The 72,006-nt window shown below is 35.7% G+C and overlaps 5 protein-coding genes across 6 annotated transcripts in view; 1 reads left to right on the top strand and 4 right to left on the bottom strand.

The window, feature by feature from the left end:
* casp9 (caspase 9, apoptosis-related cysteine peptidase) overlaps positions 1–8,616 on the bottom strand; it is a 9,506-nt gene extending 890 nt beyond the window's left edge. Inside the window, exons 1-9 of the mRNA XM_073822690.1 lie at positions 8,308–8,616; positions 7,710–7,908; positions 7,424–7,528; positions 7,244–7,296; positions 4,072–4,248; positions 3,864–3,953; positions 3,481–3,628; positions 2,826–3,014; positions 2,619–2,728 (exon numbers count right to left, since the gene is read on the bottom strand). Coding sequence (XP_073678791.1) covers positions 2,619–2,728; positions 2,826–3,014; positions 3,481–3,628; positions 3,864–3,953; positions 4,072–4,248; positions 7,244–7,296; positions 7,424–7,528; positions 7,710–7,908; positions 8,308–8,439 — 1,203 coding nt within the window. The 5' untranslated portion in view covers positions 8,440–8,616. The remainder of the gene's footprint in view (positions 1–2,618; positions 2,729–2,825; positions 3,015–3,480; positions 3,629–3,863; positions 3,954–4,071; positions 4,249–7,243; positions 7,297–7,423; positions 7,529–7,709; positions 7,909–8,307) is intronic.
* A 3,071-nt stretch (positions 8,617–11,687) lies between these two features.
* Positions 11,688–24,409, bottom strand: nol9 (nucleolar protein 9). The gene is made up of 13 exons (XM_073823422.1): positions 24,047–24,409; positions 23,216–23,754; positions 22,491–22,713; positions 20,320–20,450; positions 19,942–20,086; positions 17,454–17,550; positions 17,202–17,299; positions 15,341–15,502; positions 13,954–14,206; positions 13,684–13,798; positions 12,499–12,673; positions 12,234–12,367; positions 11,688–12,149 (listed from the first exon to the last, which is right to left on the bottom strand). Exons 2-13 carry the CDS (start codon positions 23,699–23,701, stop codon positions 12,027–12,029), a joined length of 2,142 nt encoding a protein of 713 aa, XP_073679523.1. The 5' UTR covers positions 23,702–23,754; positions 24,047–24,409; the 3' UTR covers positions 11,688–12,026.
* A 270-nt stretch (positions 24,410–24,679) lies between these two features.
* Positions 24,680–36,163, top strand: zbtb48 (zinc finger and BTB domain containing 48). Its single transcript, XM_073823281.1, has 11 exons — positions 24,680–24,819; positions 26,585–27,316; positions 28,428–28,729; positions 30,408–30,519; positions 31,461–31,553; positions 31,634–31,720; positions 31,837–31,991; positions 32,277–32,413; positions 32,527–32,691; positions 34,267–34,355; positions 34,450–36,163. The coding sequence occupies exons 2-11, from the start codon at positions 26,585–26,587 to the stop codon at positions 34,891–34,893; spliced, it is 2,316 nt and encodes a 771-aa protein (XP_073679382.1). The 5' UTR covers positions 24,680–24,819; the 3' UTR covers positions 34,894–36,163.
* A 2,839-nt stretch (positions 36,164–39,002) lies between these two features.
* Positions 39,003–51,998, bottom strand: klhl21 (kelch-like family member 21). 2 transcript variants are annotated; one of them, XM_073823196.1, is made up of 5 exons: positions 51,839–51,998; positions 46,007–47,083; positions 43,136–43,541; positions 42,943–43,015; positions 39,003–40,724 (listed from the first exon to the last, which is right to left on the bottom strand). In XM_073823196.1, the coding sequence occupies exons 2-5, from the start codon at positions 47,031–47,033 to the stop codon at positions 40,389–40,391; spliced, it is 1,842 nt and encodes a 613-aa protein (XP_073679297.1). In that variant the 5' UTR covers positions 47,034–47,083; positions 51,839–51,998; the 3' UTR covers positions 39,003–40,388. The 2 variants fall into 2 exon arrangements, with proteins under 2 accessions (XP_073679297.1, XP_073679298.1); XM_073823197.1 differs by lacking the exon at positions 51,839–51,998 and adding an exon at positions 47,200–47,508.
* A 1,253-nt stretch (positions 51,999–53,251) lies between these two features.
* On the bottom strand, positions 53,252–55,022 carry LOC141291038 (zona pellucida sperm-binding protein 4-like). Its single transcript, XM_073823198.1, has 8 exons — positions 54,695–55,022; positions 54,432–54,619; positions 54,261–54,358; positions 54,031–54,188; positions 53,770–53,962; positions 53,550–53,697; positions 53,401–53,473; positions 53,252–53,325 (listed from the first exon to the last, which is right to left on the bottom strand). Exons 1-8 carry the CDS (start codon positions 54,954–54,956, stop codon positions 53,252–53,254), a joined length of 1,194 nt encoding a protein of 397 aa, XP_073679299.1. The 5' UTR covers positions 54,957–55,022.
* Positions 55,023–72,006: the final 16,984 nt, after the last annotated feature.

Below are 72,006 nucleotides of genomic sequence, written 5' to 3'. Positions count from 1 at the left end.
AGAACAAAAATTAAGTTATTTTTGATGAAATCAGAGAGCTTTCTGACCCTGCGTAGACAGCAACGTTCAAGACCCAGAAAAAGTGTCCTTGTAGCAGTGTTAATTTTGACAGCAAATTTAGATTTAGTCTTAGCCATAGTCTTTTGACTAAAATGCCATTTAGTTTTAGTCATATTTTAGACATCTGAAATGTTTTAGTTTTAGTCGATTAAATATCAAAAGATTTTAGTCAACTAAATCTACAGTAGATTTACTCGGCTAAAATCGAATGGGTTTATTTACAGTGTGATGCATTTATTAAGCATTTCTCTAAAATTACCAAAACCATTGTACAGGTTTGATATTAGGGTTTTATCACGATAGACACAGATTTAACAGATGTGACACATAACATGCCTTTATATTAAAATGAAATGAAACCACTTCTCATAAAGAAACAAGAACATAGTTATATAGGCTAATTATGCATTCCTTATAACAACTTGTTTACCACATTCTTCATTCTTGAAAGCATACATATTTATTTATATAAATTAGGGCTGTCAAATGATAAAAAATTTTAATCAGATTAATCAGACTTTTCAGTGGATTAATCATGATTAATCACTTTTTGCAACGACACCTGAATCCTAACCTTTTTTTTCCTGAAATGCATACCAAAATATAAATAACAGGACACAGATACATAATTTTCACATTTTCATATTATGCCAGGGCCCGCATCGGGCCTGTTTTAGGCTACTCATTATTTTTTATATTTTAGACATCCATCAATTATGTCGCGCTGGTGGAAACAACACGAGACTTTCGCTTTTACTTTCGACAACGGCTCGGATGGCGCAACTGGAAGAGATCCGCGTTCAATCGCACGCAGTAGGCTGAAACTTGCCACAAAATACCGGCAAAAATAAATAATAAATGTGTCGGGGAAAGAGTAAGGACATATCTGAATTATTTATTAATAAAGTGTATTCAATGTGAGTCAATGTCGCAAAGATCCTGCAATCTCATTTTTGGACGCGCCTTGAGAGAGAAATTTATCGTTAAGGATTACATATTAAACAAGTTTTTGTTTTCGATTTGTTTTATTTCGTTAAGTAATAATTTAAAACTTTCTATAGATATGTTTATCATGTCTGTGAGGCATGCATTTAGCTTTATTTTTGTTAAGCACTCCTGTTCAAGAACGAGACGACAGAAAGCGCATCATTTTTGTTTTCTTTATTTTATAAAAACACTGCAACGTTTTTTGGTGTATTACTTTTTCCTTTGTGAGCAAAAATGACGGATAATTTTAAATAGCTTCCACTGAAAAAATGCAAATGATTGAGCTGGTGCCTCGATGACCTGCAAAGCGGCTTTATGTATCTTCCACTCTCCACTCTGTCACTGTGTCAGTCACCGCTCTTTTCATACAAATTCTGAATGGATTATGGCATGGAAAGTGCAAAGCGCGCTCCCTTTATTATCACTAAAAGCGTCACAAATCTTAGTTCATAGAGATCTCACAACGTTCCGTTATAATCAATAAAGCTTTCTAAACTACACAATGAATCTTTTATTTACATCGAGTCTACACTTAGTCAGGAGATGAACAACGCTGGATTGTTTGCCAGATCTTCAATTGGTTTGCTTTCGTTTGAGGGTATAGCACCTTCTACCCCAGTAGAACCGGGCCTAAGCTTGGCTAACCACTCCAGTTGCAGAGGGGCTGTCGCCCAGGCTTGTACTTGTTAACTGTACCATCATCTTTCTTTTTATATTTGAATCCTTGCTCCCTCTCGCCTCTAGCTCCCCAACCACTTTCCTGACAAATAATTCGTCACACTGCGCATGCGTGAAATGCGTTAAAAAATTTGACGTAATTAACAACAACAAAATAATTAACGCCGTTAACGCGTTATTTTTGACAGCCCTAATATAAATACATTTAGATCTTTATCAGGGCTAAGTTATTCAGTCAAGAGCAGTGAGTGATTTTCAGTTTTTCTTTTGTTGCTTGTAAACATCAATGCCACAGACGATAGGAACTAAATTAGGCTGCTGTCCCTTTGAAACCAGACACATGGATGCAATGTACTGATAGGCGTCCGATATATTCTCCCAACTGTTTACATTCACATCCGTAACCGAGTATGCTTACATGAATACTTCATGAAAAATGGACAATTCGAATACAGTTCAACTGTATGCATCTAACTTCCTAACCACGCAGCAATTCTTTTCTTTTGTCATTTTTATTCACAGACGAAAATGTCAATAGATTTTCCTCATAGTTTTTGTCATTCAAAACAAATTATTTGTCAATGAAATTTACAAAATTGAAAAAAGCCTTGTAGCTTTATTAAATTACGATTGAACCACTGATGTCACATGGACTGTTCAAACAATGTCCTTACTACATTTATGTGCCTTGAACATGGTAGTTGTGTTGCTGTCTATGCAGCATCTGAAAGCTCTCGGATTTCATCAAAATTATCCTAATTTGTATTCCGAAGATGAACAAAGGTCTTACGGGTGTAGAACGACATGAGGGTGAGTAATTAATGACAGAATTTAGTTTTCTGAAGGAGCAATCCCTTTAAAGTTTTGAGACTTTTTACAAGACAAAGACGTACCATCATCAGCATCGTCACCAGATCATTAATGGAAGCATTCTCCTCAAGCACACGATCAAGATTCTCCACATACCAGGATCCAGCCTGCGTGTCCCTCCAGGAGACATAGCCTGCAAATGCATTAGCATGTGTTGTCCATTTGTGTTTGGCAATCAAAACAACTATTTCAGGCACAACATGCAATTCCATAATGACAAAAAGACAGACCTGGAAAGGTTGAGTAGGACACCAGGATATCGCTGGGTGTGGGCAAACTGGCCCGAGCATCAATTTCATCAGATGTGCTGAGAGAGTCACTGCTGGAGGATATGGGAATAGCGTCCATCTGGTCATCTATCCCACCCAAAGAGGGCTCCACCTCATCTGGAGAAACCTCAAAACCTGTGTCCTTCTCACCTACAGGTGAGAAGAAAAACGTTAACATCATTTGAAAAACTGTAGCACACTTGAAATGAAATCAAAAATAGCTTAATTTGTGTGTCGAAGATGAACAAAGGTCTTATGGGTACTGTGAGTAATTAAAGACAGAATTGTGATTTTGGATTAGCTATTCCTTTAAGCTTAAGAAAGATAGTGATTCATCTTTTACGAATCATTAAAATATTGGTGTCACATATACTCATCAAAATGTTGCTTTCAGCATGGATGGCATTCAAATTATTTTTTATCTCTAAATGAAGAGCAAAAAAATGTTACTGTGATTATATCAATGGCTTAAATGTATGATATGAATAAACTGCTCATAAACAGCTGTTGAAAGGTTTTGGCCTGGAAGTAATATATTGCTATGAATGGATTTCGAGCATGAAAATTCACAGAACAATGGTAAACGAGACTTGTGAGAGATTTCTGAGATGCCCACCTCCTCCACAGGCCTGGATGAAGAACAGCTTGGGCTTGCCCTGAAGAGAAGGACAGTTCTGGCCGTTGAGATAATTTGTGATTAACTGAACTGGGACAGATGGCCCGTCAACACCATGAACTGCTCCGGGAAAACGATTGTGGTTCGCCTAAAGATGAGAGAAATATCAAGCACCAATGTAAAATGAGAAAACGCCACTAACGTTTTTGTAACTGGATAGCTTGATGGTGTTCGAAAAAAGGAGGAAGCAAATAAAATTTCTTTGCAGGTTGTACTTCTTTGTTGAAAACTAATAGTCTTCATAATTGTGAAAAGCAAATATAACATATATCCTCTTTTTTTGGAGAGAGAGAGAGAGAAAAAAAGATGTAACCGTTTTTTACCTCAGTACCATGTGAAAGGATGATGACCACACAACAGTCATATGCAGAATGATCTCTCTTTGCTAAAGATGACATCTCGTGTCTTATGCGCTAGGGAGGGGAGAAAAAATGTTTTTATTCATTCTATTTTTAAAATGTATTAAAGACACACAGACTTTTATCTTGCAGCTTTGTTTATGGTGAGAACAAGAGGAAGTACTGTGCTTACTTTGTATTTCAAGTTCCTTTTTACAATAACCTCAAAGTTGAGCGCTTTAAATCTTTTCTCCATCTTGTCGCTGTCAATGTCAGACCCCTTTCGATCTTTTAGTTCGGAGGCTGGGTCAAAATCGACATTGTTTATAATCAGGCAGATCCCACACGGACTGGCATCCATCTTATAGCACTGGAAAAAATTGTATGTTGGTCAATGGTGCAATTAAAATTTATTTTGTTATTTAACATCAGTCTCTTTATTTGATCAAAAATTCAGCAAAAGTACAGTAAAAACTGAACTTTCATTACAATTTTAAATAAATAAAAAGTTCTGTCGTGAAAGATGATGCAGGCCTTACTCAGTCTGATATAATCACATCATTATTCACATTGTGCAGCTGAGTGGTTTTTGCATGAGCTTGCTACTCAACATTCAAATACTTGGCCAGTGTTTTCTGCACACTTCAGAAACCCTCCACCTTCTCCAGCTCCACCTGTATAGATCTGCTACGGGATAATTTAATGCATGTTATATATGAAGCAGCCGTATTACTTACATTCTCACAGCAGCATGTCTGTGGATGCAGCAGCAGTGTAGCAGGTCTATTCCTCCAAGACCAAACATATTTATTATTTTGTACTATTCTCTGAGATGCATTTATAATGTTATCAAAATATTGTCATCAAAAAACATAATTTAGAGGTAATAGGTTATTTTTTGCCCTATTTTGACCCCGCTTTGTCATTAAGTAGCACATTCCACAACTGTTTTGACAGACTGGCTTCAAGGCTGATTTTAGACTAACAAGAAGGTTTTGAGTTCTGAAACTTACAGGATGTTTTTATAGTACAATGACCTCTTATATGTCAAAAGATCAAGAGAATTTAGATTTTTCAGTTTAAGACCCCTTTAAATGAGTAGTTCACTTTCAGAACAAAAATTTACAGATAATGTATTCACCCCCTTGTCATCCACGATGTTAATGGCTTTCTTTCTTCAGTAGTAAAGAAATTGTGTTTTTTGAGGAAAACATTTCAGGATTTCTCTCCATATAATGGACTTCTATGGTGCCCCCGAGTTTGAACTTCCAAAATGCAGTTTAAATGCAGCTTCAAAGAGCTCTAAATGAGCCCAGCCAAGGAGGAAGTGTCTTATCTAGCGAAACGACCGATTATTATCTAAAAACATTTACAACTTATATACTTTTTCATCTTAAACGCTTATCTTGCCAACCTAGACAAGAGAATAACCGATCGTTTTGCTAGATAAGACCCTTATTCCTCAGCTGAGATCATTTAGAGCCCTTTGAAGCTGCATTTTGGAAGTTCAAACTCAGGGGCACCATAGAAATCCTGAAAAGTTTTACTCAAAAAACATAATTTCCTTACGACTGAAGGAAGAAAGACATGAACATCTTGGATGACAAGGGGCTGAGTACATTATCTGTAAATTTCTGTTCTGAAAGTGAACTACTCCTTTAACACTGCCATAAATATTACCATGCTAACCATTCAGAAATTTTTCATGACAGAACTGTTATTTTGAGCAGCCATCTCAAATTACACTGGCCCCAAACCTTTGAACGGTAGTGTTATATATGAACATAAAACAATATTCTTTATATATATATATTGCTTAATATTTTTGTGGAAATTGTGATACACTTCCATAATTAGTTTGAGAATCTTTTCTCAAAAAATTCACTTGTTAAGTCTGATGTCACACGTCACTGCTTCCGGGTCCAAACATTCTATCAGATGCCACAAAAACACAACAATAGTAATATACACTCACAATGTGATATAATACTACCAAAAAATATTATCCTAACCTTTAACTCCATACTAAAATCCCAGATAGCAAGACAATGAAAATAGAAATACTTTATTTTAAATTAAGCAAACTTAAGAATAAAGTTTTTAAATGCATTTTTAAATTGCATTAATTTCACATTTAATTAATTTAGAAACAATATAAAGACAGTCTATTTTTAATATTTGCTCAATATTTTTATGACTGAAGGTGAGTATCACTGATACCAATATTACTGATGTCTCTAGGAAAATGTTCTTTTTTTCCCTAATATTTAACCATTGACTACAGCCATTCAACATTACAGTATATCAATTTTAACATTTATTAGACTTTAAAAAAATAACTACTTTTAATTTAAGTGAACTTAACTAAGTGAAATTCTTTACACTAACCCATTATTTACCTGTGCCTTTTAGCAAGTATGAATTGAAATAATGTTTTCAAACACTGAATACTAAATTAAATATAGATGAATCCTTAAAGCTACAAAAGTTATTGATTTCCTCTTTTTTTCTTGGATTGATAGACATCACAGCAGCTAGGTTATTAAGTTATTTGGCTGCTATTACTTTAAGAGCTACTGCTGCTGAACATGAAGCGGATCTGACACACCTGCTGGTAGTTTAATTCACGCTTTAATATGAAATGATACAGGCTACAGCGTGCGCCACAGCATTTGTGCATGCAATCGAAGTGTGCGTGCAGCGAGCACAGTGTAACGGCTGACAGGACAGGTAAATTTGTTTTTACTGACATATGGCCTGACAACATCTCATCAGACCGCAGCTCACAGTTGTTCTACTAAAGCTCCCTCGTCACCTGTATTCATTTGATTAGCGCCTAACGCTGAAGTAAAGTCAGAGTGTTCACCTGAAAAGTCTCCATTTTGATGTGGTCGCAAAGATGTTCTGCGACTAAATAAATGCACTTCTTGTCAAGGAAAAAAAAGAGACATAAGCAGCAGTTGTGAGTGGGCTGGCCAACCCTAGCTCCGCCCCTCCGTTCAATATTTTTAACGTTGTTAAACTGGAAAAATAATTGCCTGTGTTAACACTAATTTTGACAGCACTGAAATAAATATTAAAAATATTTGTGTCAGGGACGCTATGAGCATTAAGACTGTAGTTTACACTAAGTTTTCAAATGTTCAGCTTAAATGTGTAATATGATAAACAGCGCTCATAAACGGCTGTTGAGATAGTATTCTCAAGTAAAACGAGTTGAGGCTTGGACCTGGAAACAGCTTGTCTTACATCACGACTAAACAAGCAGCTAAGAATACTTGTACTCAATTATTAGTGAATAAATAAGAATTACTGACTTTTAAACATTCAGATTGTTAGCTGACTCTGAGAGTGATCATGGTTACCTGTATACTGTCTCTTCTTGGCCTGGTTGGTGTCACCTCTTGAGTTTCAGAAGCTGTAATGCATAAATCCAAAGGTTATTTATGCTTTCTAAAATATACAACCCCTTTAGTAATTGGGTAGCATTTAACAGATCAAAACTAACATACTTTATTGAGAACTACAGCATGACAGTGACTTACGTGGGCTAAAAGGGTTGGGGACAGGCAGACTTCCTGGTCTCAGTGGTACTAACCGTGGTGGAATAAAATCAGGTCTGTCTGGTTTTTCTATATATTTTGGATTCTCTGCATTAAACCATAAGATCAAATAAGGTATGCGTTAGGGAAAAAAATCATAGTAGAATGTCAGTTACAGGCAGGCTCAAGAGGATCATGGGTAGGTGCGGGTGTTTTGTGTTTCTGGATTATGGGAACATCCCAAGATAATACATCCCATGTTTTTTTTAAATGGAAGTAACACACTTACGGACTGGCAGGGGGATCGGTGAAGGCTGTATGGGGACAGAAGGAGGTAGACGACCACCATCGCCACACTGAAGGAGCTCTGCGAGGTCATGTTGGCCCGTTTCACGCAGACACTCCAGGAAGGCTGGGAATGCCTGACTCCCTCTCGTCTCTAAGTCTATCACCAGTCGCCTGGCTTGGTCACGTCTTATCGCCTTGCTCTGTTGGGACAACAACAGTTCATCACATTTGCAGGTTTGCAATAAGGGAACCACTCACATGAACGGCCATATCGTCTTACCTTCATAATTTTACTAAACAATGCAGATTGTTAACAAGTGAAATGTGAACATCCTGTATGAAGCATGAAGCTGTATAAAGTAACTGACAGTCATGTTTCCATACAATTAAAGTGAATGGTTACTGTGACTGTCATTCTGCTTCATATTCTTTATTTGTGTTCCACAGAATTAAAGAAAGTCATACTGGTTTGATGAGGGTGAGCAAGCAAATAACTAGCAAATTGTACTGTTCCTTTGTGAACTTTCACAATGACCGCGTGTGAACTTTCACAATCCCGTTCCCATTTTCCCATATGTAAACAAAGACATCAGTATTACCTGTATTTCATCGATCATGTCCTGGGTGAAGACCCCCTTTGACAAAAGCCCATCGCAGATGTCTGCAGGAATCAATGCCTTGACTAGATCAAACCTGTGCCGCTGAAGTATCTGTCTGTGTTTGGGGTCCATTCTATGAGACCAAGAGACGTTTACAATATGACTGAATTTTTGTTAATTCATTTGTGAAAGTAACACAGAATAAACGCGTAAAAAAACAATAAAGCTTTAACTGAGCTGAATTGACTTTTAATCAATACAAAACGCAGCTCTACTCATTCGGCGCTTCGATTCTCTTCCTTGTTTACGTCTTGCTAGCGATGACGTCACGCTCTGCGGGCTGGGCAGGTGTTTACCAAAAAGTACACAATGAAACTGAAACGTTGTAAGTTGAACATGTTACTCATGTGATTTCTGTCGAAATTTCATACGTAGATAAATTAAGTGTATGTAATAGAAAAATAAACAGCATTTATTATTATTAGTCATGATGTAGACCAAAATACACAACCGTTTAGAATTTTTTTTAAATGTTTGTTTGTTTTAAAGAAGTTTCATATCTCATTAAAGTTGCAATTGTTTAATCGACAATACAGAAAAACAACAGTAATATTACGAAATATTATTAGCATTTAAAATAATGGTTAACTATTTTAATATACTTTAAAATATATTTATGTGATGCAAAGCTGAATTTGATCCATTTTGTCACATGATCCTTCAGAAATCATTCTAATATGCTGATTTATTATCAATATAGGAAAGGTTTTTTGCTGTTTAATATAAATATACACTACTGTTCAAAAGTTTGGGGTCAGTACATTTTTATTTTTATTTTATTTTTTAAAAGAAATTAATACTTTTATTCACCAAGGATGTATTAAGTTAATAATTAAAAGTTTACATTGTTAGAAAATATTTATATTTTGAATAAACACTGTACTTTTTAAACTTGTTATTCATGAAAGAATCCTGGGAAAAAAAATCACAGGTTCCAAAAAAATATTTGGCAGCACAACTGTTGATATTATCCAACATTGATCATTCTAATAATAAATCAGCATATTAGAATGATTTCTGAAAGATCATGTGACACTTAAGACTGGAGTAACAACTGATAAAAATTCAGCTTTTCATCACAGGAATAAATTCTATTTTAAAGTATGTTAAAATAAAAAACATTATTTTATATTGTAAAAACATTTTGCAATATTACTGTTTTTTTTCTGTATTTTTAATCATATAAATGCAGCCTTGATGAGCATAAGAGACTTCTTTAAAGACTAAAGTCTTACTGACCCCAAACTTTTGAACGGTAGTGTAGTCGTCCTTCGGATGAGACGTTAAACCGAGGTCCTGACTCTCTGTGGTCACTAAAAATCCCATGGCACTTCTCGTAAAGAGTAGGGGTGTAACCCCGGTGTCCTGGCCAAATTCCCTCCACTGGCCCTAGTCAATCATGGCCTCCTAATAATTCCCATTCATTAAATTGGCTCCATATCTCTCTCCTCTCCACCTGTAGCTGGTGTGTGGTGAGCGCACCGGCGCCGTTGTACTGTGGCTGCCGACGCATCATCCAAGTGGATGCTGCACACTGGTGATGGTTGAGGAGAGATCCCCCATATGATTGTAAAGCGCTTTGGGTGTATGGCAATACACAATGAAAGCGCTATATAAATGCATCATTCATTCATTCATTCATTCATTCATATATATAGGCTTTTCTATTGATTATTGAGAAGGGTATGAATAATTTTGGACATGCCACTTTTTGAGAAATATTTTTTTCCACAATGATGCCTCTTGTACATCGTCTTATTATCTGTTGGGAGAAGCCTGTGTCAGTTCTGGTGAAAAAAAAAACAAAAAAACTTGCTGGTTGAATAAAAGTAACTTAAAGTTTTTGCCAGGGGTATGAATAATTTCGGGCTTGACTGTATATATATAAGTTTTTTTTCTTTTTTTCTCCAGGATTCTTTGATGAATAAAAGGTAATAAAGAACAGCATTTATTTAAAAAATATTTTTTTGTACAGTTATACACTACCATTCAATTGTCTAGGGTCTGTCATTTTCTCTGTCTTTTTTTGAAAGAAATTAATATTTTTGTCAGCAAGGATGTTGAAATAATAAAAAGTGATGAAAAATATTTCTATTTTGAATAAAAGCTGTTCTGTTTCGTCTTTAATTCATCAAAGAATCCTGAAAAAAGTATCACAGGTTCCAAAAAATATTAAGCAGCACAACTGTTCATAATATATCAGCATATTGTTAATAAATCAGAATGATTTCTGAAGCATTTTTGTCACATGAATAAATGATAGTTTTACAGCACAGTAAAATAAAAAAACATTATTTTAAATTGTAATAATATTTCACATTATTACAGTTTTTTCTGTATTTTTAATCAAATAAATGTTTCCTTTAAAAAAACATAAAAAATATTACTGATCCCCAATTGTTGAATGGCAGTGTATAGGAGTTATTATTATTAAACATTGTAATAATATTACAGTGATATGAAACAGTAACTTTTTCTTCATTATTCTCACATTACATTTTCTTATATTGTTTGCATAATTACATGATTTACCATTAGATGATTAAAAAACTAAAGAATAAACCAAATGTAGGCCTAGTTATAAAGTAACATAAGAAAAAAATGTGTGTGCACTGCTTTGACAACATAGCACATAAAATGATCATGCCAGTAAATACTTTGTAAGTAAAAATTGCAAAACTGTAGCGCCACCTGCTGGCAAATGCAGTAATATATCATTCTGGCAGCAAGACAAGGCACATACTGTGAAATGCAAGGCCAGTGTTTCTTGAGTAGTTGGTATGTTCGTATCCAATGCATTCATTCAGATCCAGTAGACATGAATAAATGAACATAAATCGATGCAGACAACCAACTGAGTCATCTTTTGCATTGGGTCTCAACTAGGGCACCACAAAACCAGTCATAAAGGTCAATTTTCAGAAATTGAGGTTTATATATTTATTCTGAAAGCTGAATAAATAAGCTTTCCATTGATGTATGGTTTGTTAGGATAGATCAATATTTGGCAGAGATTTAACTACATGAAGATCTGGAATCTGAGGGTGCAAACAAATCAAAATACTGAGAAAACCACCTTTAAATTGTCCAAACGAAGTTCTTAGCAATGCATATTACTAAAAAGAAATGTTTTGATATATTCATGGTAGGAAATTTACAAAATATCTTTCCGGAACATCTCAATATCCTAATGATTTTTGGAATAAAAGAAAATGTGATTATTTTCACCCATACACAATGTATTTTTGGCTATTGCTACAAATACACCCGTTTTGTGGTCCAGGGTCTAAAAAATAACAGCTGTTCAATGAAAGAGACTATTTTCTTGACAAAAATGAAACCCACTTTAATATTTTACAGTCTGCATTTTCTTGGTCTGGGAATGTGACTTGGTAAAAGAAAACAAAGACTCTTAATGACATTTTCTTAGTGACAGAAAATCAAAACAGGAGACAGAGTTTCCCATATGATTTTAAACATGGAGCCATTCACAGAGATAAAGAAACAGCATACGCACTCATACACTCCCCACATCTCCACCCAGTATACTTGTGTGCGTTTGTACATTCAATGCCAAATTTCACCTCAATTTTTAGGGTATAAAACAAATACAAGGATACAAATGTCATTCACAGAAAGCAGAGTCCATACAGAAGAGCTTAGTTATTTGACTTTATAAAACCGGGCCTTGTCAGTTTTTTGTAGATGTGAACCTTTCCTGCCCCTTGGACTTCAAAGCTGTAGTCCGTGGTGACATAAGGTAAATCTCCTTCAACTCCATGCTGGAATAAGAGTAAAAGAGATGTTAACTATAAAATATTACATCCACTTTTTTGAATGGTAGTATATAGTGCTGATTCACATACCTGTTTGGTGAGCAATATTTTAGGCAGAGCGATCTCTCCCAGCAGGAGACAGTTCACATGCTTCAGGACAGAGGGGGATACCGAAGTAATCAGAAAATACAGACCACGTCCCATGTCTACCCCTCTCAGAACACCTTAAAAACACAACAGCAGGTAAATTACATTTTGTACAATCTTGCATTGATGTATGAATATTTGTAATGCAACAATATATGCCAGATCAATTCAATCTCAGATCCACATATATAAGGCCATGAATGCACACCTAAGCCCACACATTGACAGATAGGAGTTTGGGAGAGTACAACAGGACCTCCTTTGCCCATAACCTTTTCACTGAGACAGCATAATCCCACTATGCTGGCATTGGCCGCATAGAAGATGTTGTTTGGTGCAACCTCACAGTGTGTTAGTCCTATAGCCACCGCTGAGTGTGGGACCTGCAATAATAGAGGACAAAAAGAAGTTTACTTAAGAGTCAGAAGTTAACAATAATAATAATAATAATAATAATAATATTAATAATAATAAAAAAACATAAAAGGGAAAAAAAAACAATAGAATAAAAAAACCCTAATAAAATACATGATCAGAATAAAAAGTAAATAATAAATTACTAAAAAAGTAAATAAATCATTAAATAAAACAATATAAAAAAAACTCAAACAAACAAAAAATTATACAAAAATAAAGAAGTCAGACATGAAATATGAAATAAAACAATATTTAAAAAAAAAGTATTTTCTGCTCATCATGGTTGTTTTTTTAATTTAAATACAGAAAAAAACTGAAACATTGTGAAATATGATTGCAATTTAAAATAGGGGTGATCCTTCAGAAATCATTTGAATATGCTGATTTTTTATCAGTGTTGGAAACAGTTAAAAAGAAACTCTTTTGTAATAACACACACTACTGTTCAATGTTTGAGGTCAGTGATTTTTTTCTGTCTTTAAAAGAAATTATTAAATAAAATTTTCTTCAGGAAGGACGTGTTAAACTGATAGAAAGTGATAGCAAAGACTAACATTGTTAGACAAGATTTCTATCTTGAATAAATGCTGTTCTTTTAAACTTTTTATTAATCAAAGTAAATTTATTCTTTCTTTTTTGTTTAAAAGAAATGAATACTTATATTCAGCAAGGATGTGAAAAAAATAAGCAGCACAACTGTTTCCAACATTAATAATAAAACAGCATGTTCATTAGAATGATTTCTAAAGGATTATGTGACACTGAAAACTGGAGTAATGGCTGATGAAAATTCAGCTTTTCATCACAGAACTAAATAATATTTCATAATATTACTTTTTTCTGTATTTTTAATAAAATAAATGGAACTTCAGTGAGCAAAAGACATTTAAGAAATAGTTATCCCAAACTTTTGAACAACAGTGTATATAAGAATTAAAATATACAATTATTTTCAAAATAAAAATACAATAAAAACCTGGTAGGGTATGAAGCAGTGGAGTGGACGGATGGGCCCAGGTTCGGGGGACTGCAGCTTACTGAAGTAGCCGAGCAGAGCCAGATCTCGCAGCTCATTACTGCGCTGAAATTGCCTATGAGGAATACAGAAAGGGAATTAACTTCAGTTTGTAAAGTAGTAATATTCAAATATGTATGTCCAATCTAAATTAAGTACATGTTTACCAAAACAATTGTTAACTAATCATAGGTACAGTTCAAGTCCAAAGGGTACAGCTAATCGGCTTACATTTCTCCAGATGTCCCAGCACCTTCAAATTCTGACTGGACTTTGAGAAATATGTGAGATTGAATGGAGGAGTGAGCGGCTGGCTCCTCTGTCAAGGTGGGCGGCGTCGGAGGGTGTGTCTGATAGCCGCGAACAGTTCTGAGGAATTCAGGGGTAAGAAGTTGACACTGTGGTGCTGCTCCATAACTCAGCTGCACTACATGTGTAACGGAAAATAGGCGAATGAGGTCGACCAGTATCTGAAAGCCATGACCTGTGAAAGAGAGAAAGACGTGTTGGTCCGTCAGCACCAGAAACTCTGATAAAAACTATTTTCTCTATTAAAAAGAAGAAAAAAAAAAACATATCCTTCAAGTATATTTAATTAGTTCACTTCCAGATTAAAAATTTCCTCACTCTCATTACATTTACTCACTCTCATGCCATCCATGTTCATGTTTTTTTTTCTTCAGTCTAAAAGAAATTAAGGTTTTTGAGGAAAACATTCCAGGATTTTTCTCCATATACTGGACTTCAATGGGTTGAAGGTCCGAACTGCAGTTTCAATGCAGCTTAAAAGGGCTCTACATGATCCCAGCCAATGAATAAGGGTCTTATGCAGCAAAACGATAGGTCATTTTCTAAAAAAAAATATATATATATGCTTATATACCACAAATGCTCATCTTGCACTAGTTCTGCGATGTGTGCGCTACTTCACACATTATGTAATCAAACTAAAAAGGTCACAAATGGTTAGTTCTTCATCTGTGTACTCTGGTTCAAAAAGGTAGGGTAGAATACGCAATCTCATTTTCTGCTCCAAATTCATAATTGTCCGACATTGTTGTTTTACCTTTTTTTTTGTTGCTTGACTTTCTTTGCACATTTGCTTCGTAAGAGTGACTACATAATGCGTAAAGTCAAGCTAGTGCAAGACGAGCATTTGTGGCTAAAAAGTATTTTTTTTGAAAATGGCCGATCATTTAGCTAGATTCCTCGGCTGGGATTGCGTAGAGCCCTTTGAAACTGCAATTTGGACCTTCAATCTTTTGGCCACTATTGAAGTGCACTTCATAGTGAAAAAACTTAGAATGTTTTCCTCAAAAACCTTAATTTCTTTTCGACTGAAGAAAGACATGAACATTTTGGATGACATGGGGGGGGGGTGATTAAATTATTAGGAAATTTTTATTCTGGAAGTGACTAATCCTTTAATAGGGCTACCAATTTTATAAAAAAATAAATAAAATGACTTAATGACTTAAACTATGCAACTGGCCCATCTTATTCAGTATATCACATTATCAAATAATATTTGTATTAATATTCACAAAAGATCCATTAATGAGTCGATATAGCATTCAAATCAATATTCCCATTTCAAGTGCAATATTTTATTGCTGACCTTTGATCCAGCCCATAGTATTGATGATGACAGGACTTTCTCCACTGATATGGCGCCAGAGGGATTTGAGAGACTCCAGATACCGATCGATGTCAGCCTGACAATCTGCCTGACCATAATACACCATGTGCTCTGGGTCACGCAGGTGTGTGAAAGGAGGCCCTAAGAAAGAACAACACAACCATCAATATATCCATTCATTGGGGTAATATAACAAAGAACATAAAGTATGTCACAAAAGTTAGTTCACCCCACACATTTTAGAACATCTTCTCAAGGGACAATACTATAGAAATGACTTGGATATATTTTAGAGTAATCAATGTGCATCTTGTATAGCAGTATAGATTTATTGTCCCCTGGATATTACTCAACATACAGCCATTATTGTCAAAACAGCTGGCAACAAAAGTGAGTACACCCTAAGTGAATTTGTCCAAAGTGTCAATATATTGTGTTAGCACCATTGTAATCTGGCACTGCCTTAGGGGTCGATCACACCGAACGCGTCTTTTAGTTCTAAAAACGCGAGGCGCACAGCACTGCCTTTTTTGGTGACTTTTAATAAAAGAGCAGTGCACTGCGGTTTTTTTATGTTGCTAAGCAACGACCAAAACAGCTGTCCTGTCAGTCAAATCAAAGGATTGTAGCGCGAGGGCTCTAAAATCTTAGTTTTTTGCTGTTAAGTAAACTGTCATATTAGCAGAAACCCTAAATAATACAGCTCTGGGTTACCCACGACAGACACCAAAGGTTTCTCCACCATTTCTTGCAGTCTCCGGACTTTTTAAGCAACGGTAAACTTTCGTCACCACAACAGAAGGCCCGCCTCTCCATTCATTCGATTGGACAATGGAAAAGAATGCGAATGACGTTAGGCGTTTTTCCGCTCAGAGTTGATTTTTTTTCAACTTCAGGCACGCAGAGCGCTCCTGCAAAAACGCAAGGCGCCGCAGGCGGCGAAAACGCAAGGCGCCCTGGGCTTATAAGCAGCACGCAGAACGCTCACTGCCAACAGAAAACCATTCAAAAGAGGCGCCTCCAACTGCAAAAACGCGTTTGATGTGATCGGGGCCTTAATCAACCTGGGCATGGAATTGACCACAGCTGTTTGCTGGCTTTCTTGTGAGCCAGCTTCAGATGAGGCTTCCTTCTGGGATGACGCCTATGCAAACCGACTTGGTGCAGTGTGCGGCATCTGGTCTAAACACTGACAAGCTGACCTTCTACTTCTGCAACCTTTAAAGCAATGCTGGCAGCACTCATGCATCTGTTTTTTGAAGCCAGAATCTGCACCTGACGCACAGAACGCGTGGTCAACTTTGTTGATCGACCCTTGCAAGGCCTGTTCCGAATGGAACCCATCTTGGAAAACCTCTGTGTGACCCTGACCACTGTAGTGTAACTCTGTTTCAGGGTGTTACTGAACCTCTGTTGAACATTGGTCAGGATGAGAGAACTGTACTTAAAGCACCTCATTTTAACTGCTCTAACACAAGATACACAACATTGTATGGTCCTGTCAAGCAGACAAAAACATAAACATGGTGAATAGGACATGGGCACTTAGGGTGTACTCGCTTTTGTTGCCAGCTATTTTGACAATAATGGCTGTATGTTAAGTTTTTTTCAGTAAATCTATACTGCGATACAAGCTGCACATTGACTACTCCAAGCATTATTTCTATAGCATTGTCCCTTGAGAAGATATACTAAAATGGTTGCTAAAATGTGAGGGTTGTACTCCATTTTTTGAGATACTGTATGCTAATTGTATGACAAAGATCTATTAGCAGAATCTCCTTAAATGATATTGCTGAAGAAAAAAGTACTTCATGGAGATGGAAAGCATGACACATACCCAGCAGTGGTTCTGTAACTGTGTTTAAGGAAAGGCATCCGGGAGGGGTGAACTCAGTCTGGCCTATATCACACTCCAAATACTCTACGCTCACAGTGCTACACACACAGATAAAAGGTACAGAGCAAAAATACCATTAAACATGTCAATTCCTTCAAAAACTTTGAATGCAGGCTAGCCTACAAAAACACAAGATTACTCTCAGTGTAACCTCTTATTACTAAACTCATAAAATGAACCGCTTGAACTCACTGATTGAGCAGGCTGTTAATAAGGTGTCGATTGAAGGTGGATTTGCCAGAGGATTTCCCCCCACACACAAGAATTATGGGACAGCGGTCAAATTCCCCTGTGGACAAAAAACATATTTACAATTATATATTATAATTTAAACTGCATGCAAGAAGTTTCATATCAACTTTTTAATTACACAGTCATGTTTCTGCTTCAATTTGTTGCTGAAATAGTGGCTGTCATAAAAACTTGATTTCAGGATACATTTTGGTAAGTTTTACTCGCTTTTAAAATACCTTTTGATGCTCATTTAGATTTGCTTTGTTCTGTAACCAGTAGTAAAGAGAAATAAATGATCAGTTTATGTGTGTTCTGTGCTGCTGCTTGAACTGAGTGATCTGTCACACTAAATTAAAGAGAACCAAAAAGGCATTTATTATTTGAATTTAAAGATAAAACTGGCAGAATTCAAAAGTGGAGACTTTTTTCATATTAAAAGTAACAGAGCACAAAACATATTGTAATTAGTAGATAGCAGGTGCCCTACATATGTAATTGCATGAAATTTATGCAATAAACAGCATAGACTAAAAGACTGACCTTGAACTTTTATTCTGCAAAACTCAAAGGAAGATATTTTAAAGAAAGCTGGAAACTAAACATTTCATTATCCATTGACTTTTATTGTATTGACAAAAAAAAAAAAAAAGAGGGGAAAAAATATATATACATTTTTTTTTAATCCAAAAATTAAAATTCTGTCATTAATTACTAGGGATGCACGATATTTATCGGACAGATAAATTATCGACCGATATGGGTAAAAATTACGTCATTTTTATTGCTCCGATAAATAAATGAAATCCGATCCGATAAAGTACTGGTTTATCTGAGATTAATCTGCTTTCCGAGTGCAAGTGACTGCAGCTGTAAACTGCAGTGACTCTCGGACTTTGTCGCGTTTAATACGTCATCATCTGTGTCGTCATCATCGTCTTCGCAGGTCTGGAAGTTTTTCACGGAGGCAGAGGAGGACAATGCTATTGCTATTTGCAACACATGTTTAGCAAGGATTCTGAGAGGAGGTAAAAAGCCGTCAAGTTTTAACACAACAAATCTTATATCTCACTTCAGAGGTCGTCATCACGGTGAATCTGTTTTAGGGGCCGTTCACATGTCGCGCCTAAAAACGCGTGGAAAACGCTAGGCGCGCCGCTTTCTCTTTCTTCCCAAACCGCTCTGTAGCCTGCTCTGCTGTGGCGTCTGCCATTGCTAAGCAACCATGACCTGCGCTCTTCATAAAGACGCGGAAGTTTCAGCAAAGGATAAACATTTTCAGCATTAAAAATCGCTTGCGGTAGCTCTGTTATTAAATTTATTTAAAAATGTTTATTCCTGTACAGCTATGATAAGCTGTTTCTCCACCTTGGCAGTGCTTTCAATGTTATTAAGGGAAAGGGTGAAGCTGATAGGTTAGTTCATGTCACATGACCTGCTTTAGGCTTGCGGCATTCTGAAAAGTTAAGATGTTTTTATCTCGATTCTGATGTTTTATTCCCTGCCTTGTACAATTTGGTTGCTGCACACATTCATGATACACGTAAGCTTTAACGGACATTTGGACATCTGGCGTTACTCCATGATGCACTTTTCATTTTTTCCAGGTTGACAAATGTAAAAGCATTTTATTTATTTAGAATTGTGGTGCCTTACACAAAAAATAAAAACATTTTTGAAGAGTCAGGACTGATGTTTGCTATGATTGTTAGACCCAGATATATAATATACATTTCATTAGTTTATCTTAGATTTTGTATTCTCCTGGGTGCACAAAATTATCATATAAACATATGAACGTATTGGTTATCGGTATCGGCCACAAGAAGGACTTAATTATCGGCTATCGGTATCAGTCAAAAATTTTCATATCGTGCATCCCTATTAATTAATGACCCTCATGCTGTATATCAAACCCATAAGACCTTTGTTTGTCTTAGGAAAACAAATTAAGATATTTTTGATGAAATCCGAGAGCTATCTGACCCTCCATAGACAGCAAGGGTTCTTTCACATTCAAGATACAGAAATGTTGGACATTATTAAAATAGTCCATGTGACATCAGTGGTTCAAACTTAATTTTATGAAGCTTCAAGAACCTTTGTGTGCGCAACATCATGGGAGAAAAGAAATTGTTCAATGAAGTTGTTATTTTTGTTTTCTTTGTGCACAAAACGTATACTAGTAGCTGCATAAAATTACATTTGAACCACTGATAATTTTAACGATGTCTTTACAACCTTTCTGGACCTGGAATGTGGAAGGACCCTTGACAGAATTTTCATTTTTGGCGAACTAACCCTTTGAGACATTTAGCAAACTCCTGATCTGCAGCAGAAAAAATTTATACAGGTATGGAATGACATGAGGTAGAGAAAATGACTATTTTTATTTTTGGGTGAACTATCCCTTTAAATATTTATTTTAAAAAGTAGGAAACAAATTTACCTGCCCAGGCACTGAGCAAACTGCTTATAGCTTCTCTGTAGCTACGTGACATCACCAGACCCTGTGCACAAACTTCACGCAGAGCTGTTACACCCACAGCTGACAGATCAGGGTTATAGATGGCAGCCTGAGACTTCAGCTCCTTCTGCAAGATGCATAAACACAGACACAAATATATCTATGTTGCAATGCCAGGAGGCTCAAACAAGCAATGTTGCAAGCACTACAGAGCCACTGTGTTTACATTCTTCCTACAAATGGCTTACTTATAGTTGCCTCTCCATATTAAACTGATAATGTATCATGTTGTAAACAAACAATATACATATTAGATATTTTAAACATGACCATACAAAATCTGAAAAGTCAGCAGCTTACCGAGTTCAGGCCAAAGATCTCTGAGAGTTCTGAGAAGCTGGTGAGGAAGCGGGTGAGCGGCGTGTCTAGAGGCTCCAGAAGCACCACGCATGAGTCAGACTCCACCTCATTCATGAGCTTTTTACTTGGCTCTAGACATAAAAACACAAATTACAACAGAATGTCAGAAAGCAAGCACAAAACGAAATTTGAAGGTAAAAACTAATGTAATGCAAGACACTGAAAAGAAAAACTTTTTTCAGGCACTGGTCCATTTTGGGTTACTTGATTTTTTTGGGTATTGAAAATGTGACCCTGGACAACCAAACCAGTGTTAAATAGCAAGGGTATTTTTATAGCAATAGCCAAAAATACATTGCATGGATAAAAATGATTTTTTTTTTTATGCCAAAAAGCATTAGGATATTAAGTAAAGATCATGTTCCATGAAGATATTTTGTATATGTCCTACCGTAAATATATCAAAACTTAATTTTTGATTAGTAATATGCATTGCTAAGAACTTCATTTGGACATCTTAAAAAACGATTTTCTCAATATTTTTATTTTCTTGCACCCTCAGATTCTGGATTTTCAAATAGTTGTATCTCAGGCAAATATGTCCTATATCTCCAAACCATACATCAATGGAAAGCTTATTTATTCAGCTTTCAGATGATGCATAAATCTCCATTTCAAACACTTATGACTGGTTTTGTGGTCCAGGGTCACACATACATGTTTAGGTGTTTATTTTGTTGCACTTTACCTTCAGGCCATCTAGAATGTAGATAAACATATTTGGACAAATTTAGCATTACATCACTTGTTCACCAACAGATCTTCTGCAGTGAATGGGTGCCATCAGAATGATAGTTTAAATAGCTGATAAAAACATTACAATAATCCACTAGCAATATAAAATAAAAAAAATACTGGTAAAATATAAAAAAAAAAAAAAAAGCTTGAGGAAGCAATATTATAGGTAGAGTATTTTAGCAGGATGTTAGAAGTTAAAAACATCCTAATGATGGGTTTATTTCAAACACGCCACTTTTCACTCCACAAGTCATTAATTGATGGACTGGAGTCGTGTGGATCACTTGTGAATTATTGTGAGGTTTTTGTCAGCTGTTTGATCTCTTATTCTGATGGCACCCATTCACTACAGATGATCTTTTGGTGAGCAAGTGATGATATGCTAAATTTCTTCAAATCTGTGTTCTGATAAAGAAACTAACTCACACATCTTGGATTGCCTGAAAGGGAGTACATTTTCAGCAAATTTTCATTTTTGAGTGAACCATTCCTTTAAAAAAAAAAAATTCATAAAATGATTTTTTTCTCATGCACTGAGCCAGAAATTGCCACTTCAGTAGCAATTAGATAAACTAAACTTTACAGTTTTATTCCTATCTATATTTTAATGATTTTACAGAGAGGGTTTGTTTATATATAATTTGCCTGATTTTATACATTTTTATACCTAAAAACATGCTGTTTTTAGGCTGTCGACAGTATTACCTGACTCATGAAGTGATTAAAAGCCCCCCCTCTGTAAAAACCTACAAAAACAAACAAGAATTTTGAACCTGGCTTTATCTAACTTTCAGATTTCTGTTATGGAAATGTACGCAAATTGCATAAATGTATCCACCATTTTCTTAAACACAGAAGTATGCCTATAGGTGAGACTTTGGGTTCACTAGCCACTACAGGAAAATAACGATAAGAATAACAAAGTGCATTAACCAGTAAAATTGTTTGCACTACAAACCAGTGTGCTCAAAATTAACATAATACAATAAAATAATATGGTAAAACACACCAATTTGAATATCAAGCAGCAAAACAAGTTGCTAAACATAGCTGGACGTGGATAAGACCTGAAGCCAAAACCATAAAATTTACAAATGGCCATGCCCGCTCTTACAGAAAAAATAAGGTGGATATGTGTAGAGTATAAATGTATATATAAACGTGACATTTCAGCAAACTTCTAATACAAAAAAAAAATAAAAATGCTTGTTATTATTAATTGCAATTTATCAACTATGGTGATATCTATTACATTTTCTACCCTATTCACCTGGAATGTCTATCCATAATGAGACACAAGGGTGGGAAAATTAATAAAATAAAAAAATAATATAAAAGGTAATAAGGAGGCAGGACACTCCTTCTTATGCTACCTGAAGATAAATATTTGCGAACAATGGCTTTTGCTTCCAGCTGCCCCTCTTTCTTGTTCTTGCCGGAGGGGGGGTTGTTTCCTAAGGCCGTGATGGTGAGAGGGCAGTGAGACGCTGGTGAGAAAAGAGGGTAAGGCTGTTGACCCTCCTCTATGGTGAAACCCAGCACCTCTACATGACCATAGAGACAAGTCAGCAGGCACGTCCCACGGAAACATAAGGCCTGCGCAAACATCAGACACAAAAGTTAGTGTACTTGCAGAAACTAGTGATGGAGGACCAACATTTGTGACCCTGGACCACAAAACCAGTCATAAGTAGCACAGTTATATTTGTAGCAATAGCCAAAAATACATTGTATGGGTCAAAACTATCAATTTTTCATTAGGATATTAAGTAAAGAAAGATCAAGTTCCATAAAAAGCTTTTTGTACATTTCCTACCCTAAATATATTAAAATGTAATTGTTGATTAGTAATATGCATTGCTAAGAACTTAATTTGGACAATTTAAATTACAGGTGATTTTCTTAATATTTAGATTTTGTTGCACCCTCAGATTCCAGATTTCCAAATAGTTGCATCTCAGCCAAATATTGTCCTATCCTAACAAACCATACATCAACGGAAATCTTATTTATTCAGCTTTTTAATTTATAATTGACCCTTATGACGGGTTTTGTGTTCCAGGGTCACATATATGCAAGTACGAGGTTATCAGTCTACCTGGCCTTGTTTCATGACTAAAACAGCATGGTTGTGGGTATGATCAAAGTGGGCATGGAACTGAAGACCACCCTCCTCCATCCGGTCTGTTTTAGGTGAGCTTGAACTCTCCATGCCATTCTGAAAAACACTTTTGGCATATTCACTCCATTCTTTAGAGTCCACTGAAATGCTGCTGTCGTCCAATTCTGTGCCTCCATTTGTGTGGACATGAGCAAAAGTCGCAGAAGTGGCCTTAACCTTTTTCTCCTCAGCACAACTGTTTTCACGAATAGGCTTCCTATATGACTTCTTCAGACGTTTGATTGCAGGTTTCTCTTTTTTGGCTACCTGCTGCCCCAACTTTGCAGTCCCAGGACTTGTATTTATGAGAGTTGAGTTCATGCCGTGTATCTTTCTGCACCATTTATTCTTGCCATGGTGCTTGGTGGCATTTCGCTGCTCATGTTGGGACCGAGACGAAACCTTGTGGACTTTCATTGTCATGCAATGAACTCCAACAAGACTAAAAACGACATAAATCCAGGGCAGGGAAACACCTGTGAATAAAGACATAAGATTACAGTAATGACAGCATCAGAACTTTACATTTTGTCTATAAGAAATGCATTTAAAAGTTAACAGACAGACATATAGAACGAATCACGAAAAGCTTAAACGGCATTTCATTAAGTTGACTTTAGTTAACAGAATAGCTTTGCTTACTTTATTAAGTTGGTAAAATAAGAAGCAAAATGATCCTACCACACGTTATTACTAATCTCTAGCAAAAGCATGATACTTTCACAGCTGTTTTAAACACAACTGCAGCGGTGCCGTTAGTTCACGTACCTGTTTAAAGTGAGAAGCTGCTGTAACCGGTAACAAAGCAGTTTTGAATCAAATCAGAAACGTTAAACACGTATAAATAGAGTTTCTGTGAATACGCTGTTGTTTCTATGTAACTTGGCAGAGGCTTGTAAGCATCAAATCACGCTGCACGATGCTGTTATGGTTCCACTCCACTAATCGAGACGAAGCTGCTCATTTCCTTCTTTTTAATCTGCTTCAAGCCCGCACTATCACTGTTTGATGAATGCGTTTGAGAGGATAAATATAGTCGAGACAAAGATGAAGCGAAAAACATATTAAATATAGTACTCTGTGGTTAACAGAAGCAATTTTGTGCAGCGCTGTACGCTCACAGTTAGCGTATATGCCATGTGACGGACAATAACAGATGTTACGGAGTTCGATAGAGCTTTGATTCTATACTACTATCTTGAATACATACTTCACTATTAGATAACTCACCATAACTTTCAAAAATGCCATATAATTGAAGAATTGCTGTGCGGTTTGGTTGTATGAGTTAAACTATTCAATCAGTTCATGTTTAAAGAAATTTCTCCCAGCGTAATGGTTTGAATGGCCGGCTACCGAACAATATCGTCACTTCCTGTTTCTGTTTCAACATGGCTTCTTGTTGTTTAGCCCAAATTAAGCGTTTGATGCTATACAATATATAACTTACGTATATAACTTAGTAAGTTAAATAGTGCATGTAAGTGGAGTTTCAGTATATGAAAATAGATATGAGAGCGGAGATCTAGTTTACGCTAAAGGTGAGTCATACACGGTTATTGTGCGGCGAGTAGTTTAGGGAGCGTCATTAAAATGCGGACATCGCGGTTAACGTTGAGGTAATAGTAAATAATCAAATAGCAGTTAACCAGTCAAAGTCATCCGCATAGGATGGGAAAATGTGAGCATGGATGGATGAAAACGTGCGGAATTATTCTGTGTACTTATGAAACGATCTGCGCCAAAATAAGCAAGAGCTTGCAGTAACTAACGTTATGCAGGTAACATAGGACAATTATTGCTTAATTTCATGATTTTCGTAAATTACTCGAAAGTTGTACGACCTCTATGAACATTATATCTTAATGAAACATTTATAAATCATGATAGTATAATAATAAATCTAGAACAGGCACTGTTTTTTATTATATTTTGCACAAATGTATTTGATTCTTTCTGAGCATACATATCCTTGAGTAAAATTTGTAACTACGCCAATAATAATAAGCAAACACCTGTAAACACCTATGCTTGTAGTACAATAATTACAGTATTTCGTAATTTATTTATTATTTAATGAGTATAATAATACCAGAACAGATACACATTTTTTTACACAACTGTATTATAATTCTGAGCATGAACATTTTTTTTATTATAATGAATACCCAAAAACAAAATTAGTCAAAAACATTTAAAATGTAAATGAAGCATTTACACTACCAGCCAAACGTTTTTGAACTGTCAGATTTTTTTTAAGTCTCTTCTGCTCACCAAGCCTGCATTTATTTGATCCAAAGTACAGCAAAATCAGTAATATTTATTTATTTTATCTATTTAAAATAACTGTTTTCTATTTGAATATATTTTAAAATGCAGTTTATTCCTATGATTTTAAAGCAAAATTTTTAGCATCATTATTCCATTCACATGATCCTTCAGAAATCATTCTAATATTCTGTTGCTAAAAAATTAATAATATTATATATTATTATATGTTGAAAACAGCTGAGTAGAATTTTTTCAAGTTTCTTTGATGAACAGAAAGTTCAGAAGAACAGCATTTATCTGAAATAAAAATCTTATGTAATCTTATTATATATTATCACTTTTGATCAATTTAAAGCATCCTTGCTAAATAAAAATATAAATTAGTTTAAATTAAATTAATTTAAATTAGTTTTATCACAGAAGTGAATTACATTTTTAAATATATTTAAATAGAAAGCAGTAATTTTAATAGTAAAAATATTTCAAAAATGTACTGTTTTTGCTGTACTTTAGATCAAATAAATGCAGGCTTGGTGAGAGAAAAATCTTACTGTTCAAAAACTTTTGACTGTTAGGGTATAAATATAATTTACTCTTTACAATTTAAATATATGAAGTTTACCATTTTAAAATTTAATTTAAGAAACATTTTAAATAATAAACAAACTAAATAAGTGAGCAATTGCAATATACACATTTGCTTGTAGCACAATAATGGCAGTTTTTAATGATTTTCAGAAATTATTTTACATTTATTAATAATTACAGTATAAAAATAACCAGAACAGACACTTTTTAAAATTGTATTTTTACAAAAATATATTAGAATTCTGAGCTTGAACATGTTTGATTATTAGAAATATCCATGAGTTAAATGTTTATAGTTATAGTATTTTAAATATAATATTTATCATTTAAATATTTATTTAAATGTATTAATTTATAAATTCACGTTGTTTGTTATGTTGTATTTATCTGTAATTTCATTCAGATAAAATCACTAATAAAATTAAACTAATGTCTATGCTTTTTTAGATGGAGATACCTGCTCAAAGGAGCTCTCACGCTCAGCGGGTGCTGTCCTTGCTCAACAAACAGAGAGGTCTTGGCCACTTCTGTGATGCCATGTTGAGCACAGCCAGTGGGCAGGTGCATCTGGCCCACCGCAATGTTCTTGCCTGCTTCAGCAACTTGTTCCAACACCCCAGTTCAAACAAACCATTTATACAAGTCGACCTGCCATTAGAGTGCCCTGATGATGGACTTGAGATACTGCTTAACTTTTTTTACACAGGTGAACTCCAGTTAGACGGCAACAATTTAGAAAAAATTCAGAATGCAGCCAGCGGACTATCAGTGCCAGATTCTCTCATACCATGCCAGAGTTTGCCAGGTGTAAAGACTTTAGAGTCACCTGCCTTAAGTGATACAGCCAAACCACTATTTCCTCTGACACCTGCAGTCCCTCAGTCTGATCACACCCCAAAAGGAAAGACTAGATCTTGGCCGAGGACAAAAAATAAACCTGATGCGTTAGCGGGCGCAACTAGCGATGATGACCCTCCTGCCTCAACGTCTACTACCACAACACGTTCTGGAAGGCGTGTAAAAGGGCCCAGTCGACTAGTCGGAGAAAGTCCCATGACCACTGTCACAAAGCAGGGAGCAGGAAGAAGAAAATCATCATCTCTAGAAGACAAAGAGCAGGAGACTGCTGCCATTGAGGATGGAGATGACCTCAAACGTCAAGACATGAGTGAGACTGAGGTACTCAGTACATCTACAGTAGTCAACATTTAAAGTAGATCAAAACCTTTCATCCAAGTTCTTGTCTAAGGACAACTTTGATGAGCTTTTCTGATCCACTTAAAGGGATAGTTCACCCAAAAATGAAATTTGACATTTATCTGCTTACCCCCAGGGCATTCAAGATGTAAGTGACTTTGTTTCTTTAGTAGAACACAAACAAAGATTTTTAACTCGAACCGTTGCAGTCTGTCAGTCATATAATGGCAGTCAATGGTTACCAAATCTTTAAGAGTAAAAATAACATACACAGACAAAACCAAATTAAACCCTGAGGCTCGTGACAATACATTGAGGTCTTAAGACACAAAACGTTCGGTCTGTGCAAAAAACTGAACAGTATTTATATCATTATTTACCTCTGATCCACGAAACATTCATCTGTATGGCGTCAATGTGCTCTGGCAATGTAGTCGGTGAAAAGCCAACACTCCCAGATGAGTTCGCACATGGATTCTTTTTTTTTTTTTTTCAGTTTTTAATCAGTTGCCAGAATCAGGATAAGCAATTTTGAGAGGCCAATATGCACTATGTAAACAATGAGAGACGCATATGCGTGACAGATCGCTTCCACGCGTGCATCTACTATGGCAGATCACGTTGATGTGAACGCGCTCTATACAGATGAATGTTTTGGTGGATCAGAGGTAAATAATAATATTAATACTGTTCAGTTTTTTTGCACAGACCAATCGTTTTGTGTCTTAAGACCTCAATGTATTGTCAAGAGCCGCAGGGTTTAATTTGGTTTTGTCTGTGTATGTTTTTTTACTCTTAAAGATTTGGTGCCCATTGACTGCCATTATATGGCTGACAGACTGCAACGGTTTGAGTTAAAAATCTTCGATTGTGTTCTACTGAAGAAACAAAGTCGCCTACATCTTGGATGCCCTGGGGGTAAGCAGATAAACATCAAATTTTCATTTTTGGGTGAACTATCCCTTTAAAGACTACTATACATTCAACCAGAAGACATTTATTTATTTAAAATAATTTAAACTTGATGGTCTACGCATTGATCTCACAATGAAAATTTAATGCAAATTTCCTTACATTTTCTATTCTCTGTTAGCAGGTGGATGAACTGATGTTGGATGTTGATCAAAATGACAATGCTGTAAACAATGACGATAATGATGACAGTGACAGAGGTGGCAGTATGGATATTCTTGAGGGAACTGATGAAGAGTATGTGCCTCATGATTCACCTTGCTCGACCTCAAAGACTCCACAGGAGAAGCGCAAACGACACGAGAAAAATACCAATAAAGAGAATGGGGAAAGAACATCTAAAGACAGCAAGAAACGCTCTGTCCAATGTCCTACATGCCACAAAACATTCCTCAGCAAGTACTACCTGAAAGTACACAACAGGTATGTTCCTCTTTGTTAAGCATATGTGACCCTGGACCACAAAACCAGTCTTAAGTAGCACGGGTATATTTGTAGCAATAGCCAAAAATACATTGTATGGGTCAAAATGATCAAAAATCATTAGGATATTAAGTAAAGGTCATGTTCCATGAAGATATTTTGTAAATTTCCTAACGTAAATATATCAAAACTTAGTTTTTGATCAGTAATATGCATTGCTAAGAACTTAATTTGGACAACTTTGAACAACTACCTTTCAGATTTCAGATTTTCACATAGTTGTATCTCGGCCACATATTGTCCTATCCTAACAAACCATACATCAAAGGAAAACTTATTTATTCAGCTTTTTGATGTATAATTGACCCTTATGAGTGGTTTTGTGGTCCAGGGTCACATGTAATATTGTGTAAACATATGTTATTTTTAATATCCATCAAAAAATAATATATATGTACACACTACTATTCAAAAATATGGGGTTGGTTAGATTTTTTTTTTTATGTTTTCCAAAGTTTCTTACGCTCACCAAAGCTGTACTTGTTTGATAAATAATACAGTAAAATTGTGAAATAATATTATAATTTTAAATAGCTATTTTGTATTTGAATATATTTTAAAATGTAATTTATTCCTGTGATGCAAAGCTGAATTTTCAGCAGCCATTACTGCAGTCATAATTGTAATGTGCTGATTTGCTGCTCATGAAATATTTATTATTATTATCAGTGATGAAAGTAGTTGTGCTTAATAATTTAAGCACTTAGTTTTCAAGGTGTCCTTGTTACAGTGTAATTATACATTTAAGTACTGATAATAATTAACGACATGTACTTAATATAAAGTAAGGGTTTGGCTTAGGGTTAATTGCATGTAATTATGCATAATCAATTATTATTATAATAGTAATTACCACACTTTTTTCCTTTGGTGAGTAGAAAGTTCAAAAGAACAGCGTTTATTAACTATAAATAGAATGTTTTGTATATCATATATGTTTTTACTGTCACATTTAATCAATTGAATGTGAACTTGCAGAATAAAAGTATTAATTTCTTTAAAAAAAGTTACTGACCCCAAACATTTGAACAGTAGTGTATGTTTGTACAATTTCATTATCGGCCACTGTCCAATGAGGATACAGAGCATTTGTTGATGCGTCATTTCCAGTACTTTTCGACAGTTGTTTATTAGTTTTCATAAGGCTTGCTTTCATTGTAGAAAACCACCTGCTAGTTTGTTTTTCTTCTCTTATCTGCCACTTTCTGGGTGCTCAAGGTTGCCAAGGCATAAACATTTTAGGATTTTAATGAGTTTTACACACAATATCTCTTTCTGCACTCTCAGTCTCATCCTGTGGCATCTCCTATCTCTTGTACTTCCTTCTGTACAAAGTCACATAGGCCATGAGGTCTACACAGTCAGTCATTTTGGCTTTGAGGCCTTCAAAATGCACCCAGCTCACATATGAGGCAAACTAACTTTCACAAACATGCAAAGTAACTTCTTCAGTTGTGTTCGATAAGATAAATGAAATATTTCAGCACTGACATATACATATATAAGGTTGATGTTATGTATATAGGCTGTCAAAAGACTGTTTTTTTATTTCTATTTAATTATTTTTTGCATTTTTTTAAATAAGTTCTGTCTTTCCTTCCATCTTGCTGTCTGCAAGGAGACATACAGGAGAGAAGCCCTTTGAATGTGCTAAATGTGGGAAGTGCTACTATAGGAAGGAAAACCTGCTAGAGCATGAAGCCAGGAATTGTCTTATCAGAGCAGAAGTGGTGAGTTTATATGCATAAATACATATAAAACAATATTTCAAGCAATGTAGCTTTTATACATTACCAGTCAAAAGTTTTTGAACAGATTTTTTATGTTTTTGTAAAGAAGTCTCTTCTGCTCACCAAGACTGCATTTTTTGACCTAAAGAACAGCAAAAACAATAACATTTTGAAATATTTTTATCATTTAAAATAACTGTTTTCTATTTGAATATATTTTATGATGTAATTTATTTCTGTAATTTCAAAGCATCATTAATCCAGTCACATGATCCTTTAGAAATCATTGTAATATTCTGATTTGCTTCTAAAAAACATTTATAATTATGTTGCGAACAGCTGAGTAGAACTTTTTCAGGTTTCTTTGATAAATAAAAAGTACAGAAGAACAGCATTTATCTGAAATAGAAATGTCACATTATAAAGGTCTTTATCATCACATTTGATCAATTTAAGGCATCCTTACTATTAGTATTAATTTCTATAATAACAAAAACTATACTGACTCTGAGCTTTTGAATGGTATAGTGCATTTTATTTCAGATTTTTTGGATCTTTCTATCAAAAAATACTGAGAAAAACATGTACTCAACTGTTTTAAATATTTCTAATAATAATAATAAAAATGTTTTTTGAACTATTAGAATGATTTTCAGCTATTAGAATGATTTCTGAAGAATCATGTGACACTAAAGACTGGAGTAATGATGCTGAAGATTTTGCTTTGATCATAGGAATAAATTACATTTAAAAATATATTCAAATAGAAAGCAATTATTTTAAATAGTAAAAATATTTGGTGTATTTTGGATCAAATAAATGGAGTCTTGGTGAGCAGAAGAGACTTCTTTTAAAAAACATTCAAAATCTTACTGTTCAAAAACTTTTGACAGGTAGTGTATTACTAATACTTACCTAATGCAACTTTCGGTTTGTGCCAGGTGTTTTCATGTTCAAAATGTACCATGACCTTTAAAAAGCGACATGAGCTGCGTCTTCACACGGTCACACACACAGGAGAAATGCCCAATAAGGTACGTCATCCATTGTGAAGGTCAGATATGACCTTTTGTCAGTGGATATTATACCAATGTTATTTTACTTGTCATATTAGTGCACGTCATGCCCTGAGCAGTTCATGCAAAAGAAAGACCTGAGGATCCACATGATTAAAGTTCATGGAGCTCCCAAACCACATGCAGTAAGTGACTGCTGTTGAAAACTAAACAAAATGTCAGTTATTACTGATTAAATGTTCTGTATTACTGATAAAAGTTATGTTAGTGTAATGTATTATCTGTCATATGTCTTGTCTAGTGTCCATTGTGTCCCAAGTGCTTCCTGTCCCGCACTGAACTGCGTCTGCACGAGGCAGCCAAACATCGTGGAGAGAAACTGTTTGTGTGTGAGGAGTGCGGCCATCGGGCCTCCAGCCGCAACGGCCTGCAAATGCACATCAAAGCCATTCACAGGTAAACATATGCCATCATTAAATATTACCATAAAGAAACAAAGAACTGAAACATGCTTTAATTGTTGCTTAAACTGATTGCTGATTACTTCTGTCTGCTATTCAAAGCAGAGGCTGTTAGCGAATGCTAGAATTATGCATGCGTGTGGTGAAAAGATGGTAAACAATGTGAATGAAAGCAAGCTGGACAAGAAAGAAACCTTTTTGTGATGTTTATATGCGTAACCCATTTTGCATGTTTGTGTTTGGGTTAGTGCTAAACTGTATTTGTTGGGCTTCTTTCCAGAAATGAGCGTCCTTTTGTTTGTGAGTTCTGCAATCATGCTTTTACCCAGAAAGCTAATCTCAACATGCACCTTAGAACACATACTGGAGAGAAACCTTTCCAGTGCCACCTGTGTGGCAAGACATTTCGCACACAAGGTAATTTTGCAGTCAGGGTGATTTAACTCTGCCATTTTGAATCCTAGTTCATTTTTAAAACTGAATCCATGCAGTTTCTCTGTTGACCAAATGTTTGCTGATTGTGTGAGCAGCGAGTCTGGACAAACACCACCGCACGCATACGGGAGAACGGCCATATAGTTGTGAGTTTTGTGAGCGGCGCTTTACTGAGAAAGGCCCTCTCTTACGCCACATAGCCAGCAAACACCAAGAAGGTCGACCACATTATTGCCACATCTGCAACAAAACTTTTAAAGGTAAGATATCTGGACAATTACATGCATATGTAAGTATATGATATATATGATTAAAAAGTATACTTATAGTTTTGTTCAAAATATATACATGTAATGAATATTTTATATATATGATGTATGATGTATGATTTATAATATTAGTTACATATATAATAAAACATTACATTAATGTACATATATAATAAAACATTTATATACAGTATAATATATAATGATAGATAAGGTTATTTTTTATCATATATCTAAGTAATAAGTAATTTTTTTCATATATCTAAATTTGTATATAATATTAATATTATTTAATTTTAATCATGCTTTGTATATATATATATATATATATATATAAATATATATATATATATATAAATGTGTGATATGATATATTGTAATATGATTATATATTATATTAATATTATATACAATTATAATAATATTATTATTAAATATTGATTAGTTTATATTTTAAGGTATCTAAATATGATATATGATATGTTATGATATATTTATATATTATATTAATATATATATAATATTTTATATTAAATTATTTTTTTAATAAATGATATACAATTTATTTTACTTGACAAATATTATCAATAATGTGCGTATGTATGTTATATATATATATATATATATATATATATAGATATATATATATAGATATATTGATATATATATATATATATATATATATATATATATATATATATATAAATGTGTGATATGATATATTGTAATATGATTATATATTATATTAATATTATATACAATTATAATAATATTATTATTAAATATTGATTAGTTTATATTTTAAGGTATCTAAATATGATATATGATATGTTATGATATATTTATATATTATATTAATATATATATATAATATTTTATATTAAATTATTTTTTTAATAAATGATATACAATTTATTTTACTTGACAAATATTATCAATAATGTGCGTATGTATGTTATATATATATATATATAGATATATAGATATATTGATATATATATTGATATATATGTATGTATGTATAAAACATGTAGATATTTCTACATTAAATAACATTTATTTATTAAATTAAGTCAAATAAACATTTTATGTAAATTATATAAAATATGTGACTCTGGACCACAAAACTAGTAATAAGGGTACATTTTTCAAAATTGATATTTGACCAAGATACAAATATTTGAAAATTTAGAATCTGAAAGTGCAAAAAATCTAAATAATGAGAGAATTACCTTTAACGGTGTCCAAATGAAGTTCTTAGCAATGCATATTACTAAACAATAGTTAAGTTTTGATCTATTCATGTTAGGAAATGTATAAAATATCTTAATCGAACATGATCTTTACTTAATATCCTAATGATTTTTGGCATAAAAAAATAAATAAATCATTTTGACCCATACAATGTATTATTGGCTATTGCTAGAAATATACCTGGGCTACTTATGACTGGGTTTGTGGTCCAGGGTCACATATGTTTAAAATTGAAAGCAAGAATGTATGAAGGCAATAATTAAAAGTGATCAGTAATGAATAATAATTAAATATCCCATTATACCCCATCAGCCATCGAGCAGCTCCGTGTTCATGTACGACGCCACAAAGGCATGAGAAAATTTGAGTGTTCTGAATGTGGTTACAAGTTCACCAGACAGGTATGAATTAGATATATTTATGGATTAAAATACTAACATACACATTTCCTACTTGATGTCTAAGATCTCAGCATCTCTAACCTGCTTTTGACAGGCACATTTGCGGCGGCACTCACAGATCCACAACCGCGTGGAGAACTACAACCCCAGACAGAGACGCTTACGGAACCTAATAGTGCAGGACGAGAGCGCAGCTGCCTCATCCAGTCCTCCCAGCCAGGCAGAGGTTCAGGAAGAACAAGCGGACATAGTTAAAATAGTTATCCAGTCAGAGGCGGTTGTAGTGGAACAGGTCGTCTCAGCCTCTGCTGAAGGAACAGAAGGAGAGAAGGCCACTTATTCAATGACTGATGGAGCAGTGAGTGCTGAACAGACTGGGATTATACTGACTGGAAGGACTGATGGTGTAGTGGAGCAGACTTCTTTCACCGTAGCCGATGTGATGGAGCAGACACTGCTAGTGACCAATGCGTACTCCATCCATCAGCCCAGTGTGGTAGTGGAACTCAACAGCTCTGAAACTGATGAGAAAGTCTAAATGGAGGGGACTTATTGATTCCAGAGCAACTTGACAACAAAGTATGCGGTTTGAAAGATTAGTTCACTTCCAGAATAAAAATTTCCTTATAATTGATTCACCCCCATGTGATCCAAGATGTCTTTCTGTCTACACTCGCTAAGGTTTTTGAGGAAAACGTTCCAGGATTTTTCTCCATATAGTGGACTTCAGTGGGGATGAATGGGTCGAAGGTCCAAATTGCAGTTTCAATGCAGCTTCAAAGGGCTTTACAAGATCCCAGCTGATAAATAAGGGTCTTATCTAGAGAAAGGTTCCATTTTTTGTAAAGGGTGTTTGACTTTTTTGGCACATAAGCTTTGTAAACACTGGGTTGGTACTTCCACCTACGCCATGTGTGGTCTTTCCAACATTACTACTTAATGCTTGGTGCAAGGGCTGGTGCAAGATGAGCATTTGTGGTTAAAAAATATATACATTTTTATTGTTTTAAGAAAATGACCGATCATTTCACTAGATAAGACCTTTATTCCTCGGCTGGGATCGTGTAGAGCCCTTTGAAGCTGCATTGAAACTGCAATTTGAACCTTCAAACCATTGGCCGCCATTGAAGTCCACTATATGGAGAAAAATCCTGGAATGTTTTCCTCAGAAAACTTTAAGAATTTCTTTGTGACTGAAGACAGAAAGACATGAACATCTTGTCATCATCATCAGTAAATCAGCAGGAATTTTTTTCTCTGGAAGTGAACTTACCCTTTAAGATTGTAAATAAATAGCTTTCTTGCATGAAGAAATCTTTTTCATATTAATTTATTATCTTCAAAGAATTTGGAAATGACAGAAGACTCAGTTGTATCAAACATGACGATGCAAGATCATCTTAAGATTTCCTTAACTGAATTTTTGGGATCAATAGAAGATTGTCTACTGGAGACCCAGCTTCTACAAAAATGTTTCACTGTTAACCAACTTTTCAAGTCAGACTGTGTCTACAATTTTTGATTGAAAATGTTCTTGATCTGTTTGGATGAACTGACAAAAATGTAAAGTTTTTTTATTCTACAGTGCAAAAGTAATGCATTATGCCTTTATTTGTACCAACTAATTGACTGGCACTTAAAGTTACAAGATGTTTGACAAAATTGGATACAATAACATGCGACCAAAGTTCTTGTAAGAGAATGTCTAGATTTATTCAGCATCTGGATGGCATAATGTAAATTAAAGACTATTGTAAAACGAGCTTCATGTATACTCTTGTTTTAATGGAATAAACCATTAAAATACATAGAAATCCCAATCTGTGTCTATTTTTATTCACTTTTAAAGAGATAGAATTTTCGTTTTTGGGTGAAATATCATTAATTACTCACCCTCTTGTTGTTCCAAACCCGTAAGACCTTCAATCATCTACAAAACACAAATAAAGGTATTTTTGATGAAATCCAAGTACTTTATGACCCTGTATAGACAGCAACACAACTGACACGTTCAAGGCCCAGAAAGGTAGTAAGGACATTGTTAAAATAGTCCATGTGACGTCAGTGGTTCAACCGTAAATTTATGATTTTACATTGTGGTACTCTTGTAAATGTGTGAAAGTATTCTTGTAGCTACATAAAATTACGATTGAACCACTGATGTCACATGGACTATTTTAACAATGTCCTTACTACCTTTCTGGGCCTTCAACATGGTAGTTGCTTTGCTGTCTATGCAGGTTTAGAAAGCTTTTGGATTTCATCCAAAATGTCTTAATTTGTGTTCTGAAAACCAAACGTCTCTCTCATAATCATGATCTTATTACATATACACATTAAAAAAAGACCAAAAAGGTACAGTGCTGGCAGTCATTTATTGGTTGACCACACAAACAAACATTACACACATAATCGCCTTGTATGTATTGTACAAATGATTTTGGCCGCAAAACAAACTAAACTTTCTGTAAGAAAAATAAAATAAACATCAAGTACTGCTTAAGCACGTCGTAAATAATTAGTCTCAAAAGTACTGGTATTGTCAAACACAAACATTTACTCAAGAATAACGAGATACTGAATTACTACTTCCAGTTATGAGTACAGCATCCAAATACAATTTGACATAAAAATTAGAGGTCGACCGATATTGGTTTTTACCGATACCGATAGCTAGGTTGGACCACACTGGCCGATACCGATTAATTAACCGATAGATTTTGAAAATGGATATTGAAGGGCAACTAAAATAGTGCTCTACGATTTAAAAAAATAAATACTAAACCATACTTTGTAAATGAATAAAAATATTAATATTAATTATAAATTGATCATTAAAGTTATTTCATAGTTCATTAATGTTAACAAAATGAACTTCGAAATTTAACAATATATCAGTAAATGTTGAAATTAACACTTTAACAAGGAACAACACTTCTATTCTACAGCTTTCATCAATCTTAGTTGATGTTACAAATGGGCTCATTGTAAAGGGGTGGGAATCTTTAAATTTTAACATTTTTTTATTATATAAGCAGGCTACTTTTTAAAACAATTACTTATTTAAAATTAGTGTTCTTTAAGTGTCGGCAAGTTTACAGAAATAGTTATTGTTTTTTTCTTTTTCGTTTGATTATTACTGATGAGATCAGACAGTGGCTGCTTTAACAGGCTGCATTCAAACGAATGCAGATCTATTTCGATGTATCAGATATTTTGTCCTGCTCTGAAAACATAACTGACTGTGTGTACATCAGTTTCGTATAAAAGTATTTGAAAATCCAAGTGCATTTAACCGCATCTGCAATCAAGCTTTTTAGGATGAACAAACACAAAGAGCAATTGAAAGTCTGTCAGTGCATCTACTGCATTACAAACGGCAGAAATGAAGGCACATGTAAAGTCAAAAACTGCGATTGATAGCTCACACGGTCAAACAATACACACTTATTAGCTCACTGTTGAAATTCTGTGCAATGAAGCCAGCCGCGTTTCTGGCGCGCACGCCTGCCATATGCGGGAAAAACACACGCTCATTGAAGAGAGGATTGAGATGCGTCTGAGAATCTATTTTTCACCCACCCTTAATGAAACCGAACAAAAGTGCAGCGCTGCGTTGCGCGGACAACTCGCAGGTATCACACACACAGGACGCGTTGTATAGTTCAAGCATAAATCTAAAACAGTTTATTTAATCACCAAACGGGCAAATGTTTACTTCAAGAATGATCAAAAAGCGGCAAAGGTTAGTTTAAACATGAAACGGAAAGAGAAAGTGCGATCTATATTGCAGCCATTTCAGAAACAATTTCTTTTCTGTTTTACATTTATGTTTAAATATGATTTGTTTTTGTTTTGTTTCAGTTTAATATGTTAATTACGAAAGAAGTTTGTGTAATTTGTAAATGTCATAAAGGACGTGGTATGAATTGGACGGCAATACGCCAGGAGAATTGGAGAGGGTCAGACACAATTTTTGACCACTTCGTACGTTTTTATTTGTGGAAAATCCCTTCTTTAACGAATTTCGTTTTGTATTATTTTTATCTTAATTTTTAATAGATATTTTTGTTGATCAGTAATTAAAATCAAATAGGAACAGGAAAATGGCATTGTGAAATAAAGTGCGTAACAAGATGCAAACTCACCATGCTTCAACGGCCTGAAGAAAAGGCTAAAACATAAATTATAGCTCTATATTAAGCATACAGACTTAATTAGAGCTACAGAAATACAAATAGTTTGCTTAAATGCACAATACTTAATTTTCCAGCCCAGGGTCAAGTCTTTATGAATGATGTAGGACAGATGTGTAATGTAAAACTAAGGCGCGCTGTGACTGATTTTGTCGGCTGAATGAACACAGTTTGCTTTCTCATGTCTTTAAATCTGCAACTTTGCTGGCTAAAAATATGAACAGCTGGATATAAATCAATACAAATATATGGTAACAATCCTGGCATTAAACATTGGTCTGGGGCTTAACCTCTCATACTCTATGACAGCGGAGCGTGAGCCGCTTCAGCAAAGAATGCAACCCGGAAAAACCATCGGCAAGGATTTTTGCCGATAACCGATAGTTCGGCCAATCAACTATTGGTGCCGATTAATCGGCAAAACCGATACATCGGTCGACCTCTAATAAAAATACAATGCCTTCATCTCTTCCTCATGTTTTCTTCATGACCGCAGACAGCTTAATAAACACAAGCTGTTTCTTAAATGTAACACACTACCAGTCAAAAGTCTCTTCTGCTCACCAAGCCTGCATTTATTTGATCCAAAGTACAGCAGTATTACTATTAAAATATATTTTAAAAAGTAATTTATTCCTGTGATTTCAAAGCTGAATTTTAGCATCATTACTCCAGTAACATGATCCTTCTGAAGTCATTCTAATATTCTGATTTGCTGCTCAAAATATTTATTTTGTTGAAAACATCTGAGTGGATTTTTTTTTTCATTATTCTTTGTCAAATAGAAAGTTCAGAAGAACAGCATTTATCTGAAATATAAATCATTTTTGATCAATTTAAAGCATCCTTGCTCAATAAAATTATACATTTCTATACTTTCTTCTACATTTGAAACTATATTCAAATAGAAAACAGTTATTTTAAATAGTCAAAATATTCCAAAATGTTTTTTGCAGACATAGTGAGACTTCTATAAAAATAATTAAAAATGTATTGTTCAAAAACGTTTGACTGGTAGTGTACTTTCCTCTAACATAAACAATGACTAGATAATCATAAACTTAATTTAATATTAAAATACGAGAGTTTAAAAGCAAATCCGATACAAATTCACAAAAAATGTGACCACTGCACGCACGCTAGATTGTCTGAAATATGTAATTCTAGCAAAATTAAACAAAGGGTTATGCTTGGGCACAGTCATTTTATCTGTCAAACAAAATTATGTTGTTTTTGCAAAATCTTGGATTGTCATAAATATTTAATTCCAGACTTTTCTCAGCATATATAAAAATAACATGTTTTCCACACTGCAGAGTACTGTCCAATCACGCTACAAACATGCATCTACACTCTAAGTGATCCAAACTTTAACCTTTTGGAATGATTGGGGTCTCAAAACGATATTGTTTAAAATAAGTCATTTTACTTCATATTAGGTTATGATGTATTATATTTTTGGGGGATGTTGACTTGTTTCAGTGTTGTGGATCACTTAAGGAGGTCCATGCTGAATTATATAATAAATAGAAAAAGAAAAATGAACATAACCTTCATGCAATTTCCAAGGTATGGATTGCTTGAAATTCGCCAGGCACTATTTCATGAGTCACTTCACTCAAGTCTCTGTTCAAGGTAAACACAGTCAGCTTTAGAAATGCATGCAACAATTAAAGCTGTAGTAACACTGGGTTACTGGGAGAAAAAAATGCAAACATTGATTGTCCATTCACCAGCTCCCTTTGCTGCCCAGTTGAGGTGAATATGTCATAAAGTGCAAAACACCTAGTTGCGACGTCACATTGAATGACCTTCAGTCTCACGTTTTGAAACGTTCTCAACGCACTTCATTGACATCTTGGTTGCGGTTCTGATTGACGTTGTTGTTGTGGTTGTGAAGTGCCTGGTTGCGGTGGTGTCTGTGGAGTTGGATGGCGTTGGCCTCAGGTATGTCGATGGGTTCGAATGTGCTTGGAACAAGAGGCATGAACTGTCGGAATATGCTGACACTTCCGTGCCAGAAGGTGGGCTGAGGGAGCCGGCCAGCTGGGGTCCAAGATCGAGTAGAGGGGTCGTAGACCTCCACCACGTCAGATAGCTCAAAAGTGTTGTCATAGCCACCGGACACATAGAGTCGACCGCCCAGAGCTGATACACTGCCTCCAACATGAACCTGTGGAAGGTGAGGCTTTTTAGTTATCTGTGTGAATGTGGGTCAATAGCCCCTTTCACAAAGTAATACCGGTAAACTGTCGTAAAATTACAAGAACTTTACCCGTAAATAAAAAATGCGGTATTCACATAGACAACGACGTTTCGTCTTCTTATCGGTAAAGCACCATTCGCACATCAGTTTCAAAATACCGGTAAATTCAATGACATCATTAACTAGAAATGGTTGAAACATTGAGTGTTTTTGTTGTTTTCATTTTGGTGAATATATTATATTATATTATATTTTATATATATCCCTGTTTTATGAACATGTTTAATTAAATGTTTTATATTTTTTGAGAGTGATACTTAATTAAAAAATTAAAGCAAATTAAATGATTAATTACAAAATTAAAAGAAAACATTACGTAATTTTGAATACTTTGCTATTATTATATAATTATTTCTTTTAAAAAATACAACATTTTTTAATTTTATATAATATATAATATAAATCTATATAATTTTTTATTAATTAACAAAGTAAATAATAATATATGTGTGTTTTTTTAATATATAAAACCACTTTTTAATATTTGAAAACTTTTCCTGCCAAATCCAGGATATGTGGAAAAATCATAGTCCACCCAACATGCAGAAATGTGCAGAAAAACACATAAAAGAGGAAATGATATCATAGAGAGGACCCTTATATACCCTCATGATTGGTTGAGGTCAATCAGTCCCATAAAATATTCAATTTCTCATGCTAATTTTTTATTATTATTTTTTTTAGAGTTAAAGGTCCACTGAAGTGCCTTGAAACACGCAGCGTTATTCTGTGGTGACGTACTTTTAACTGAAACAAAAACATATCGCCCAGCCCCGCCCACTAATTTTGAATAGCCAATAGCGTTCCATTAATATCTGCTCCGGCAAGAGCCGTTGAGCTCGGTAAAGCCGCATTTGTAAGCTTATGACAGCCACAGACTAATAAATTACCCCACAAATTCAATATGAAACTTGCTAAAACGAAACAGTGATCATTATCATGCTGAAGCTGTGTAATTTAATAAATGCCGACCGCACATATGAGCGCTTATGATCTGCTCCGCGTCTCTGTGTAGGGGGGCGGGACACTACGGACTCTAGAGAGCATTTGATTGGACAGAACGTTTGATGAGAAACTGAAGTGCACGGTGATATCATCCAAATCCTTGATTCATATTGGCGGAAGTGACGAGACTGTGAGTTTTGAATGCCCATATCTTGTAAACGCAAATGTTGTCTTTGTTTTGCAGCACACTAGCTTATAGATCACCTTAGGGCTAATATATTCATACTAAAAGCCAAAAAACTTCAATTTTGATTTCAGGGGGACTTTAAATAAACAAAGTAAGTTAAATTTACCCTTCGAATTCAAAATGTTTTCACTCACTGGCTCTTAATGCATTGTTTTTCCTTCTGGAGCATCAGTGAGTGTTTGAACCTTCTGTAATAGTTGCATATGAGTCCCTCAGTTGTCCTCAGTGTGAAAGGATGAATCTCAAATCCATAATCATTGTTCAAATACACAAAAATGCTGAAAAACCAAGCAATTTGTGGGACCTGAAGGATTATTTTAAAGAACAGCAGGCAGTTTAACTGTTCAGGACAAACAAGGGACTCATGAACAACTATCATGAACTAACAGCTGTGGATCATTCAGGTAACAACACAGTATTAAGAATCAAGTGTTTTAAACTTTTGGTCATTTATATAAATTCAACTATTATTTTCTCTTGTGGACTATATATAAATGTCTTTCATGTGAAATATTTTATTCAGGTCAGTACTTAAAAAAAAAAAAAAAAAAAACCACACATGCATTTTATATGCTCCAGTATATTTTGGTAAAATAATTAACATTTTGCAGATTCTGCAAGGTGTATGTAAACTTTTAACTTCAACTGTACATCAACACTTAAAATAATCAGATAATTTGACCTTTTCCTTACAAGGTCAGTTCAGATTTTAAAATGTCATGAGGTGCGACTCCCCGAAAACTTAAAAAAAAAAAAAAAAAAATCATGATATTTGTAGAAAATGTTTTGCCCTTTAGCAAACTTCCAGATCATGTGGATTACTATTAAAATCACTCAATTTCGAACTGTAAAAATTCTACATAAATAAAAATACTTAACAACAGTAAATGTGATCCCACCTTAAAAGAGTGAAACAAGGTAAAATTCACATACCTGTGTCATGGGACTAATCTTATCCCATTCGTTTTTCTGTGGGTTGTAGACATCTACTTCTGCTGAATCATCCCTGAAACACAACCATTTTCATTAAAAACATGGACAACTCACTTCCTTTATCATTTCTTTTTTTCTATATATCTTTAAAAACTGGATATTTAAAATTTTGGGAAAAAACTGAGCACCTCACCTTACAAAGTAGATCAGCCCATTTAGAGTCACTGATTTGGGGGCAAAGGACCACGGAGGCAGTTCTCCACTGTTCACTAGTGACCAACGGTTGCTTTCAGCATCGTAGCATTGAATTGCCATTGTGTCCTCTCCGGTTAAAGAGCCAATGGCGTAGAGACGTCCCCTACATGCTGTAGTAGAGCAGTTATCCATTGGATGTGGCATGGGTGGAAGTGCCTCCCAGCAGTCTAGAGTATGATCATAGCGCTCTGTGCTGTCAGAGGCTACCACATAGAGTTGACCCCTTAGGACGCAGGAGCTGTGGTACTCTCTGGGTTTCAGCATGGGGGAGACCTCGGTCCACTCGTTCACACTGGAGTTGTATCGCCAAACACAGTCATACAGGCGTGATCCATCTGAGCCACCTGTCATAAATCAAGCAGGTTTAAAAGCTTAAACACAATACCAAACAACCACAAATAGACGAGATGTTTTTTCGTATCATTTATCAATCCTATTTTTCAAACCTGGCTTCACACATAGACTTAGATTGTGTCACTTTTCAGGGTTACTGCTATAAATAGGGATAATTTGGGATTATTGAAAGGTTAGTTACCCAAAAATGAAAATTCTTTCATTAATTAATTACCCTCATGTTGTTCCAAACCCGTAAGACTTTAGTTTGAACGCAAATTAAGATATTTTTGATTAAATCCAAGAACTCTCTGACCCTCTATAGACAGCAAGGGTCCTTCCACATTCAAGGCCCAGAAAAATACCAAGAACGTCGACAAAATAGTCACATCAGTGATTCAATCGTAATTTTATGAAGCTACGAGAATAATTTTTGTGCGCAAAACAACATAACTTTATTCAACAATACTTTTTGTTTTTTTGTGCACAAAAAGTATTCTCGGGCTCGTGGATGTCACTATTTTGTCTGTGTTCTTGGTACCTTTCTGGGCCGTGAATGTGGAAGGACCTATAGAGGTTCAGAGAGCTCTTAAATTTTATAAAAAATATCTTAATTTGTGTTCCAAACACAAACAAAGGTCTTACAGGTTTGGAACGATATGAGGGTGAGTAATTCATGACAGATTTTTCATTTTTGGATGAACTACTCCTTTAACGATCGCTGAAAAAATACCAGGATAAAATGTTGTTTGATTTTGTTAACGGTACCCGTGTTGCTTGATTACAGAATGAATTACTTCAATGAGTCAGTTCTTTTTAGTGAATCAAACATATCTTAAAACTAAAGGTGTGGACATATTAGTAAAATTTCAGCAAAAAATATTCATTTTGTGTGGCAAACTATGAAGCACAGCTTTAAAACAAGTAGCTTTCTTGAACCGGTTTTGAAATCTGCATAGAGATATATTTCACCCTCACAAAAAAATTCAAATCATGTGGATTCCTATTGAAATTACTGGAGTTAGCCTGTGAAAATGACTATGGTAAATGTGACTGCACCTAAACTGACTTTTGCAGTAGGTTGTTTTTTCATTTCCACAGGTTGAAGTAACCCCATTAACGTGTATTTTACTCCCCGGTGCACGATTTTTACCTGGAGAACCTCCCCAAAACGTGAGCAATGTTAAAGGGAATCCCAGGTATTAAGACTTGTATGGCTTCATATAACGAAATTATGTCTCTTACTGAAATATGTAGCAGAAAACCCATGAAAGACAAAAAAACTAAAAGAATCCACATTGTTTCATACATATTTTGGACTATGGGGGTGCCAATATTTTAAAGACATTAAATGGCTGCACCTTGTGAGGTACTTGCTATTTTTACCTCAACTCAGAAAATAAAATACTGATACAATGACCACAGCTACTGAAAGAGCTTACAGGTGGCGATGGATAGAAGCGTAGGCTCAAACCAAATTCTGTACAAATGAATTTTCCCCACTAAACATCTCCAGATATCAAGTGAAATCTGTGGTGAGAAACTTCTTCGGTGGTTGCAGCGTGATGACAAGCGTCTGCATGTTTACATCCTGCCAGGATGGCATCTAGCATTCCTTGTCTCTGCTCTTTGTAAGCCGTTTCAGTAGCTGTGGTCTACATAAAGCCTCAATGGCTTCAGGGCTAAAGTGAAGAAAACAAAGTCACAAATGCCTTCAACCACAAGCATCTTCCCATTCTATTCTCCTCTTCTTATTGCTAGGAAAGCAGTAAAGATTCATTACTTTTCTTGTTGCCTTTCAACTAAAAATTACAACCAAAAGCCACACAATGTGGCATTGTATCAGTTTTTCTTTTTCAGATTTGCTTATTCCGAGTTTTGATGTGGTAAAAATAGCAAAAGGTAGCGCCAGTAGCTCACTAAGTGCAACCATTTTACGTAACCGAAATAATGGTGCCCCTTTTCATGGGTTTTCTACTACATATTTCAATAAGAGACATCATTTATGTTATATTAAGCCACACAGGTCTTAATACCCGGGGTTCCCTTTAAGGCTTGTTATAGGAATCGAGTTAAGTGGAACTGGAACCGGAACTCATGAATTCCTTAGTCAGTGCTCAGTCACCTTTTTAAACACCACTTACATAACAGCAAAGAACACTTATAATAGAAGTAGCATTTAACTGGATGATATTGGTTTCTCGATTGAAACAATGTCCCTTCCTGAAGGTAACGTTCATGTCACTTGAAATCACGTTGGCCACTGCTGATCTGGCAGGACATTGTGTCCTATCACCACACTCTTACATAGCCGAATACACAGGGGTTTATTTATACATCGGCTGCCATGTTGTAAACAGTTTGGAAAGCAGGACACTCTGAGCCTGCTAGAGGATTTGTGGTTTCTTCAATTACCTTAGCATGAAATAATTATGGCACAAGTTGTACTTGCAGGAAACATTGTCATTGTACTAACCTGTCACGTAAATATCATTGCCCAGGGCGGCTATGCTGTAGCCACCTCCAAGGTGGTCTGGGAATTCTGCTAAGTATCTCCACTGTCCAGTGTGTGGGTTGTAACAATCCACAGTAACAAGCTCATCACAGTCTTGATCACATCCTCCTACCACCACCAGAATCTCCGCCAGGCCGGTGGACGGACGTGGGCGCATTCGATGACTGGGTCGGTCATGGCGGTCATATTCGTAAGACTGAAAGCTGCGTGCCTCGCTAACTAACCGCAAACAGGCTGGCGACAAGTAGACCAGTGGATCACTCTCCACATGGGCCAGAAGGTAGAAACGGCGAACAAACGGCAGGCGTACTTGCTGCAACAACTCAGGCCAGTAATGCAACCGGTGCTGCAAATCAGCTTTAACCCAGCGCACGGCAATCTGGTACGCCGTTTCTTCCTTATCCACACACAGTCCGTCATCAGACACAAACTCCAGTAGCCTCTTCCAAGAAAGCCGTTCAAAGTCCATACTCTTTGCCAGATCCACGATGTTCTTCAGCACGAAACGGCGAGCACTTGTCGCTAGTTCCCGGCATGCGTAAGCCTCTGCGAAGTCCTGGATCTCCAAGCAGTTGGAAACATCAAGTCTCTGCTCCAGGAATGCGCAACATGCTTCTTTGACAGATGGGAACTGGAAGAGATCTGCTGTCTTGAGCAGGAGGTCCACGTTGTCGTGTGTGACGGTCACGCGACCCGTGTAGCAAAAGTCCACAAGGAGGCCCAACAGTTCAGCCGATACTTCGTGTAGCACCACACGGTCCATGACGCTCTCTCGCAGTGTACCGGCAAACATGGCACGGAAGTAGGTGCTGGCAGCTGCTAGCACCGTTCGATGGCAGTGGAACTCTTTGCCTTCAGCACACAACGTGACATCGAAGAACTTGCGCTCGGCGCGGAGCTCGTGGATGCCGCGAAGCAAGTTGACAGCATGCGCCGTGTCGAAGAAGGGCAGCATAGAGGGCTGCGTTTGTAAAACTGGTTTCTCCATAGCTTAGTGTATTTCTCTTGGCGTATGTCTGGTCAGAACTCTGGATTCATCTTTAAAGAGAGAACAGGAGTTGTATTAGTAGTTTTAAGTAGTAGTTTCTTATTTCACTTTGTAAAACTAACTAAACAAGTTTTTTTAAAACAGAAAACCCCAAGTTTTAGCCTACCTGTGTATCTTCTCAAAGCGTTTAAATTTGTAAAAGGGACAAGGTAGCTTCTAGAACCAAATATCGTGTGGTTATGACGACGTGTGCAACCGTTGGTCTCTTAAGAAAGCGTGCTTGTCCTGTCTGGTCTATAAATACACCAGCAGTGTCCATTTTCACAGGCTGGGTGAGGGGGGGTCTCCGCACACCCTTAAGCTGTGCTTACTGGAAATTACAGAAACTTCTCCACTCTGAGTAACTCCTCGCACAGCAACAAATCTAAAGGTAGTTCAGCCAAAAATAAAACTGTGTCATCATTTACTCAATATCATGTCATTCCATTTCTGTTTTCAATGAAACACAAAAGAAAGAATAATCAAGCTGCTCAAGTACATGAATTGTGAGTCACAGAAGTAGTCCAAACAAGCTGTGCGCTATATTCTGAGTTTTCTGAAGCTGTATGTGAGCTTTGTGTGAAAAAGAATGTTGTTGTTTACTCACATTGTTAAATTTTCTTCTGTCATCATTCTCAAATCTTATTTGCAGATAATGTGCCCACACTAAAGGCCAATTCACACCAAGAACAATAACTACCGTATATTAGCATCCACACCCCAGATAATGTTCTGTTTATTATAAGTGTGCTGTGCCCTGCAGTTAGGAGCTGCATGAACAAGGAGGTGAGTAAATTATCAGGAAATTTTCATTCTTGAAGTGAACTAACCCTTCAAGTTCATTAAAGTCAAGTGAATTAGTTTGTCATTAATTTTTATCATTCATGTTTTTATCATTCATCAGCTGAAAAAAAAATGTTTTAAAAGTATTCCAACAATATTGTTCCTCTGTTCTAACTGTGGTCTAAACTTCCATATTCTCATAGAATAAGAATAATTATTAAAACTTCATAGTTGTAGTTAGCAATTTAGCTATGGTCATTTGTGTGAATGTGAATGTATGCACATTTTGTTTGTTTATCACACAAAGCTATTGTATGATTTCAGAAGACATGGAAATAAATAGTCATATGGACTACTTTTATGATTTTTTTTTTCATTTGGCAATATAAATTACCATTCACTTGCATTGTTTGGAAAAGAGCAGCTCTGACATTCTGCTTAACATCTACTGTTGTGCTTCACAGAAGAGGTTAAGAAATATGAATGATGTGAGGGTGAAATAATAATTGACAAAACCTGTATTTTGGCTACTTCTTTTAAAGTAAGACAAACTAATTCTGAATTATACAATATTCTTCTTTCATAAAATAAAAGAGCGTTCACTCTGTTTAGTTTCAACAACAGTCACAATGCAGGTAGTTAAAGTAAGAGTTTTTTTCAATGTTGGTGCGAGTCTAAAATAAAATGGCATTTCCATGTACAGGGTCAGGTATCAAAGCAGGTTGACAAACATACATGGCTCCCTGAAGGCATAACACAAGGACAGCTTATACTGAAGAGCCATGTGACATTCCATGCAGTGATACACCTATGCAGCAGGCAGCTTAGTGAAGTTTTATGATAGTTGCCTCATCAATAGGGATGAGAGAGAGGGAGAGAGAGAGGGGCCCCAAAGGGTCAACAACTGCAGAGAAATAGAACAGCAAAGCTCTACAGTTTTCAGTGAGAGACCTACATTATGCATAGCAGAGCTGAGGAATAATGCATTCATTTGTGCATGTACTGGGTCCCTGAGAGGCTGGGTATTTTTGGAATGCATTAGATGCCAATATATGTTCTTCATAATGCAGTGTCTCAGTTCTGCATTTGTATCTATCAGAGAATTACTTGAACAATTATAATTTTTATTTCTATTTTAATATATAGGCCTATAAGGCAGCTGTTTTCATCATTGGTAATAATAAAAAATGCTTTTGAATAGCAAGCCACTATATTAGAATAACTTCTAAAGGATCATGTGAAACTGAAGACTGGAGTAATGGCTGTAAGTTACAATATATTACAAATATGTTATTTTAAATTCTAATAATACTTTACGATATTACTGTTGGTCAAATAAATGCAGCCTTGATAAGAGCATAAAAGACTTAAAATATATTACAATAACAATATAATGTTCTTATAACAAACTAGCAATTCATGAATAAGCTTTGCATAAATGAGCACAGAATTTTAGTAGGTCATATTTATAAAGCAACCATCTTGTTCCTCTCATACCTGCTGTGTATTAGGCAACTTGCATACCACAGTGCTTACTAGTAGTCTGTTTACAAGTCAGTCCGAGAATAGCATGGCTGACAGTGACCGACACTAGACTTCTCCTGACTTACTGTCCTGCCATGTCAATAAGGTGTCATGATCTATAGTTATGAGATATGAGTCATGATTCTACACAGGAAACCCAACTCTGTGACGTAGCATATTAACATTAGGGCTTTCTAAATCCTCTAATTATTTAAAATGGTGGTTTCAACTTATGTCACACTTTGGTCAGTTACACGGATGCGTGGCTATAATGGCGATACTCGGATGTAAACAATAGCATGGATTGCATGGTTAATGTACAACTGAATATGCTGTTCTGCTAATTTATGCTGTCTAAACCATGGGAAAAAAAACATGTGGAAGCTGGAAAATCATATAGAGAAGGACTTATTAAGCAGGAAAAGGCACAATATTTTGAAAATAAACTAAAGTTAACAGGTGGTAAATATACGTACAAGCTGTATTAAGATATTAGCTTAATATTTCACCTAATATTGTTGTCAAGATTCTTGGCCTGGAAATCCTGGTTCGGTCTGGCCAACCAAAAATGCCTTGTGTTCCTCAGTTTTTTGCACTCTAAAGTAGTAGAGTAGTTTACCTTCAGAACAAACATTTACATATAATGTACTCACCAATTTACATATAATGTACTCACCGCCTTGTTATCCAAGATGTTCATCTCTTTTTTTTCTTCAGTTGTAAAGAAATGATGTTATTTGAGGAAAACATTTCTGGATTTCTCTCCATATAATGGACTTCTGTGGTGCCCCGGCCCCGAGTCTGAACTTCCAAAATGCAGTTTAAATGCAGCTTCAAAGGGTTCAAAATGAACCCAGCTGAGAAGGAAGGATCTCATCTAGTGAAACGATTGGTTATTTTCTAAAAACATTTACAATTTATATACTTTTTAATCTCTATACAGAGGACACACAGAGCTAGTCAAGATGAGCATTTGAGGTTGAAAAGTATATAAATTTTAATTTTCTTTAGAAAACAACCGATCGTTTTGCTAGATAAGACTCTTCTTTCCTCGGCTGAGATCGTTCAGAGCCCTTTGAAGCTGCATTAAGGAAGTTCAAACTCCGGGGCACCATAGAAGTCCATTATATGGAGAGAAATCCAGAAAAGTTTTCCTCAAAAAACATAATTTCTTTACCGCTGAAGAAAGAAAGACATGAACATCTTGGATGACAAGGGGGTGAGTACATACATTATCTGTAAATTTTTGTTCTGAAAGTGAACTACTCCTTTAATTTGTTATAAATTTTGGCAGTCTACAGTACTTCAAATGTTTTTCCTGTTCTGACAGATAAATACAGCCCAAAACATGATTATAATCTACCCAGCAGAAATAATATGCAAAATTCAAAACAAGTTTTGTTCGATTTAGTGGCATTGTTTACGCTCAGTGCTGCCAATATGTCCGTCTGATGATGCGTCGTGAAAACACTCTACTATAAGTGTAACAAAATCATTGTAAAATATTTATACATAGCTAGACTGAACTCCACATTTTATTTGTCTGCATAGTGTACCATTTATATCTTGCAACCAGTGGACCAAATAGTAGTAAGTATCTTCTTTGTACACCTTTAGAATAGCAAATCCCTTTATGAACCCCTCCGGGCCCCTCTTCCATCTGCAGAGCCATTGTACACCCTGTTGTGTTTCTCTAACCCACCGATGGCCTGCAATCTAATGTTGCACCTGGCTGAAAGACGCCCATCATAACACAGCTGCTATGGCTCTGCATTCCAGCACAACAGACCCAAAGGAGCTGAGCAAGTTTGGGCCCTGGGACAACCACACTCTATATAGTCAGATAAACCAGTCCTCAAACTATCACATTTATACTGAGATAGGATTTGTCTCTTTGGTGAGAATCACACACACACACACACACACACACACACACACACACACACACACACACACACACACACACACACATATATATATAGATAAACATTTCTCCAAATTATATATAGTCAAAAAAACAAAACAAATTTGTTTACTAATTTATGGATCACAAAATAATTTACAATGTTTAGACCTTGACTGTTGATATTAAAGCTAGTTTTACCCTTTCATCAGACCTTTTTGCTATAGCCTATAGCCAGAAGACCTTCAAAAAGCCAGTCTATTTTGGGATTTGACCTGATGGTTAATGTCATGCATTGCTCATCTTTACCTACTGCCAACTACATACCAACGAGGCTTCGCGTAACAACGATGGTTCGTTTTTAATATATTTTTTTCCATTGAAAGCCACTGAAGTAATCACAAAGGTGTCGTGATCACTACAGAAACACGTGAAATCGTTTTCCGACACAATTACCGTCTGCAGTTTGTCTGCTTCGGTTGAGAAAAACAACACGAGAAGAAGCGTCACATTTTCTCCTTCATACACAGGCTGTTTCTGACGCTTTTCTACTTACCGAATCAAGCCGTTAACGATTTGGGTTGCTATCAGCCTCGGATAGTTTGAAAGATTGATATAATCTGTCCTATATCCTTATTTAGCGTTTAACTTTGCTAGTGTGTCTGTTTTGTCTTCGCTCATGTCAGCGCCATGACTCCGCATCATAAGAGAGCCTCATTGGACACTTGTGCAGCAGTTACATGGTGACGTGCTCTCTCAAGTTTGACTGTCCAAACTGTTGAACTGACGCCGTCGCACATGGATGGACGCTCATCAGTTGTAGATTGCATGTTCCCTTTCTGCATGAAACTGGTATGTTTGTACATGCTCACTAATGCTCAAATCTCTTTAAAAAGATAAGAGATTTAAGTTTTGTAATAAAGCGCTAAACAACGAAGGTACGGGGGTTATGTCGGTTTTGAATGAAAAGTCCAGTTGCACGCTGGCTTTCTCTAGCAGTGGATCATGTTCTGTTTCAAAAACGTAAATCTATTTATCCAGTAATAGACCTTTTTCACAGAAACCGGAAATACGCAATCACAAAGAGGAACAAATTGGATAAAGGATATAAATAGGGTGATCAGACGTCCCGAAATCTAAGCTGCTGTCCCGAATCCTGCTCTGATTGTCCCGAAAATTAAACTGGTCCGCAGCGAAAAAGTAAAAATGAATTTAATGACTTGTGCAGAGTTCCGTAAATACACCCTGGGAAAGACAGGAGTGCTGGCAGCAGTGAAAAGCTCTGCAAAATATGCTGATGTCGAGCCTCCACAACCTCGGTAGGCTATATAGCTCAAGTGTGAAGTTAGTTATATTGTTTCTATTAATTTAATTCATCTAGGCTATATGCACAAAGACAATACGACCTTTTTGTCCCCTTTTTGCTTTATAGAGTAGATGAAGAGAGCGCAAGTTGCAGCAGCCGTTAGGACAGTTGAAAGTGCAGGCAGAAGTCGCGTGAAGTCAGACCGGTCGAGGGCAAGGCACTGTGTTCAAAAATACTACTTCTATAGCCTACGTATAGGCTATATCAATTTATATGCATATGTAAATGTTAATTAAAAAAAAAAAAAAAAAAAAAAATTCCATTAACTTCAGTTTGAAGTATAAAAATGCCTAATGTTACTTCATTATATGTAGGCTACTTATTAATAAAAACATGAATTACACCCCCCCCCCCCCCCGAATTTCAACCAATCTCATCTGGTCACCCTAACTGAACCAGATCTTAAGGGAAGGGTGTCTAGAAGATCTTTTGAGAACACATTGTGTGAACCAAAACACGCCCAATGGTTGATGCACCAAATGACTGAAGGTAGATTTGGAGTCACAATTGATCTTAACATAGCAAATAAACGAGCAACTTTAGGTAGCTTGGCATGAAACACTGAGACAGTGTAAGGTTCTACATGGTTTATTAAAAGACAACTCAAACAACCAATCTCACTTCTCCACTGGAAACAGTTTGTCCAATAGTGGAGGTCCTCACAGCAACATCTCTTCCTAAAAAGGAGAAAAAGTAGTGAGAAAGGCCACGAAGTCACAAATCAAGTGGAAATAGTTACTGCGTGCACTTACTCTTCCTGCCACAGCTTTGCTCACAGGAGCCAGAAGAGGGATGGCACACCGCTGTACTGCAATGGATGAAGATCTGAAAGAGAAAAGGGTTAAGCCATAGAATCCATTAAAGAGTAATATTAGGGGTTCAGGAAGAGCTGAGAGCATACGGTTTCCTGCAGAGGAGCCAGTGATGCTGGATCAACAAATGTGAACATCTTGACAACAAAGCGCTTGTAGTGGGTTGGGAACTGAAGACCAGACGCTCTAGTCACTGGAACCAGTGCGGTCAGGTAACGGTCATCATAGTAAGGGCATCTGAAGAGGAAAGAGGCAGTTAGAGTGTTCCTCACAGCAGACTAGCTGGATAAAGACTGTCGGTAGACTCACCCATCAATCAGAAGATCCCACTGGGGTAGACTGAGTGGACTGGGGGTTGATGTCGCCCAACAACGTCCCAGCATCAGGACAAGGTTGGGGTCAGTCCTCTCCAGAATGCACACCTCAACATACACAGGCTCTCGCAGGACTTTCGTGACGGGATAATCAGCAGCACCGTAGTAGGACGTGTAGGCCTCATCCCCTGAGGAACACTGGGGTTTAACCACAGTCCACTGCAACCTGGACTTTAAGACTGAAGACAAGTCTTACCTTCTGCGCAACCTTTGGTGACACATTGGCCATTGGCCAGTCTAAGCTCCACTCTGAGAGGTCCAGGAGCAGCTACTGGTGGAGGTGCAGGAACACTGTTGACCTCCACAACCAGAGCTTCCACAGCAGTACCAGAGTACCTACACTGGAAGAGAAGCCTGGACAACAAACAGTCAACTTGTAGAGTTTGTCAGAGATGGTACTTAAGATAAAGGGTATGAGTCACCTACTCAAAATGGCTGTCTCTCGTGATGGAACCAAACGGACCAACGCCTACTTCATACGAGGAGGTCATTCTGTTTTCATACACCACATATCCACTGTCCTCCTGCAAATATGAACACTGTTGGCATCCAGCCCATCATAAGCCATGCAGAATAAAGCCAGAAGCATCTCCTCACCATCATGCTCGTGCCACATGCGGTGACAGGGAACTGGTATATAGCAAAGAAAGGTGTAGAGTCCACAGGAGCGCAAGGTGGTTCACTTCCACCCACTAGACGGACCGAATCCAGACTCAGTCGAGGCAGCGTAACATCTCTAGCCACCACTACCACAAACTGACCATCTCTAATACACTGGACAGTCACTGGAATGACATACAAGAGTAGATTAATGTGGGTAACAAACATTAACCAAATTTCATCAGATTCGAAACTCTTACCTGCTTTCCCATAGTAACACTGTTGTCCGTTAAAGCAGCAGTTGATAGCCTCACACTCAGCACCACTGATACCAGGTTGTCCACATTGGATCTGCTCATAATCAGCTACAGCACATTTGTCAACAGGCTCGGCCTTCACTGGCTGCTGAAGCTGAAACTTCTGAGGAACCTGCTGAGCAGATTGTTGTTGAGCTGACTGTTTAAACCGATGGTCAGACGGCTGGAACATCAGAGCTTGAGGATTCTGAGCTGGAAAACCCATTTGAGGAAGAGCACTGCAAAAAGAACAAGCCAAAACACATAGTGTTTGGAAATAACATAAATGCCACTTTCCTGCCATTACTAAACAACTGAGCATAGTTTCCGGAGGCCTTGGACTGCTATTTATACTCTGCAAATGAATAGTCGTTATCAACCACACCCCCTTTAATCAAGAACCATTACAGCTGCTCTGACTAATTAACTTTAACTTCACATTTGATTGGATGTTCTTGAACAACAGTGGCTGCATCTTACTTAATATTTTTGTCTTGATTCTAGTGAAAATTTCTACAAATTCCTAAGTTAAGATGCATTTAAAATGCATCTTGATTTAAAAATATTTTACTTACCCCATTGCCAGATAATTTTAACTGTTTCCAGGGAGAAAAAACTAAATTAAGTGCATTTTGCAAAAAACAAGATTAAATATCTTAAATACATCTTACGGGGAAAAACGCTGTTTTTTCCTGCAGCTGTGAAGTTTGAGATTTAGGCCTTTGTGTTTTTTCAGAAAACAGCCAAACATCACTGATAAGTGTTTCTTTTATAGCACTTTATCTATTTGTATCAATAGATTTCAATTACAATACATATTTTTAAGGCCAAGAGTTTTTTCTCCTACACTGAGCCATAAATCTCCACTTCAGCAGCACTTACACACACCACACTTTACATTTGTATTCTGTCTATATCCTGAAGGTTTTTACAGAGGGATTTGTTCATATTAGCTTGATTTTATACAACATTTTCTCCCCAAAATGGTAAGAAATACATGTTTTTTGTCTGTTCAAAGTTTTTTCCTGAATTATGGAGTGATGAAATGATATACCCCAAATTCCCTCTGTAAAAGCATTTGACACTATGTCAAAAAATTTAACAAGAATTTTGAAACTGACTTCATCCAGTGTTTAGATTTCTGGACTAGAAATGTATGCAAATAAACACATATTTCATATTATCAATGTAATCGATCAACTGGGTCAGTAAGGCGATAACTATTAGTTGTCTTTTTTTACCCTATTCACTGGCAGTGTCTCGCCTTAATTTAAGAATTTTTAGAAATTTTGACTAGAAACAAGATAAAAAAATTTCTTTTTTAAAAGATAGCCATCTCATGGGGGGTGGTGCAGATGTACATGATTATTGTCAAATGCTCATTAATATTCTTAAGGGATAACTATGAATATGTAGGAGTTCAGAAAGACTGGATTCAATAAAACAAAGAATTTTAAATAAGAGTACTGTTTTTTTTTTACGTACTTGAATTTAACATGTTGAGCCGGAGGAGAGCGCACCGGAGCCGCTGCGCACGCACTCGCATCCCGCGATCGTTATGTCCATCCACTGCATACATGCACGTGCTCCAGAGCACACTGCATTTCACTTCATCACCACTGAACAGCCATGAAGTTACAATAGCGCACGAATGATCCAACTCCTTAAAACAAGCTACAGGTGTCAAGAATCACAGAGGAACTTTTCCTTTTCAGCAATGGGATCAAAGTTACTGGCCTTAGTTCAGTGAATCGGCCCACCCTCTGTGTTCATCCCCTCTAGTGGCCCTCCATATGGGCAATGCTGCATAATTGGGGTCAACAGTGTGTGCCTGCATTGGCTGTTTCTCTAATATGACTGACAGGTGCTTTATGATCCATTTGCCTCACTTTTAAACCTCTGAAAAGTGGAGTATTGCCATATTGTGGTGCAAGTTGGGTTCTTAAAACACAATCAGTCTGACAAGATAAAATAAAGCCATTACAGCACAGACTATTAATCCGAACTCAGAATAAATTACACTAGTGAACACCATACACACTTGTGCAGTTTGTAATTTTACCATTAAGCACATTCATTTACATTACTGGACCTGGACCTTAAGTTGTTCAGAGTAATTGTTAGTCTTGAGAATTTTTGGAAGTACTGAACATATAAATTTTTCCACTAAGAGTTTATCCAGGACGTTCTAAAACGCTTAACGTGGCCCCAAATTTCTGTCAAACCTTACTAGGAACAAACACTCACTACTATCAAAAAAACGAGTCCTTATTCCACAGATAAAGTGAATAATATCACGTTAAGCGTTTTCTCCCCCATAGAAGCCCGTTGTAAGGAAACTGCTTAACGTGGTTTAACTTACCTTAACAGCGACCAGGGAAGACCAAACTTCTGTTAAATTTCACTTATAATAAACACTTTCTGCTCTCAAAAGAACGAGCTCTCATTCAGCATATAAAGTGATCGCCCCCCATAGAAGTCCATTATACAAAAAAAAAGCTTAACGTGGCTTAAAATTTTACTTATAATAAACACTTTCTGCTGTCAAAAGAATGAGCTCTTATTCAGCGTATAAAGTGAATAATATCACGCTTTTCTCCCTATAGAACTCCATTAAGGAAAAAGCTTAATATGGTTTGTTATAATAGACTTCTATGGGGGGCGATCAAATTTATATGCTGAATAAGAGCTCGTTCTTTTGACAGCAGCAAGTATTTATTATAAGTAAAAATTTAACAGAAGTTTGGTTTTCCCTGGTCGCTGTTGAGATACGTAAACCACGTTAAACTGTTTCCTTATAATGGGCTTATTTGGGGGAGAAAACGCTTAACGTGATATTATTCACTTTATCTGTGGAATAAGGGCTCATTCTTTTGATAGTAGTTAGTGTTTGTTCCAGGTAAGGTTTGACAGAAACTTTAAGCGTTTTAGAACGTCCCGTTTATCCATAACTTTCAAGGTAAGTAACGTAGCTAACGTTAGAGAGCAATCAGGCTAACAAAATACTAGTGTGTCCACTTAGACCGAGGACTAGGGTTATAAGGTTATGTATGGATAGTATAGAGGACATGTACAACTTTATTAAAGCAATATAACGTCGTGGTCTTGATGTTACAAACAATCTTGCTCGATGTTTTCGCCATCTTTGTTGTTTAACTGGTTACCGGCATACTGGGGCGGAAATAGGTTTACACAGCAATTGCGTATTTCCGGTGCAAAATACGGAAGTTGTGAGAAAGGTCTATTGATTCCTATGGAGTAAAATTCCTTCCTGCCCTCCATCTGCATTTCGCGCCACAGCAGTGACATGATGTGGAAGATGGCATACGATTTTTATGTTTGTATGTACACTGCAAAAAATGCTTGTCTTACATAGATTTTTCGTCTTGTTTCCAGCCAAAATATCTAAAAATTCTTAAATCAAGAAGGATTTTCTAAACAAGTAAAAATTATTATCTTGTTTTCAGAAAAAGAAGTTAAAATTAAGCAAGTTTTTGCTTTAAACAAGCAAAATATTCTGACAATGGGGTAAACAAAATAATCTAGTTGTCTGCTTGAAATAAGATTATTTTTCTTACCCCATAGACAGATTATTTTGCTTGTTTTAAGCAAAAACCTACTTAATTTTAACTTTTGTGTTTCTGAAAACAAGACAATAATTTTTACTTGTCTAGAAAATCCTTCTTGATTTAAGAATTGTTAGATATTTTGGCTGGAAACAAGACAAAAAGCATTTTGATTTAAAGAAGTCTCTTCTGCTCACCAAGCATGCATTTATTTATTTGATCAGAAAAAAAGGTAATATTGTAAAATCTTTTTACAACTTAAAATAGTAGTAAAATAGTAGAATAATAGAAATAGTAGTATAATAATATAGTAGTATAGTTATATATAATATAATAGAAATAGTAGTATAATAATATAGTAGTATAATTTTATATATATAGGCTATATATATATATATATATATATATATATATATATAGTATAATTATAATAGTATAGTAATAGTAAGTTTTCTATTTTAATATATTTTAAAATGTTATTAATTTCTGTGATTTCAAACCTTAATTTTTCTCCACTTATTTACTTACTGAATCATTACTCAAACCTTCAGAAATCACTCTGATATTGTGATATTATTATTATTATTATTATTATTATTATTATTATTATTATTATTATATTTAATAGAGCTGAGTAGTTTTTTTTTTCAGGTTTCTATGATGAATAGAAAGTTCAGATGAACAGCATTTATCTGAAATAGAAATCTTTTGTAACATTATAAATGTCTTTATCATCACTTTTGATCAATTTAAAGCATCCTTGCTAAATAAAAGTATTAATTTCTATAATTTAATTTCCCCCAAAATAACTTTTTTATGATTTCTGATAAATGCTGATTTCTGGATCTTTCTATTCATTAAATGATCCCAAAAAATGTACTCAACTGTTTTAAATATTGATAATAATAATAATAATAATAATAATAATAATAATAATAATAATAATAATAATAATAATAATAATAATAATAATAATAATGTTTATTGAACAGCAAATCAGCATATTAGAATGATTTCTGAATGATCATGTGATACCTAAGACTGGAGTAATAGTGCTGAAAATTTAGCTTTGATCACAGGAATAAATGACATTTAAAAATATTTTCAAATAGAAAGCTGTTATGCAGGTTTTCATTCTGTGTATGACAATTCAATAAACTGTACATTTTATTCATTTATTTTCCCAGGAGATTGTGGTGGAGCTATTCTGTAGACCTCTGGATATTAACAACACTCAAAAATATAAACAGTGAGAACTAGCCTTGGCCTTCCATAGCTTTATACACAAACAAAACTATACTTCAAATCTTTAATCAGAATATTTTTGCAATGTAATGCTTACTCTTTCCTCTTTTTTTGGCTTCAGAGCAAAGGGATTATTTCCTGATTTGTGAGACTTTGATTTAAGATGTTGGGCCCCCTGGTGCTGTAAAATATTCTTTCTGCCAAGACTAAATCTTTGCATGCATAATCAGAGATATTTATTTGTGTGAATGAATGGTTACATGGAAAAACACAAAAATCTTTTAAGACATTTTAGATATGATTTTAAACATCATGATTAACAAAAGCTGTCAGATTTTTGAATCATGTTCAGTTCTAAATCTGGATTTAGTGTGTGTGTTCTTAACAGATTTTAAGTACGGAATGAAATATGATACGTGCACATAAATTAAATTACATGAAATCCAATAAATATATCTAATTCTAAAGCAGCTTTGTGCCAGAAATGCAAATGACTATACATTTAATCAAGTTACAATCAAGTTCTAAAAATGTCCATGTTTATTTCAATTATTAAAATGCACCTTGAGAAGAAATTACACATTTCTTCACAAGTAGTCCAACATTCCCATGAAGCATATGGGGCATCATCAGCTTTTATTGAGAAGAAAAATCAGCCCAGAAAATGCTGAGACTCCATTTTAAAAGAGAAAATGCTTTGACTCCGGCCTCATGCTGCTGCTCCTCATTGATTAGCCATGACATTGAGTGCATTTTAACACGCTCACGATTGATGTGGTGAAGAAACTGCCACATAACTTTGATGTATTCATCCTTGATAGGATATTTGCCTTTAAGCAAGTCTTCCAATGCAGTAATGCTATAGCTAGAGAGTAATGGGCTGAGCCTGCTTAGTCTGGTTTAGGAGCTGGAGCTTAGATTGGGTTAGATTGCACATGTTAGAATCCATCTGAAATGACTGTACATGAACATTTTACTCACTAGATGGAGCTATTTCACATATTGTGTGTATTAGTTTTTTAGTTGAGCTGTATATTTGTTTTAATGGTAAAATCATTATCGCAAGTAATGCAAATAGTTAAAGTGTTATTTATTTTATATTTAATATAGTTCTTTTTATTATGTAAAAACAAACAATGATCAATTTAGTGCAAACCTGGATAGGCTACATATATGCAGCAAAAATTCAATGCCAAGCATAACTGCTTGCATAAATTCAGTGTGCATTATATTCTCATTCTCGACACTTCTTGGCTATGTTAAGCATGGATTAACGACTTTGCTTTAGAGATACACTACCAGGTTTGCATATTAATCAAAAGAATTAATAAAAATGTCCACAACATAAGGTTTGCTATTAGTCATTTTTATAGCTGGACGACGTACACGCAAAAGCTATATTAAGTCAGTGAAGCGCAATGTTACTGATGAACACTAAATCGGTGGACTATTTTGTTCTATTATCATTCTGCTGAGCAGAGCAGTGGGAAAAAACACCACTGTCAGACTGTCGGTCCATAAATTATTGATACAACTGTTAAATCAGAGTGTGGATGGAAATGCCAATAAACACTTCAGCCGGCGGGGAAAGCGAAAAGAAGGGAAATGGTTTAGATATGATTTTGCACAGTTCTCGGCACACAGAAACAATCATAACACTGCATTCAGACAAGAGTGCTGCGTGGAAATAGACTCTTTCCAAAAATAACAATCAGGTTTAGTAAGTAGAAACTAACATCTATTATTACACGGGTCGTTGGATAAATGTGAAATTCAGTAGTCTAATGTTTCCTGAGGTTCACCATTGACAACATCGTTCACACTTTTGATAACTGAAACCGACGCAACTTTTATGTTCCGCTTTACAGACTTCCTGTTGTTTAGTACAAACACAGTTTACATCATTTTGTGTCTCTGTTTGTGGTAAAAACGACCTCAGAGAACTTATGTTTTAATATTAGGCTATTTTCTCTTCGTCCTGCTGCTAATTATTTTGTACATTGTAATGGACTGTTTTTCGTAAAATAGTATACAGCTAGGCTATTATTAAATCACTTTAAGTCAATATTTAATGTCCAAATATTTATATTAGAAGATAATTGCTTCAGTGTAGGTCTTGTTGTTGAGTTTGTTTGTTAATGGACTTTTTTCCTCATTCACGTTAGTCCTGATTACTGTGTTTTTATTTTGTGATAATGAAATGATGGCTGTACATTGTCCATTACATATTTGTTAGTAGTGGACCTGTGGACCTGTGGACCCTGTTTTTGCTTTAGCACTTTAATGTTCACTTGCTAATGCACTAACTACGATCAGACTGTTTGCGTGTGCCAGTTCATGTCTGATGGTAAAACACCCTGAAGATACTGGGTGAAGGGGTTAATGCATTCTAACCCGAACTCATAAATCTCCAGGGAAACGTTTATCATCAGGTGATGCTCAAGGGTGTTGCTTAGAATTCAAGACTTTCTGAGGACTGTCCTAGCTCTTCTAAGAAAAGAAATGTGGTTTTATCATCCTTTTTTATGTCCTGTCCCTGCATTTATATTACATATATGTACCATTGTACAGAGAGGGTTATATCTAAATAATCTATTAAGATTTTGCTTAGTTACATCTACATTGTAAATAAATATTTTTGCTATTTTATTAAAGGAACACTCCACTTTTTTTTGGAAATAGGCTCGTTCTCCAACTCCCCCCGAAATAATAAGTTGAGTTTTACTGTTTTGAAATCCATTCAGCCGTTCTCCTGTTCTGGCGATATCACTTTTAGCATAGCTTAGATAGATCATTGAATCCTATTAGACCAATAGCATCGCGTTCAAAAATGACCAACGAGTTTCGATATTTGTCCTATTTAAAGGGATAGTTCACCCAAAAATGAAAATTTGATGTTTATCTGCTTACCCGCTGGGCATCCAAGATGTAGGTGACTTTGTTTCCTCAGAAAAACACAAACGAAGATTTTTTACGAAAACTGGTGCAGTCTGCCAGCCATATAATGGACGTCGATGGGCACTAAACCTTTAAAAGTAAACAAAAACATGCAAAGACAAATCCAAATTACACCCTGCGACTCGTGACAATACATTGATGTCCTAAGACACGAAACGATCGTTTTTTGCGAGAAACTGAACAGTATTTATATCATTTTTTACCTTTGATACACAGCCACGTCCATCTCTCCTGAGCACGAGTTAAGCATCCGGCTTGTGACATGTGAATGTGCTCTGGCGTAGAATACGCAAACAAATAATGTTCAGTTTCTCCGGCTTGTGACATGTTCAGTTTCTCACAAAATCGTTTTGTCTTAGGACATTAATGTATCGTCATGAGCCGCAGGGTGTAATTTGGATTTGTCTTTGCATGTTTTTGTTTACTTTTAAAGGTTTGGTGCCCTTCCACTCATATTATTTGGCTGGCAGACTGCACCGGTTTCGTTAAAAATCTTTGTTTGTGTTCTGCTGAGGAAACAAAGTCACCTACATCTTGGATGCACTGGGGGTAAGCAGATACACATCAAATTTTCATTTTTGGGTGAACTATCCCTTTCTTCTGTAGTTATATCATGTACTAATAACGGCAGAAAATGTAAAGCTGCGATTTTCTAGGCCGATAAGATTAGGAACTACACTCCCATTCCGTGTAATTTGCTGTCGTAACATGGCTGAAGCAGGCGGAGTAATATCACGCAGCAGGCGTGATATTAGTGTGCCTGATTCGGCCATATAAAGGCAGAAAACTTTCTTGACTATTACGCCGGAATGGGAGTGTAGTTCCTAATCTTATCGGCCTAGAAAATCATATGAAGATTATGTGTTTCCTTTTGTCACTGCCAAAACAATGCTGACATGTTTTGGTCGTGACAGTTACAGTAGTGACAAATTTATGGAAAAACTCCCCCCCAAAAAGTTGCCACTACCAAAACTCCACCAAATATTGCGGCCATGATTGTTTTGGTAGTGACAATTTTAGATACTTTTGAACCTCAAAGATGCTAATCAGCACTAGTTAGCTAGCACAGTTCTGAACAGTTGTATAAAAAACTAAATGTTATGGAATAACTTTGAATAAATCATGCTTAATTGCAGAAAATAGGTGTTCGGTAGTGACGTTCCTTAAAGTTACACAGATTTTTCAGACTTTTGAACACATTTACCTCAAAATATGTGTGTAGTTAAAATCAGTCTCAGCCATTAGACTAAAACATACACTGTTTTGGTAGTGACATGAGAATGTGGGACATATTTTTTTACATAAAGGTTAATAATTTACAAAGAAAACACCAGTTCTGTGGAATGGCCTGTATACAGTAGTCAACATTTGAAGCGGATCAAAACAGTTCATCAAAGTTGTCGTAAGACAAGAATGTGTATTGTTTCGGTTTTAGGACTACTTTAATGAAAGGTTGCGATCCACTTCAAATGTTGACTACTGTATATTTGACTGGTAGTATATATTACCTTTGACTCATAGTATAGTCTATATATTGATCAAGTTTAACATGCCGATAAACATCTGCTTCTGTAGATTCAACACGGTCCAAATGTTTATGTCCGGAGTGTTAATCATGAAGGAAAGGTTGAAGTTGAAGGTGAAGTTGTTGGTTGTTGAAGCTTGTTTATTTTCCTGGTACAAACCATTAGTGGCTAAACTTCTCATTATTCAAACAATTGGCTAATTTGTTCCTAAAGTATGTCTAATGTTTTCCACATTTGCTATTACACCTTCATTTATCAGTGTTTTATTCTTTTATTTGCACATGATTAACTATTCAGGCCTGAGGTTTATTCTCCTTCAAATAGGCTTTTTTAATTTGGAGACTGGTGACCCGATGGTGGCTGGACTGATCATTTCCATGTGGATGTGTTGGCTTGGGGAAATCGAGTTAGCTGTTATCCTTCAACTTGAAGGCTGTGTGTCAGTTAAAAGAAGGTCCAGCTGCTTTCATCTTCAGTTGACAGCAAAAATTCAATTCACGGCTGCCCTTCACCTTGAAGCTGAATGTCAATGTGCTTGTTTAGGCTGCTGTTTCGGGATTGTTTTAACTCTGATTTGAAACGGTGCTCTGTGCCCACGATATCAGGTCAAAAATCATTCGTTCTAAGGATCATAAATTTGTCTCGTCTAGTCTCTGACATGCCATTATCTTTGCTGTCACATCACAGCTAGAGAAACAGTTGTAGCAGTTTCTGGCTTCAATTTAAAGCTGAAAATAACACAAACAAATTACTGAAAAGTGTAAAATAATGCACATTATTGTTTTAAATGTTTGAGGAAAGATTTTTTTTCTACATTTTTCTATATAATGTCTCTTATGCTCACAAAGGCTATATTTATTTGATTTGAAACACAGTAAAAGAGTAATATTGTGTAATATTATTACAATTTATTTATTTTTAAATACTTTTAAATGTAATTTATTTCTGCGATGACAAAGCTCACTTTTCAGCAGTCATTACTATGGTCATCAGTGTCACATGATCCTTCAGAAATCTTTATTTTTATTATTTAGGATTAAAATAATCTGCTCTTTTGGCAAAATACAGGTTCTTCTTTAAATCAGCTCTTTGTTTCCTGTTGACTGTTTTTGTGCTGTTTTCAGTTTTTAGTTCTGTTTTTCTCTTAAATTAGTGGCTGAAAAACTGTTCTTGACAGGTATCAATTTTCTTTCCTTTTTACACTGACATTCTCACAGCATAAAACAAATATAAATAAAATGGAAAGTTTTTAATTGTATGACTACTTTAATTACATATCATTTGATGATATTTTCAATTGCAGTCTCTTGCAGTTATAACTCAAAAAAGTTTTGTTGACTGACTCGTCATTGTTTTTAACAATAGCACCTGACAGAGATGTGTTCCACAACTGATTTCAAGGATCTGCACTGACTTTGTAGGTTCAGGGAGCATTTCAGGTCAATTAGGCAGAGAATCATCTTTCATCAGTGCAGAAAGAGGAAAGTAATGAGGCATATGGCTTGTTTGAGTCATTTTACAGAATTCTGCATAAAATTGGGTTCTAGTATGTGAGATGAATGCAAAGCTCCAGTAATACAAACCTGTAATTAGTCTTTTATCATTAGACCATTTGGCATTGCCTCCTTAGCTCATTTGGTTGTTATTGTCATCAACCCCTGTGAGCCTTTAAATACCACAATCGATTCTCACGGTGGGTACTATTCATCACACAAAATCAATCATCCTGCTATTTTCTGCAGCTTTAAACACCTGGTGTTGTGTCAACCCTCTTGGTGATCATATGCATTTCTGAGACAGATAGAGGGGTTAAAGAAAACTCTCATTATTTACTCATCCTTTTGTCATTTCAAAACTGATTTCATGACAAAAACGTACCTGTGAGAACTTTTCGCAAGACACGAAGTATGTACAGCCATGCATGTTTCGTAACATATTCGATGTGAAATAAGAGTGCTAGAGTGTTAGTTTTTTCCCCTGGAACAGATGAACACACATGGTACAGTTTATGTGGTGTTGGTTTTGTACCTGTGACTGCAGTTCTGACTTGAAATGTCCATTGAGTGGCACTCTAACTCTAATGCTTCGTAAAGTTTCAAAATAACGCAATCGCAAGCATTTTTAATCTCTCATCTTTCAGCTCTTTTATTGTCAGTTTGATGTTCAAAATCTAAGTGCTATGCCGGCTGAGCTATACCGTGCACGCTTATGTCCAGAAAGCGAAACGTACAGAGCTGTAATTATCACTGTGTATGAATTACAATTCAATGTTTACAAGTGCTTGTTGTTTTATCGCCTTTTTTTACCGTTGGAAACAGAAATATGATAAGTACTTATTGATATGTATTTTGTGTCTTGCAAAAAAGTTCCCACAAGTATGTTTTCACCATGAGATCAGGTAGCTCAAAACTGAATATCTTTTTGTGGAACTTAAAAGATATTTTGAAAATTGTCTCTGCATTTTCTTCTGTTCACACAATGGTTTTCGAGCATGAACCACCTTTTTAAGGTCATGCCACAGCATCTCAGTAGGATTCAGGTCAGGACTTTGACTAGGCCAGTCCAAAGTCTTCATTTTGTTTTTCTTCAGCCATTCAGAGGTGGATTTCCTGGTGTGTTTTGGATCATTGTCCTGCGGCAAAACCCAAGTTCGCTTCAGCTTGAGGTCACGAACAGATGGCCGGACATTGTCCTTCAGGATTTTTTGGTAGACAGCAGAATTCATGGCTCCATTTATCACAGCAAATCTTCCAGTTCCAGAAGCAGCAAAACAGCCCCAGACCATCACTCTACCACCACCAGATTTTACTGTTGGTATGATGTTCTTTTTCTGAAATGCTGTGTTACTTTTACGCCAGATGTAATGGGACACACACCTTCCAAAAAGTTCAACTTTTGTCTCGTCAGTCCACAGATTATTTTCCTAAAGTCTTGGGGATCATCAAGATGTTTTCTGGCAAAACTAAGAAGAGCCTCTATGTTCCTTTTGCTCAGCAGCGGTTTTCGTCTTGGAACTCTGCCATGCAGGCCATTTTTGCCCAGCCTCTTTCTTATGGTGGACTCATGAACACTGACCTTAACTGAGGCAAGAGAGGCCTGCAGTTCTTTAGATGTTGTTGTGGGGTCTTTTGTGACCTCTTGGATGAGTCGTCGCTGCACTCTTGGGGTAATTTTGGTCGGCCGGCCACTCCTGGGAAGCTTCACCACCATCTTTTGGTCTACTTTACTTTGTCAGGCAGGTCTTATTTTCTTGCAAACACTTTTTCACACAGGGCCATGTGGGTTTGGATTTTGTTTTCCCTTCTTAAAACAAACCTTCATTTAAAAACTGCATCTTGTGTTTACTTGTGTTATCTTTGATTAATATTTAAATTTGTTTGATGATCTGAAACATTAAAGTGTGACAAACATGCAAAAAAAAAAAAAAATCAGGAAGGGGGCCAACACTTTTCCACATCACTGTATGTCCCGTGTTGTTTTGGACCCCACTGACTTTTTACATGAACAAAAACAGTACTTGCTAATGTCTTCTTTTGCGTTCTTCTGAAAATATAAAATAAAATTTGTGAATTTTCATTATTTGGTCAACTATTCCTTTATTGTGCTGTTTTTAATATTTTTACCCAGGTGCTGTAAAAGTGATTACAGAGAATGGTTGAAAACACTTAAATTAAAATGCTACTTTTAAATGTTACATTTTTTATTTCTAAAATGTTTGTTAAACAGGTTTCAGTGTATGTAATATTGTAAACTATGCTATATTCACCCAGATACATTTTTGTCTAAGGGTATTCTTGCTTTATAATATATGTTGGATCTTTTCATTATTGCTGTTGCCTCTATAATTCTGTGAGTGATTTTTAATTTCCAGCCCATTTTAAACAAGCAATATAATCATTTTAAACGATAGCTGATTTAAATAAAACAACCCAGCATGTTGGCTAGCTGAGTCAAAATAACCCAGCAAGTGTTCTGTCCAATGTTTACCCAAATAACCCAAGTTGGGCTGTTTTCAACCCAGCATTTTGAGTGCAGAGATAGCCGAAACCCTTTCTAGACATTGACATGGTAACTTAAGGTTTATGAACTCACTGTAGTCTATATCTTGTGGGTGTTCTTTGTTCTGTTCAGAGGCTGAATCAAATCTATATTTACATTCATTACACATAGATGCCTGGAACCTTGTCCTGAGGGACACATGTACTCTAGTCGATAAATCTCCTTCAGCTGATATATAGGCTTCTTTTGGCTCTCGCTGTCAGCTCCTCTAGTCATGGCAGAATAAGAAATAAACATCATTTGCAAGGCTCCACTGACTCTAAGTTTGATCTTTGCTTTTTAGAACTGAATTCCCCTGATGTTTCCCATCATTTGTGAAATGGAATGGAAATCATTTATCTTGTGTTTCAGTCACATTAGGAAGAGTAGCACTTCCCTTAACTTGCATTTCCCTTTAAGAAATCTATTTATTGCACACATCTTCATTTTGTCAAAAAATGCATTAGGATGCATTAGTGTGTACACTTGTTCTTTGGTCACATTTATCAGAATCTGTTCTTTTCTTTACACGCTTAGGAAAGGGAACAATGGCCTCGGCAGACCTTTACCCATTCATTCACCCTTCAACCGATGCAATCAATCAACCTGTCTGCAATTGAAGGAAAGGCCAGCACAGCATTACTCATTACTGTAGTAAGTGTCTCAAAGCACTACTTCGGCACAAGGTTCAAAAGTAAACTGAAATCACTTAAGGAAGTGAACTTTAAACTGGCTTTGGGCCACTAAAGCCACAGATGGCAAAGTCTGAAAAAGTTCTTGTCGTTCTATTTTTTGGACTCATATCACAGGCTTAGATTAACACAGCATGATATAATTGATCTTTCAGATCATTGACTCAAACTCTTTAACAGCAGATGTCTTACGACGTAGCATTCTTGAGCATCCAAACATGCTAAAACTGTTAATGTGGCTTTGTTCACGCATCATTACGGAACTTCGCTGGCATTTCGACAACAGGTCCTATTCACACATGACCTCTAAACAGAAAAATATGCCATTCAATTTATAGGAAAGGCTGCACGTGTGAAAGTGCCTATTATCTTAGAGTAGTTCTGTCTCCCAGTTATCCTGAGACCTTCAATTTAGCATGACCTGTGACCTATAAAGCTACAAGAACAGAGTGTGGAACTATGGGTCAAACAGACAGTGTGGTAATGAATATAATACAACTACTGTGATTGAACTACTACCATACTGCTACTATATATCTCAAAGTTCAAAGTATATCATCAAAGTTCCATTTATTTGATCAAAAATACAGGAAAATTATTGCAATTAAAAATTACTCCAGTCTTCAGTGTCACATGATTCTTCAGAAATCATTCTGATGTGCTGATTTATTATCAATGTTGGAAATAGATATTAAAAAAATATAATATTTTTTTGTAAACTGTGATACTTTTTTTCAGGATTCTTTGATGAATACAAAGTACAAAAAAACAGCATTTATTCAAAATAGAAATCTTTTCTAACAATATAAATCTTTACTATTACTTTTTTATTAATTTAACACATCCTAGCTCAATAAAAGTATTCATTTCTTTCAAACAAAGAAACAATTTACTCAACCCAAACATTCAACAGTAGTGTATGTTGTTACAAAAGATTTCTATTTTGAATAAATGCTGTTCTTTTTAACGTTTTATTCATCAAAGTATTCTGAAAAAAGTATCACAGGTTCCAAAAAAATATTAAGCAGCACAACTGTTTCTTTACTGGGGTAATTATCCTATAAAAATACATGTTTGCATCACATGAATACATTTTATTTTAAAGTATATTAAAATAGAAAATCACTATTGTAATTGCAATAATATTTCACAATATTACAGTTTTTTTTCTGTGTTTTAAATCAAATAAACAGCCTTGATGAGCAGAATAGACGTAGAATATACTATATGTAATTAACAGTCTTTCATGTTCACTAAGGTTGCATTAATTTGATCAGACATTACAGTAAAAACAGTAGCACATTGAAATATCATTACAGTTTTCAATGAAATATCATTACAAAAAAGTTTTTTTTTTTTATTTGAATATATTTTAAAATATTTAAATTTATTTCTGTAATGGCAATGCTGAATTTTCCGCAGCCGTTATACCAGTCTTAGTGTCACATGATGCTTCAGAAATCATTAAAATATGCTGAGTTGCCGTTCAAGAAGCATTTGATTATTAATGTTAAAAACAGTTTATATACAGCTTTATATTTTCGTGGAAATTATACATTTTTAAGGATTCTTGGATAAATTTAAATCAAATCTGTTTGTAACAATATACACCTCTTTATGCTTTGACATTTTTGATCAGTTCAATGCATCCTTGCTAAATAAAGGTAATACTGACCCCAAAAATTTAAATGCTAGTGTATGCGAATTTGTATACTATCCATAGAATATATTTTGTTAAAAAAAGTAAGAGTACATTATCTTGCTTTATTTTTTTTTAGAGCACAGGCTGGTCAATCTCTTATTTCCCATCACTTTTTGATATTTCTCAGCATGTGTCTGTGCACTCAAGGATGAAACTCTCTTGTCAGGTTTTGAAATTCAGTGCAACTCAATCCAAACCCTCTCAAATCAAAGCCTAAAAATGGATGAAACACGAAAGTGGCTCATATCAGAACATGGCTGAACAACTCCTTGAGACGACCAACAATGCTTGACTGCACTTAATCTGGTTCTTTCATGGCAAAATAACAAGACATTACACCCCAGGAGACTCTGAGAACCACATGTCCCTCACAGTCTGAAGTACAGCTTTGCCTCACCCTCTGGAGGACCCCTCAATTAGCTGGCCTATCACAGAACGGCTGAACAGCTGTGTCATTAAAATGGAGCCTCAGTGGGCAGAGAATGAAGTCAACTGATCATTAACAGGAATAAAGTGGGACTTCACATTGACTAAACCACATTGAAGAGGCTTCTGACTTTGGAACAATTGCAGATAAAAGATTTAGTCTGGGCTCTTCAGACGCACAGCCTGGGAAGGTGGCTGAAATGTATTTTTATTCACTTTCAAACCGTGATCACTGCGCCTTTATTTGAGACCAAGTATGCTTTTCAAGAAGTTGCTAAACGGATCTGTTTTTCTCAATGTTTTGATTATTATAGTATCTAAATTATAGGGTATCTCAATTATGGTATCTTGATTATATGGTGGTGGTGGTGGTAACGCTATACGCCGTCTTTCCTGTCAGCACAGCTCGAGTGAAGACATTCAATTACAACTCAACTCCTACAGCAATCTCCTCATCTTTTCCCATGTAATTCACTTTCATGATGAGGTTTCTTTCTCTCACCCCCCAAAACTTCACTCTCCATTTGAACTCTGACTCTGCTTTCGGTCTTTATTATATTGCCGCTCACCCTCAAATCACCTCGCTGCCTGCAGCTCTCTAGAACATAACGGGGAAAGAAAAAAGGAACAGCCTGGCTCAAAGTCAAAGGTGCACGTCATCGTTTTCACAGGTACTGAAGGTAAAAATCACACTGATGCTCTTTACTGCGGCGAGCTCCTGAAACGCTTTATTATGCATTATATTTAACATTTTTGCCAATTCCAATTATTTCTATGTGGACAAAACTTAATGTGATGCTATTCGGTGACATTCTAGAGAACGTGTTTTTAACAGGTATCAGGAGTCATTTTTTCTGACATAAATATTTTCACAGCATCTCAAATTCTGTAGTTTGTTCGAATTTTAAACACGTTTTAAAGGAGACCTATTATGCCCCTTTTTGTACATGTAATAAGTCTCAGGTGTCCCAAGAATGTATCTGTGAAGTTTCAGCTCAAAATACCCCACAGATCATTTATTATATCATTTTAAAAATGCCTATTTTGAGTGGAAGCAGAAACACTCTGTTTTCATGCATGGCTCTTTAAATGCAAATGAGCTGCTGCTTTCCACCCTCTTTTT

Source organism: Garra rufa, chromosome 18 (assembly GCF_049309525.1).
Source record: "Garra rufa chromosome 18, GarRuf1.0, whole genome shotgun sequence".
Taxonomy (NCBI): Eukaryota; Metazoa; Chordata; class Actinopteri; order Cypriniformes; family Cyprinidae; genus Garra; species Garra rufa.
The sequence above is the reverse complement of the archived record's forward strand: the minus strand, read 5'-3'. Positions and strand labels throughout refer to the sequence as shown.

Bases quoted from the DNA above. Each gene is read 5' to 3' on its own strand.
- nol9 (XM_073823422.1), bottom strand. From the start codon at position 23,701: ATGACAATGAAAGTCCACAAGGTTTCGTCTCGGTCCCAACATGAGCAG. The intron at 14,207-15,340 runs GTCAGCAATAAA...TCTCTTTCACAG, and splicing joins TACTATGGGCTGGATCAAAG to GTCATGGCTTTCAGATACTG. The intron at 13,799-13,953 runs GTAAGCCGATTA...TATTCCTCATAG, and splicing joins GCTGGGACATCTGGAGAAAT to GCAATTTCAGCGCAGTAATG.
- zbtb48 (XM_073823281.1), top strand. From the start codon at position 26,585: ATGGAGATACCTGCTCAAAGGAGCTCTCACGCTCAGCGGGTGCTGTCC. The intron at 30,520-31,460 runs GTGAGTTTATAT...GGTTTGTGCCAG, and splicing joins GTCTTATCAGAGCAGAAGTG to GTGTTTTCATGTTCAAAATG. The intron at 31,721-31,836 runs GTAAGTGACTGC...TGTCTTGTCTAG, and splicing joins GAGCTCCCAAACCACATGCA to TGTCCATTGTGTCCCAAGTG.
- klhl21 (XM_073823196.1), bottom strand. From the start codon at position 47,033: ATGGAGAAACCAGTTTTACAAACGCAGCCCTCTATGCTGCCCTTCTTC. The intron at 43,016-43,135 runs GTGAGGTGCTCA...GTTGTGTTTCAG, and splicing joins GGGCTGATCTACTTTGTAAG to GGATGATTCAGCAGAAGTAG. The intron at 40,725-42,942 runs GTATGTGAATTT...CACCTTCCACAG, and splicing joins AGATTAGTCCCATGACACAG to GTTCATGTTGGAGGCAGTGT.
- LOC141291038 (XM_073823198.1), bottom strand. From the start codon at position 54,956: ATGGGTTTTCCAGCTCAGAATCCTCAAGCTCTGATGTTCCAGCCGTCT. The intron at 53,963-54,030 runs GTAAGACTTGTC...AGTGTTCCTCAG, and splicing joins CACCAAAGGTTGCGCAGAAG to GGGATGAGGCCTACACGTCC. The intron at 53,326-53,400 runs GTAAGTGCACGC...TCTCCTTTTTAG, and splicing joins GCAAAGCTGTGGCAGGAAGA to GAAGAGATGTTGCTGTGAGG.